This window comes from Haemaphysalis longicornis, unplaced genomic scaffold (genome assembly GCF_048455015.1).
Source record: "Haemaphysalis longicornis isolate Haplotype H1 unplaced genomic scaffold, Haemaphysalis longicornis Haplotype H1 scaffold_5, whole genome shotgun sequence".
In the NCBI taxonomy this organism is placed as follows: Eukaryota; Metazoa; Arthropoda; class Arachnida; order Ixodida; family Ixodidae; genus Haemaphysalis; species Haemaphysalis longicornis.
In genome coordinates, this window is record NW_027526385.1 from 182,638,884 (window position 1) to 182,709,934 (window position 71,051).

The 71,051-nt window shown below is 47.8% G+C and overlaps 3 non-coding genes across 3 annotated transcripts; all 3 read left to right on the forward strand.

Annotated features, from left to right (window-relative positions):
* The first annotated feature begins 11,670 nt into the window (after positions 1 to 11,670).
* Positions 11,671 to 11,742, forward strand: Trnak-uuu (transfer RNA lysine (anticodon UUU)). Its single transcript has one exon. It is a non-coding gene; the product is annotated as a tRNA-Lys (tRNA).
* Positions 11,743 to 12,629: 887 nt separating this feature from the next.
* Trnak-uuu (transfer RNA lysine (anticodon UUU)) lies at positions 12,630 to 12,701 on the forward strand. The gene has a single exon. It is a non-coding gene; the product is annotated as a tRNA-Lys (tRNA).
* Positions 12,702 to 13,108: 407 nt separating this feature from the next.
* Trnak-uuu (transfer RNA lysine (anticodon UUU)) lies at positions 13,109 to 13,180 on the forward strand. The gene has a single exon. It is a non-coding gene; the product is annotated as a tRNA-Lys (tRNA).
* The last annotated feature ends 57,871 nt before the right edge of the window (positions 13,181 to 71,051 follow it).

Here is a 71,051-nt window from a genome sequence, read left to right on the forward strand (position 1 = left end):
CAACCTTGATGCCAAGGTAGCATGAGAGGGTTTCCCGCCAGTTACCCTCTTCTGACAGGCTGTAGACGTTCGCGTCACATCCCGGGGGTTGAAAAGAAGGTCCCCTTCTCCCCGTGTAGCCTGAGTGGCGCTGGCGACCACCCTGAAGCGTCAGATACAGTTGTACTAAATATAAATACCCCAGAAAGTGACGGAGAACACAGTCGCCCAGATAGCCGAATTGGTAAGGCATTCGAGATCTAATCGAAAGGCGTGGGTTCGGTCCCCACTCTGGGCGCGTGTTTTTCTTTCTTTCTTTCTCACGTAGTAATTAAAACAAATATTGTAAGGTCACTAACGGTAAAAATAATCTAACCATTCCCCTATGCCTTCTTTGGCGTTGTAGACTGCCGGCATTTCTTTCTATATTTTATAACGAGGCCCTCATTTCCAAACCCTATAATCGTGCGAAAGCTTAGCGAGGGCCTCGGTTCTGGCAGCCTTGATGCCAAGGTAGCATGAGAGGGTTTCCCGCCAGTTACCCGCTTCTGACGGGCTGTAGACATTCGCGTCACGCCCCGGGGGTTCAAAAGAAGGTCCCCTTCTTCCCGTGTAGTCTGAGTGGCGCTGGCTACCACTCTCAAGCGTCAGATACAGTTGTACTAAATATAAATACCCCAGAAAGTGACGGAGAACACAGTCGCCCAGATAGCCGAATTGGTAAGGCATTCGAGATCTAATGGAAAGGCGTGGGTTCGGTCCCCATTCTGAGCGCGTGTTTTTCTTTCTTTCTTTCTCACGTAGGTAATTAAAATAAAAATATTGCAACGTCACTAACGGTAAAAAATAATCTAACCATTCTCCTATGGATTCTTTGGCGTTGTAGACTGCCGGCATTTCTTTCTATATTTTATAACGAGCCCCTCATTTCCAAACCCTATTATCGTGCGAAAGCATAGCGAGGGCCTCGGTTCTGGCAGCCTTGATGCCAAGGTAGCATGAGAGGGTTTCCCGCCAGTTACCCGCTTCTGACAGGCTGTAGACGTGCGCGTCACGCCCCAGGGGTTCAAAAGAAGGTCCCCTTCTCCCCGTGTAGTCTGAGTGGCGCTGGCTACCGCCCTCAAGCGTCAGATACAGTTGTACTAAATATAAATACTCCAGAAAGTGACGGAGAACACAGTCGCCCAGATAGCCGAATTGGTAAGGCATTCGAGATCTAATCGAAAGGCGTGCGTTTGGTCCCCATTCTGGGCGCGTTTTTCTTTCTTTCTTTCCCACGTAGGTAATTAAAATAAAAATAATGTAACGTCACTAACGGTCAAAAATAATCTAACCATTCCCCGATGACTTCTTTGGCGTTGTAGACTGCCGGCATTTCTTTCTATATTTCCTAACTAGCCCCTCATTTCCAAACCCTATTATCGGGCGAAAGCTTAGCGAGGGCCTCGGTTCAGGCAGCCTTGATGCAAATGTAGCATGAGAGGGTTTCCCGCCAGTTACTCGCTTCTGACAGGCTGTAGACGTTCGCGTCACGCCCCGGGGGTTGAAAAGAAGGTACCCTTCTCCCCGTGTAGTCTGAGTGGCGCTGGCTACCACCCTCAAGCGTCAAATACAGTTGTTATAAATATAAATACCCCAGAAAGTGACGGAGAACACAGTCGCCCAGATAGCCGAATTGGTAAGGCATTCGAGATCTAATCGAAAGGCGTGGGTTCGGTCCCCATTCTGGGCGCGTGTTTTTCTTTCTTTCTTTCCCACGTAGGTAATTAAAATAAAAATAATGTAACATCACTAACGGTAAAAAATAAACTAACCATTCCCCAACGCCTTCTTTGGCGTTCTAGACTGCCGGCATTTCTTTCAATATTTCCTAACGAGACCCTTATTTCCAAACCCCATTATCGTGCGAAAGCTTAGCGAGGGCCTTGGTTCTGGCAACCTTGATGCCAATGTAGCATGAGAGGGTTTCCCGCCAGTTACCCTCTTCTGACAGGCTGTAGACGTTCGCGTCACATCCCGGGGGTTGAAAAGAATCCCCTTCTCCCCGTGTAGTCTGAGTGGCGCTGGCTACCACCCTGAAGCGTCAGATATAGTTGTACTAAATATAAATACCCCAGAAAGTGACGGAGAACACAGTCGTCCAGATAGCCGAATTGGTAAGGCATTCGAGATCTAATCGAAAGGCGTGGGTTCGGTCCCCACTCTGGGCGCGTGTTTTTCTTTCTTTCTCACGTAGTAATTAAAAAAAATATTGTAAGGTCACTAACGGTAAAAATAATCTAACCATTCCCCTATGCCTTCTTTGGTGTTGTAGACTGCCGGCATTTCTTTCTATATTTTATAACGAGCCCCTCATTTCCAAACCCTATAATCGTGCGAAAGCTTAGCGAGGGCCTCGGTTCTGGCAGCCTTGATGCCAAGGTAGCATGAGAGGGTTTTCCGCCAGTTACCCGCTTCTGACAGGCTGTAGACGTTCGCGTCACGCCCCGGGGGTTGAAAAGAAGGTCCCCTTCTTCCCGTGTAGTCTGAGTGGCGCTGGCTACTACTCTCAAGCGTCAGATACAGTTGTACTAAATATAAATACTCCAGAAAGTGACGGAGAACACAGTCGCCCAGATAGCCGAATTGGTAAGGCATTCGAGATCTAATCGAAAGGCGTGCGTTCGGTCCCCATTCTGGGCGCGTTTTTCTTTCTTTCTTTCCCACGTAGGTAATTAAAATAAAAATAATGTAACGTCACTAACGGTCAAAAATAATCTAACCATTCCCCGATGACTTCTTTGGCGTTGTAGACTGCCGGCATTTCTTTCTATATTTCCTAACTAGCCCCTCATTTCCAAACCCTATTATCGGGGGAAAGCTTAGCGAGGGCCTCGGTTCAGGCAGCCTTGATGCAAATGTAGCATGAGAGGGTTTCCCGCCAGTTACTCGCTTCTGACAGGCTGTAGACGTTCGCGTCACGCCCCGGGGGTTGAAAAGAAGGTACCCTTCTCCCCGTGTAGTCTGAGTGGCGCTGGCTACCACCCTCAAGCGTCAAATACAGTTGTTATAAATATAAATACCCCAGAAAGTGACGGAGAACACAGTCGCCCAGATAGCCGAATTGGTAAGGCATTCGAGATCTAATCGAAAGGCGTGGGTTCGGTCCCCACTCTGGGCGCGTGTTTTTCTTTCTTTCTCACGTAGTAATTAAAAAAAATATTGTAAGGTCACTAACGGTAAAAATAATCTAATCATTTCCCTATGCCTTCTTTGGTGTTGTAGACTGCCGGCATTTCTTTCTATATTTTATAACGAGCCCCTCATTTCCAAACCCTATAATCGTGCGAAAGCTTAGCGAGGGCCTCGGTTCTGGCAGCCTTGATGCCAAGGTAGCATGAGAGGGTTTTCCGCCAGTTACCCGCTTCTGACATTCTGTAGACGTTCGCGTCACGCCCCGGGGGTTGAAAAGAAGGTCCCCTTCTTCCCGTGTAGTCTGAGTGGCGCTGGCTACTACTCTCAAGCGTCAGATACAGTTGTACTAAATATAAATACCCCAGAAAGTGATGGAGAACACAGTCGCCCAGATAGCCGAATTGGTAAGGCATTCGAGATCTAATCGAAAGGCGTGGGTTCGGTCCCCATTCTGAGCACGTGTTTTTCTTTCTTTCTTTCTCACGTAGTTAATTAAAATAAAAATAATGCAACGTCACTAACGGTAAAAAATAATCTAACCATTCTCCTATGGATTCTCTGGCGTTGTAGACTGCCGGCATTTTGCTCTATATTTTCTAACGAGCCCCTCATTTCCAAACCCTATTATCGTTCGAAAGCTTAGCGAGGGCCTCGGTTCTGGCAGCCTTGATGCCAAGGTAGCATGAGAGGGTTTCCCGCCAGTTACCCTCTTCTGACAGGCTGTAGACGTTCGCGTCACACCCCGGGGGTTGAAAAGAAGGTCCCCTTCTCCCCGTGTAGTCTGAGTGGCGCTGGCTACCACCCTCAAGCGTCAGATATAGTTGTGCTAAATATAAATACCAAAGAAAGTGATGGAGAACACAGTCACCCAGATAGCTGAATTGGTAAGGCATTCGAGATCTAATCGAAAGGCGTGGGTTCGGTCCCCACTCTGGGCGCGTGTTTTTCTTTTGTTCTTTCTCACGTAGTAATTAAAAAAAATATTGTAAGGTCACTAACGGTAAAAATAATCTAACCATTTCCCTATGCCTGCTTTGGCATTGTAGACTGCCGGCATTTCTTTCTATATTTTATAACGAGCCCCTCATTTCCAAACCCTATAATCGTGCGAAAGCTTAGCGAGGGCCTCGGTTCTGGCAGCCTTGATGCCAAGGTAGCATGAGAGGGTTTCCTGCCAGTTACCCGCTTCTGACAGGCTTTAGACGTTCGCGTCACGCCCCGGGGGTTGAAAAGAAGGTCCCCTTCTCCCCGTGTAGTCTGAGTGGCGCTGGCTACCACTCTGAAGCATCAGATACAGTTGTACTAAATATAAATACCCCAGAAAGTGACGGAGAACACAGTCGCCCAGATAGCCGAATTGGTAAGGCACTCGAGATGTAATCGAAAAGCGTGGGTACGGTACCCAGTCTGTTCGCCTGTTTTTCTTTCTTTCTTTCTCACGTAGGTAATTAAACTAAAAATAATGTAACGTCACTAACGGTAAAAAATAATCTAACCATTCCCCCATGCCTTCTTTGGCGTTGTAGACTGCCGGCATTTCTTTCTATATTTCCTAACGAGCGCCTCATTTCCAAACCCTATTATCGTGCGAAAGCTTAGCGAGGGCCTCGGTTCTGGCAGCCTTGATCCAAAGGTAGCAAGAGAGGGTTTCCCGCCAGTTACCCGCTTCTGACAGGATGTAGACGTTCGCGTCACGCCAGGGGGTTGAAAAATAGGGTCCCCTTCTCCCCGTGTAGTTTGAGTGGCGCTGGCTACCACCCTCAAGCGTCAGGTACAGTTGTACTAAATATAAATACCACAGAAAGTGACGGAGAACACAGTCGCCCAGATATCCGAATTGGTAAGCCATTCGAGATCTAATCGAAAGGCGTGGGTTCGGTCCCCATTCTGAGCGCGTGTTTTTCTTTCTTTCTTTCTCACGTAGGTAATTAATATAAAAATAATGCAACGTCACTAACGGTAAAACATAATCTAACCATTCTACTATGGATTCTTTGGCGTTGTAGACTGCCGGCATTTTGCTCTATATTTTCTAACGAGCCCCTCATTTCCAAACCCTATGATTGTACGAAAGCTTAGCGAGGGCCTCGGTTCTTGTAGCCTTGATGCCAAGGCTGCAGGAGAGGGTTTCCCGCCAGTTACCCGGTTCTGACGGGCTGTAGACGTTCGCGTCACGCCCCAGGGGTTGAAAAAAAGGTCACCTTCTCCCCGTGTAGTCTGAGTGGACTGGCTACCACCCTCAAGGGTCAGATACAGTTGTACTAAATATAAATACCCCAGAAAGTGACGGAGAACACAGTCGCCCAGATAGCCGAATTGGTAAGGCACTCGAGATGTAATCGAAAAGCATGGGTACGGTACCCAGTCTGTTCGTCTGTTTTTCTTTCTTTCTTTCTCACGTAGTTATTTAAAATAAAAATAATGTAAGCTCACTAACGATAAAAATATTCTAACCATTCCCCTATGCCTTTTTTGGCGTTGTAGACTGCCGGCATTTGTTTCTATATTTCCTAACGAGCCCCTCATTTCCAAACCCTATTATCGTGCGAAAGCTTAGAGAGGGCCTCGGTTCTGGCAGCCTTGATGCCAAGGCAGCATGAGAGGGTTTCCCGCCAGTTAACCGCTTCTGACGGGCTGTAGACGTTCGCGTTACGCCCCAGGGGTTGAAAAAAAAGTCCCCTTCTCCCCGTGTAGTCTGAGTGGCGCTGGCTACCACCCTCAAGCGTCAGATACAGTTGTTCTTAATATAAATACCCCAGAAAGTGACGGAGAACACAGTCGCCCAGATAGCCGAATTGGTAAGGCATTCGAGATCTAATCGAAAGGCGTGGGTTCAGTCCCCACTCTGCGCGCGTGTTTTCTTTCTTTCTTTCTCACGTAGTTAATTAAAATAAAATAATGTAACGTCACTACCGGTAAAAAATAATCTGAATATTCCCCTATGCCTTTTTTGGCATTGTAGACTGCCGGCATTTCTTTCTATATTTCCTAACGAGCCCCTCATTTCCAAACCCTATTATCGTGCGAAAGCTTAGCGAGGGCCTCGGTTCTGGCAGCCTTGATGCCAAGGTAGCGTGAGAGGGTTTCCCGCCAGTTACCCGCTTCTGACAGGCTGTAGACATTCGTGTCACGCCCCGGGGGTTGAAAAGAAGGTCCCCTTCTTCCCGTGTAGTCTGAGTGGCACTGGCTACCACTCTCAAGCGTCAGATACAGTTGTACTAAATTTAATACCCCAGAAAGTGACGGAGAACACAGTCGCCCAGATAGCCGAATTGGTAAGGCATTCGAGATCTAATCGAAAGGCGTGGGTTCGGTCCCCATTCTGAGCGCGTGTTTTTCTTTCTTTCTTTCTCACGTAGGTAATTAAAATAAAAATATTGCAACGTCACTAACGGTAAAAAATAATCTAACCATTCTCCTATGGATTCTTTGGCGTTGTAGACTGCCGGCATTTTGCTCTTTATTTTCTAACGAGCCCCTCATTTCAAAACCCTATTATCGTACGAAAGCTTAGCGAGGGCCTCGGTTCTGGCAGCCTTGATGCCAAGGTAGCATGAGAGGGTTTCCCGCCAGTTACCCTCTTCTGACAGGCTGTAGACGTTCGCGTCACACCCCGGGGGTTGAAAAGAAGGTCCCCTTCTCCCCGTGTAGTCTGAGTGGCGCTGGCTACCACCCTCAAGCGTCAGATATAGTTGTACTAAATATAAATACCCCAGAAAGTGACGGAAAACACAGTCGCCCAGATAGCAGAGTTGGTAAGGCATTCGAGATCTAATCGAAAGGCTAGGGTTCGGTCCCCACTCTGGGCGCGTGTTTTTCTTTCTTTCTTTCTCACGTAGTAATTAAAAAAATATTGTAAGGTCACTAACGGTAAAAATAATCTAACCATTCCCCTATGCCTTCTTTGTCGTTGTAGACTGCCGGCATTTCTTTCTATATTTTATAACGAGCCCCTCATTTCCAAACCCTATTATCGTGCGAAAGCTTAGCGACGGCCTCGGTTCTGGCAGCCTTGATGCCAAGGTAGCATGAGAGGGTTTTCCGCAAGTTACCCGCTTCTGACAGGCTGTAGACGTGCGCGTCACACCCCGGGGGTTGAAAAGAAGGTCCCCTTCTCCCCGTGTAGTCTGAGTGGCGCTGGCTACCACCCTCAAGCGTCAGATACAGTTGTGGTAAATATAAATACTCCAGAAAGTGACGGAGAAGACAGTCGCCCAGATAGCCGAATTGGTAAGGCATTCGAGATCTAGTCAAAAGGCGTGGGTTCGGTCCCCACTCTGGGCGCGTGTTTTTCTTTCTTTCTTTCTCATGTAGTAATTAAAAAAAATATTGTAAGATCACTAATGGTAAAAATAATCTAACCATTCCCCTATGCCTTCTTTGGCGTTGTAGACTGCCGGCATTTCTTTCTATATTTCCTAACGAGACCCTTATTTCCAAACCCCATTATCGTGCGAAAGCTTAGCGAGCTCCTTGGTTCTGGCAACCTTGATGCCAAGGTAGCATGAGAGGGTTTCCCGCCAGTTACCCTCTTCTGACAGGCTGTAGACGTTCGCGTCACATCCCGGGGGTTGAAAAGAAGGTCCCCTTCTCCCCGTGTAGCCTGAGTGGCGCTGGCGACCACCCTGAAGCGTCAGATACAGTTGTACTAAATATAAATACCCCAGAAAGTGACGGAGAACACAGTCGCCCAGATAGCCGAATTGGTAAGGCATTCGAGATCTAATCGAAAGGCGTGGGTTTGGTCCCCACTCTGGGCGCGTGTTTTTTTTTCTTTCTTTCTCACGTAGTAATTAAAACAAATATTGTAAGGTCACTAACGGTAAAAATAATCTAACCATTCCCCTATGCCTTCTTTGGCGTTGTAGACTGCCGGCATTTCTTTCTATATTTTATAACGAGGCCCTCATTTCCAAACCCTATAATCGTGCGAAAGCTTAGCGAGGGCCTCGGTTCTGGCAGCCTTGATGCCAAGGTAGCATGAGAGGGTTTCCCGCCAGTTACCCGCTTCTGACGGGCTGTAGACATTCGCGTCACGCCCCGGGGGTTGAAAAGAAGGTCCCCTTCTTCCCGTGTAGTCTGAGTGGCGCTGGCTACCACTCTCAAGCGTCAGATACAGTTGTACTAAATATAAATACCCCAGAAAGTGACGGAGAACACAGTCGCCCAGATAGCCGAATTGGTAAGGCATTCGAGATCTAATCGAAAGGCGTGGGTTCGGTCCCCATTCTGGGCGCGTGTTTTTCTTTCTTTCTTTCCCACGTAGGTAATTAAAATAAAAATCTTGTAACGTCACTAACGGTAAAAAATAATCTAACCATTTACCTACGCCTTCTTTGGCGTTGTAGACTGCCGGCATTTCTTTCTATATTTCCTAACGAGACCCTTATTTCCAAGCCCCATTATCGTGCGAAAGCTTAGCGAGGGCCTTGGTTCTGGCAACCTTGATGCCAAGGTAGCATGAGAGGGTTTCCCGCCAGTTACCCTCTTCTGACAGGCTGCAGACGTGCGCGTCATGCCCCGGGGGTTGAAAAGAAGGTCCCCTTCTCCCCGTGTAGCCTGAGTGGCGCTGGCTACCTCCCTGAAGCGTCAGATACAGTTGTACTAAATATAAATACCCCAGAAAGTGACGGAGAACACAGTCGCCCAGATAGCCGAATTGGTAAGGCATTCGAGATCTAATCGAAAGGCGTGGGTTCGGTCCCCATTCTGAGCGCGTGTTTTTCTTTCTTTCTTTCTCACGTAGGTAATTAATATAAAAATAATGCAACGTCACTAACGGTAAAAAATAATCTAACCATTCTACTATGGATTCTTTGGCGTTGTAGACTGCCGGCATTTTGCTCTATATTTTCTAACGAGCCCCTCATTTCCAAACCCTATGATTGTACGAAAGCTTAGCGAGGGCCTCGGTTCTTGTAGCCTTGATGCCAAGGCTGCAGGAGAGGGTTTCCCGCCAGTTACCCGGTTCTGACGGGCTGTAGACGTTCGCGTCACGCCCCAGGGGTTGAAAAAAAGGTCACCTTCTCCCCGTGTAGTCTGAGTGGACTGGCTACCACCCTCAAGCGTCAGATACAGTTGTACTAAATATAAATACCCCAGAAAGTGACGGAGAACACAGTCGCCCAGATAGCCGAATTGGTAAGGCACTCGAGATGTAATCGAAAAGCATGGGTACGGTACCCAGTCTGTTCGTCTGTTTTTCTTTCTTTCTTTCTCACGTAGTTATTTAAAATAAAAATAATGTAAGCTCACTAACGATAAAAATATTCTAACCATTCCCCTATGCCTTTTTTGGCGTTGTAGACTGCCGGCATTTGTTTCTATATTTCCTAACGAGCCCCTCATTTCCAAACCCTATTATCGTGCGAAAGCTTAGAGAGGGCCTCGGTTCTGGCAGCCTTGATGCCAAGGCAGCATGAGAGGGTTTCCCGCCAGTTAACCGCTTCTGACGGGCTGTAGACGTTCGCGTTACGCCCCAGGGGTTGAAAAAAAAGTCCCCTTCTCCCCGTGTAGTCTGAGTGGCGCTGGCTACCACCCTCAAGCGTCAGATACAGTTGTTCTTAATATAAATACCCCAGAAAGTGACGGAGAACACAGTCGCCCAGATAGCCGAATTGGTAAGGCATTCGAGATCTAATCGAAAGGCGTGGGTTCGGTCCCCACTCTGCGCGCGTGTTTTCTTTCTTTCTTTCTCACGTAGTTAATTAAAATAAAATAATGTAACGTCACTAACGGTAAAAAAAAATCTGAATATTCCCCTATGCCTTTTTTGGCATTGTAGACTGCCGGCATTTCTTCCTATATTTCCTAACGAGCCCCTCATTTCCAAACCCTATTATCGTGCGAAAGCTTAGCGAGGGCCTCGGTTCTGGCAGCCTTGATGCCAAGGTAGCATGAGAGGGTTTCCCGCCAGTTGCCCGCTTCTGACAGGCTGTAGACGTTCGCGTCACGCCCCGGGGGTTCAAAAGAAGGTCCCCTTCTCCCCATGTAGTCTGAGTGGCGCTGGCTACTACCCTCAAGCGTCAGATACAGTTGTATAAATATAAATACCCCAGAAAGTGACGGAGAGCACAGTCGCCCAGATAGCCGAATTTGTAAGGCATTCGAGATCTAATCAAAAGGCGTGGCTTCGGTCCCCACTCTGGGCGCGTGTTTTTCGTTATTTCTTTCTCACGTAGTTAATTAAAATAAAAATAATGTATGGTCACTAACGGTAAAAATATTCTAACCATTCCCCTATGCCTTCTTTGGCGTTGTAGACTGCCGGCATTTCTTTCTATATTTTATAACGAGCCCCTCATTTCCAAACCCTATTATCGTGCGAAAGCTTAGCGAGGGCGTCGGTTCTGGCAGCCTTGATGCCAAGGTAGCCTGAGAGGGTTTCCCAGCAGTTACCCGCTTCTGACAGGCTGTAGACGTTCGCGTCACGCCCCGGGGGTAGAAAAGAAGGTCCCCTTCTCCCCGTGTAGTCTGAGTGGCGCTGGCTACCACCCTCAAGCGTCAGATACAGTTGTACTAAATATAAATACCCCAGAAAGTGACGGAGAACACAGTAGCCCAGATAGCCGAATTGGTAAGGCATTCGAGATCTAATCAAAAGGCGTGGGTTCGGTCCCCACTCTGGGAGCGTGTTTTTCTTTCTTTCTTACCTGACGTAGTTAATTAAAATAAAACTAATGTAAGGTCACTAACGGTAAAAATATTCTAACCATTCCCCTATGCCTTCTTTGGCGTTGTCGACTGCCGGCATTTCTTTCTATATTTTATAACGAGCCCCTCATTTCCAAACCTATTATCGTGCGAAAGCTTAGCGAGGGCGTCGGTTCTGGCAGCCTTGATGCCAAGGTAGCATGAGAGGGTTTCCCGCCAGTCACCCGCTTCTGACAGGCTGTAGACGTTCGCGTCACGCCCCGGGGGTTGAAAAGAAGGTCCCCTTCTCCCCGTGTAGTCTGAGTGGCGCTGGCTAGCACCCTCAAGAGTCAGACACAGTTGTACTAAATATAAATACCACAGAAAGTGACGGAGAACACAGTCGCCCAAATAGCCGAATTGGCAAAGCATTCGAGATCTAATCGAAAGGCTTGGGTTCGGTCCCCACTCTGGGCGCTAGTTTTTCTTTCTTTCTTTCTCACGTAGGTAATTAAAATAAAAATAATGTAAGCTCACTAACGGTAAAAATAATCTAACCATTCCCCTATGCCTTCTTTGGCGTTGTAGACTGCCGGCATTTCTTTCTATATTTTATAACGAGCCCCTCATTTCCAAACCCTATTATCGTGTGAAAGCTTAGCGAGGGCATCGGTTCTGGCAGCCTTGATGCCAAGGTAGCATGAGAGGGTTTTCCGCCAGTTACCCGCTTCTGACAGGCTGTAGACGTTCGCGTCACTCTCCCGGGGGTTGAAAAGAAGGTCCTCTTCTCCCCGTGTAGTCTGGGTGGCGCTGGCTACCACCCTCAAGCGTCAGATACAGTTGTACTAAATATAAATACCCCAGAAAGTGACAGAGAACACAGTCGCCCAGGTAGCCGAATTGGTAAGGCATTCGAGATTTAATCGAAAGGCGTGGGTTCGGTCCCCACTCTGGGCGCGTGTTTTTCTTTCTTTCTTTCTCACGTAGTTAATAAAATAAAAATAATGTAACGTCACTAACGGTAAAAAATATTCTCACCACTCCCCTATGCCTTCTTTGGCGTTGTAGACTGCCGGCATTTGTTTCTATATTTCCTAACGAGGCCCTCATTTCCAAACCCTATTATCGTGCGAAAGCTTAGCGAGGGCCTCGGTTCTGGCAGCCTTGATGCCAAGGCAGCATGAGAGGGTTTCCCGCCAGTTAGCCGCTTCTGACGGGCTGTAGACGTTCGCGTTACGCCCCAGGGGGTTGAAAAGAAAGTCGCCTTCTCCCCATGTAGTCTGAGTGGCGCTGGCTACCACCCTCAAGCGTCAGATACAGTTGTTCTTAATATAAATACCCCAGAAAGTGACGGAGAACACAGTCGCCCAGATAGCCGAATTGGTAAGGCATTCGAGATCTAATCGAAAGGCGTGGGTTCGGTCCCCACTCTGGGAGCGTGTTTTTCTTTCTTTCTTACCTGACGTAGTTAATTAAAATAAAAATAATGTAAGGTCACTAACGGTAAAAATATTCTAACCATTCCCCTATGCCTTCTTTGGCGTTGTCGACTGCCGGCATTTCTTTCTATATTTTATAACGAGCCCCTCATTTCCAAACCTATTATCGTGCGAAAGCTTAGCGAGGGCGTCGGTTCTGGCAGCCTTGATGTCAAGGTAGCATGAGAGGGTTTCCCGCCAGTTAGCCGCTTCTGACAGGCTGTAGACGTTCGCGTCACGCCCCGGGGGTTGAAAAGAAGGTCCCCTTCTCCCCGTGTAGTCTGAGTGGCGCTGGCTACTACCCCCAAGCGTCAGATACAGTTGTACTAAATACAAATACACTAGAAAGTGACGGAGAACACAGTCGCCCAGGTAGCCGAATTGGTAAGGCATTCGAGATTTAATCGAAAGGCGTGGGTTCGGTCCCCACTCTGGGCGCGTGTTTTTCTTTCTTTCTTTCTCACGTAGTTAATTAAAATTAAAATAATGTAAGCTCACTAACGGTAAAAATAATCTAACCATTCCACTATGCCTTCTTTGGCGTTGTAGACTGCCGGCATTTCTTTCTATATTTTATATCGAGCCCCTCATTTCCAAACCTGTTATCGTGGGAAAGCTTAGCCAGGGCGTCAGTTCTGGCAGCCTTGATGCCAAAGTAGCATGAGAGGGTTTTCCGCCAGTTACCCGCTTCTGACAGGCTGTAGAAGTTCGCCTCACGCCCCCGGGGGTTGAAAAGAAGGTCCCCTTCTCCCCGTGTAGTCTGGGTGGCGCTGGCTACCACCCTCAAGCGTCAGATACAGTTGTACTAAATATAAATACCCCAGAAAGTGACAGAGAACACAGTCGCCCAGGTAGCCAAATTGGTAAGGCATTCGAGATTTAATCGAAAGGCGTGGGTTCGGTCCCCACTCTGGGCGCGTGTTTTTCTTTCTTTCTTTCTCACGTAGTTAATAAAAAAAATAATGTAACGTCACTAACGGTAAAAAATAATCTAACCATTCCCCCATGCCTTCTTTGGCGTTGTAGACTGCCGGCATTTCTTTCTATATTTCCTAACGAGCGCCTCATTTCCAAACCCTATTATCGTGCGAAAGCTTAGCGAGGGCCTCGGTTCTGGCAGCCTTGATGCCAAGGTAGCATGAGAGGGTTTCCCGCCAGTTACCCGCTTCTGACAGGCTGTAGACGTGCGCGTCACGCCCCGGGGGTTCAAAAGAAGGTCCCCTTCTCCCCGTGTAGTCTGAGCGGCGCTGGCTACCACCCTCAAGCGTCAGATACAGTTGTACTAAATATAAATACCCCAGAAAGTGACGGAGAAAACAGTCGCCCAGATAGCCGAATTGGTAAGGTATTCGAGATCTAATCAAAAGGCTTGGGTTCGGTCCCCACTCTGGGCGCGTGTTTTTCTTTCTTTCTTTGTCACGTAGTTAATTAAAAAAAAATAATGTAACGTCACTAACGGTAAAAAATAATCTAAATATTCCCCTATGCCTTCTTTGGCATTGTAGACTGCCGGCATTTTATTCTATATTTCCTAACGAGCCCCTCATTTCCAAACCCTATTATCGTGCGAAAGCTTAGCGAGGGCCTCGGTTCTGGCAGCCTTGATGCCAAGGTAGCATGAGAGGGTTTCCCGCCAGTTACCCGCTTCTGACAGGCTGTAGACGTGCGCGTCACGCCCCGGGGGTTCAAAAGAAGGTCCCCTTCTCCCCGTGTAGCCTGAGCGGCGCTGGCTACCTCCCTGAAGCGTCAGATACAGTTGTACTAAATATAAATACCCCAGAAAGTGACGGAGAACACAGTCGCCCAGATAGCCGAATTGGTAAGGCATTCGAGATCTAATCGAAAGGCGTGGGTTCGGTCCCCACTCTGGACGCGTGTTTTTCTTTCTTTCTTTCTCACGTGGTAATTAAAAAAAATATTGTAAGGTCACTAACGGTAAAAATAATCTAACCATTCCCCTATGCCTTCTTTGGCGTTGTAGACTGCCGGCATTTCTTTCTATATTTTATAACGAACCCCTCATTTCCAAACCCTATAATCGTGCGAAAGCTTAGCGAGGGCCTCGGTTCTGGCAGCCTTGATGCCAAGGTAGCATGAGAGGGTTTCCCGCCAGTTACCCGCTTCTGACAGGCTGTAGACATTCGCGTCACGCCCCGGGGGTTGAAAAGAAGGTCCCCTTCTTCCCGTGTAGTCTGAGTGGCACTAGCTACCACTCTCAAGCGTCAGATACAGTTTTACTAAATATAAATACCCCAGAAAGTGACGGAGAACACAGTCGCCCAGATAGCCGAATTGGTAAGGCATTCGAGATCTAATCGAAAGGCGTGGGTTCGGTCCCCATTCTGAGCGCGTGTTTTTCTTTCTTTCTTTCTCACGTAGGTAATTAAAATAAAAATATTGCAACGTCACTAACGGTAAAAAATAATCTAACCATTCTCCTATGGATTCTTTGGCGTTGTAGACTGCCGGCATTTTGCTCTATATTTTCTAACGAGCCCCTCATTTCAAAACCCTATTATCGTACGAAAGCTTAGCGAGGGCCTCGGTTCTGGCAGCCTTGATGCCAAGGTAGCATGAGAGGGTTTCCCGCCAGTTACCCTCTTCTGACAGGCTGTAGACGTTCGCGTCACACCCCGGGGGTTGAAAAGAAGGTCCCCTTCTCCCCGTGTAATCTGAGTGGCGCTGGCTACCACCCTCAAGCGTCAGATATAGTTGTACTAAATATAAATACCCCAGAAAGTGACGGAAAACACCGTCGCCCAGATAGCAGAGTTGGTAAGGCATTCGAGATCTAATCGAAAGGCGTGGGTTCGGTCCCCACCCTGGGCGCGTGTTTTTCTTTCTTTCTTTCTCACGTAGTAATTAAAAAAATATTGTAAGGTCACTAACGGTAAAAATAATCTAACCATTCCCCTATGCCTTCTTTGGCGTTGTAGACTGCCGGCATTTCTTTCTATATTTTATAACGAGCCCCTCATTTCCAAACCCTATTATCGTGCGAAAGCTTAGCGACGGCCTCGGTTCTGGCAGCCTTGATGCCAAGGTAGCATGAGAGGGTTTCCCGCCAGTTACCCGCTTCTGACAGGCTGTAGACGTTCGCGTCACGCCCCGGGGGTTGAAAAGAAGGTCCCCTTCTCCCCGTGTAGTCTGAGTGGCGCTGGCTACTACCCCCAAGCGTAAGATACAGTTGTACTAAATACAAATACACTAGAAAGTGACGGATAACACAGTCGCCCAGGTAGCCGAATTGGTAAGGCATTCGAGATTTCATCGAAAGGCGTGGGTTCGGTCCCCACTCTGGGTGCGTGTTTTTCTTTCTTTCTTTCTCACGTAGTTAATTAAAATTAAAATAATGTAAGCTCACTAATTGTAAAAATAATCTAACCATTCCACTATGCCTTCTTTGGCGTTGTAGACTGCCGGCATTTCTTTCTATATTTTATATCGAGCCCCTCATTTCCAAACCCTATTATCGTGGGAAAGCTTAGCCAGGGCGTCAGTTCTGGCAGCCTTGATGCCAAGGTAGCATGAGAGGGTTTTCCGCCAGTTACCCGCTTCTGACAGGCTGTAGACGTTCGCCTCACGCCCCCGGGGGTTGAAAAGAAGGTCCCCTTCTCCCCGTGTAGTCTGGGTGGCGCTGGCTACCACCCTCAAGCGTCAGATACAGTTGTACTAAATATAAATACCCCAGAAAGTGACAGAGAACACAGTCGCCCAGGTAGCCATATTGGTAAGGCATTCGAGATTTAATCGAAAGGCGTGGGTTCGGTCCCCACTCTGGGCGCATGTTTTTCTTTCTTTCTTTCTCACGTAGTTAATAAAATAAAAATAATGTAACGTCACTAACGGTAAAAATATTCTAACCATTCCCCTATGCCTTCTTTGGCGTTGTAGACTGCCGGCTTTTCTTTCTATATTTTATAACGAGCCCCTCATTTCCAAACCCTATAATCGTGCGAAAGCTTAGAGAGGGCCTCGGTTCTGGCAGCCTTGATACCAAGGTACCATGAGAGGGTTTCCCGCCAGTTACCCGCTTCTGACAGGCTGTAGACGTTCGCGTCACGCCCCGGGGGTTGAAAAGAAGGTCCCCTTCTTCCCGTGTAGTCTGAGTGGCGCTGGCTACCACTCTCAAGCGTCAGATACAGTTGTACTAAATATAAATACCCCAGAAAGTGACGGAGAACACAGTCGCCCAGATAGCCGAAGTGGTAAGGCATTCGAGATCTAATCGAAAGTCGTCGGTTCGGTCCCCATTCTGAGCACGTGTTTTTCTTTCTTTCTCACGTAGGTAATTAAAATAAAAATAATGTAACGTCACTAACGGTAAAAAATAATCTAACCATTCCCCCATGCCTTCTTTGGCGTTGTACACTGCCGGCATTTCTTTCTATATTTCCTAACGAGCGCCTCATTTCCAAACCCTATTATCGTGCGAAAGCTTAGCGAGGGCCTCGGTTCTGGCAGCCTTGATGCCAAGGTAGCATGAGAGGGTTTCCCGCCAGTTACCCGCTTCTGACAGGCTGTAGACGTGCGCGTCACGCCCCGGGGGTTCAAAAGAAGGTCCCCTTCTCCCCGTGTAGTCTGAGCGGCGCTGGCTACCACCCTCAAGCGTCAGATACAGTTGTACTAAATATAAATACCCCAGAATGTGACGGAGAACACAGTCGCCCAGATAGCCGAATTGGTAAGGTATTTGAGATCTAATCGAAAGGCTTGGGTTCGGTCCCCACTCTGGGCGCGTGTTTTTCTTTCTTTCTTTCTCACGTAGTTAATTAAAATAAAAATAATGTAACGTCACTAACGGTAAAAAATAATCTAAATATTCCCCTATGCCTTCTTTGGCATTGTAGACTGCCGGCATTTTATTCTATATTTCCTAACGAGCCCCTCATTTCCAAACCCTATTATCGTGCGAAAGCTTAGCGAGGGCCTCGGTTCTGGCAGCCTTGATGCCAAGGTAGCATGAGAGGGTTTCCCGCCAGTTACCCGCTTCTGACAGGCTGTAGACGTGCGCGTCACGCCCCGGGGGTTCAAAAGAAGGTCCCCTTCTCCCCGTGTAGTCTGAGCGGCGCTGGCTACCACCCTCAAGCGTCAGATACAGTTGTACTAAATATAAATACCCCAGAAAGTGACGGAGAACACAGTCGCCCAGATAGCCGAATTGGTAAGGCATTCGAGATCTAATCGAAAGGCGTGGGTTCGGTCCCCATTCTGGGCGCGTGTTTTTCTTTCTTTCTTTCCCACTTAGGTAATTAAAATAAAAATAATGTAACGTCACTAACGGTAAAAAATAATCTAACCATTTACCTACGCCTTTTTTGGCGTTGTAGACTGCCGGCATTTCTTTCTATATTTCCTAACGAGACCCTTATTTCCAAACCCCATTATCGTACGAAAGCTTAGCGAGGGCCTCGGTTCTGGCAGCCTTGATGCCAAGGTAGCATGAGAGGGTTTCCCGCCAGTTACCCTCTCCTGACAGGCTGTAGACGTTCGCGTCACACCCCGGGGGTTGAAAAGAAGGTCCCCTTCTCCCCGTGTAGTCTGAGTGGCGCTGGCTACCACCCTCAAGCGTCAGATATAGTTGTACTAAATATAAATACCCCAGAAAGTGACGGAAAACACAGTCGCCCAGATAGCAGAGTTGGTAAGGCATTCGAGATCTAATCGAAAGGCGTGGGTTCGGTCCCCACCCTGGGCGCGTGTTTTTCTTTCTTTCTTTCTCACGTAGTAATTAAAAAAATATTGTAAGGTCACTAACGGTAAAAATAATCTAACCATTCCCCTATGCCTTCTTTGGCGTTGTAGACTGCCGGCATTTCTTTCTATATTTTATAACGAGCCCCTCATTTCCAAACCCTATTATCGTGCGAAAGCTTAGCGACGGCCTCGGTTCTGGCAGCCTTGATGCCAAGGTAGCATGAGAGGGTTTCCCGCCAGTTACCCGCTTCTGACAGGCTGTAGACGTGCGCGTTACACCCCGGGGGTTGAAAAGAAGGTCCCCTTCTCCCCGTGTAGTCTGAGTGGCGCTGGCTACCACCCTGAAGCGTCAGATACAGTTGTACTAAATATAAATACCCCAGAAAGTGACGGAGAACACAGTCGTCCAGATAGCCGAATTGGTAAGGCATTCGAGATCTAATCGAAAGGCGTGGGTTCGGTCCCCACTATGGGCGCGTGTTTTTCTTTCTTTCTTTCTCACGTAGTAATTAAAAAAAAATATTGTAAGGTCACTAACGGTAAAAATAATCTAACCATTCCCCTATGCCTTATTTGGTGTTGTAGACTGCCGGCATTTCTTTCTATATTTTATAACGAGCCCCTCATTTCCAAACCCTATAATCGTGCGAAAGCTTAGCGAGGGCCTCGGTTCTGGCAGCCTTGATGCCAAGGTAGCATAAGAGGGTTTCCCGCCAGTTACCCGCTTCTGACAGGCCGTAGACGTTCGCGTCACGCCCCGGGGGTTGAAAAGAAGGTCCCCTTCTTCCCGTGTAGTCTGAGTGGCGCTGGCTACCACTCTCAAGCGTCAGATACAGTTGTACTAAATATAAATACCCCAGAAAGTGACGGAGAACACAGTTGCCCAGATAGCCGAATTGGTAAGGCATTCGAGATCTAATCGAAAGGCGTGGGTTCGGTCCCCATTCTGAGCGCGTGTTTTTCTTTCTTTCTTTCTCACGTAGGTAATTAAAATAAAAATAATGCAACGTCACTAACGGTAAAAAATAATCTAACCATTCTCCTATGGAATCTCTGGCGTTGTAGACTGCCGGCATTTTGCTCTATATTTTCTAATAAGCCCCTCATTTCCAAACCCTATTATCGTGCGAAAGCTTAGCGAGGGCCTCGGTTCTGGCAGCCTTGATGCCAAGGTAGCATGAGAGGGTTCCCCGCCAGTTACCCGCTTCTGACAGGCTGTAGACGTGCGCGTCACGCCCCGGGGGTTCAAAAGTAGGTCCCCTTCTCCCCGTGTAGTCTGAGTGGCGCTGGCTACCACCCTCAAGCGTCAGATACAGTTGTACTAAATATAAATACTCCAGAAAGTGACGGAGAACACAGTCGCCCAGATAGCCGAATTGGTAAGGCATTCGAGATCTAATCGAAAGGCGTGGGTTCGGTCCCCATTCTGGGCGCGTGTTTTTCTTTCTTTCTTTCCCACGTAGGTAAAAAAATAAAAATAATGTAACGTCACTAACTGTAAAAAATAATCTAACCATTCCCCAACGCCTTCTTTGGTGTTGTAGACTGCCGGCATTTCTTTCTATATTTCCTAACGAGACCCTTATTTCCAAACCCCATTATCGTGCGAAAGCTTAGCGAGGGCCTTGGTTCTGGCAACCTTGATGCCAAGGTAGCATGAGAGGGTTTCCCGCCAGTTACCCTCTTCTGACAGGCTGTAGACGTTCGCGTCACATCCCGGGGGTTGAAAAGAAGGTCCCCTTCTCCCCGTGTAGCCTGAGTGGCGCTGGCTACCACCCTGAAGCGTCAGATACAGTTGTACTAAATATAAATACCCCAGAAAGTGACGGAGAACACAGTCGCCCAGATAGCCGAATTGGTAAGGCATTCGAGATCTAATCGAAAGGCGTGGGTTCGGTCCCCACTCTGGGCGCGTGTTTTTCTTTCTTTCTTTCTCACGTAGTAATTAAAAGAAATATTGTAAGGTCACTAACGGTAAAAATAATCTAACCATTCCCCTATGCCTTCTTTGGCGTTGTAGACTGCCGGCATTTCTTTCTATATTTTATAACGAGGCCCTCATTTCCAAACCCTATAATCGTGCGAAAGCTTAGCGAGGGCCTCGGTTCTGGCAGCCTTGATGCCAAGGTAGCATCAGAGGGTTTCCCGCCAGTTACCCGCTTCTGACGGGCTGTAGACATTCGCGTCACGCCCCGGGGGTTGAAAAGAAGGTCCCCTTCTTCCCGTGTAGTCTGAGTGGCGCTGGCTACCACTCTCAAGCGTCAGATACAGTTGTACTAAATATAAATACCCCAGAAAGTGACGGAAAACATAGTCGCCCAGATAGCCGAATTGGTAAGGCATTCGAGATCTAATCGAAAGGCGTGGGTTCGGTCCCCATTCTGAGCGCGTGTTTTTCTTTCTTTCTTTCTCACGTAGGTAATTAAAATAAAAATATTGCAACGTCACTAACGGTAAAAAATAATCTAACCATTCTCCTATGGATTCTTTGGCGTTGTAGACTGCCGGCATTTTGCTCTATATTTTCTAATAAGCCCCTCATTTCCAAACCCTATTATCGTGCGAAAGCTTAGCGAGGGCCTCGGTTCTGGCAGCCTTGATGCCAAGGTAGCATGAGAGGGTTCCCCGCCAGTTACCCGCTTCTGACAGGCTGTAGACGTGCGCGTCACGCCCCGGGGGTTCAAAAGTAGGTCCCCTTCTCCCCGTGTAGTCTGAGTGGCGCTGGCTACCACCCTCAAGCGTCAGATACAGTTGTACTAAATATAAATACTCCAGAAAGTGACGGAGAACACAGTCGCCCAGATAGCCGAATTGGTAAGGCATTCGAGATCTAATCGAAAGGCGTGGGTTCGGTCCCCATTCTGGGCGCGTGTTTTTCTTTCTTTCTTTCCCACGTAGGTAAAAAAATAAAAATAATGTAACGTCACTAACTGTAAAAAATAATCTAACCATTCCCCAACGCCTTCTTTGGTGTTGTAGACTGCCGGCATTTCTTTCTATATTTCCTAACGAGACCCTTATTTCCAAACCCCATTATCGTGCGAAAGCTTAGCGAGGGCCTTGGTTCTGGCAACCTTGATGCCAAGGTAGCATGAGAGGGTTTCCCGCCAGTTACCCTCTTCTGACAGGCTGTAGACGTTCGCGTCACATCCCGGGGGTTGAAAAGAAGGTCCCCTTCTCCCCGTGTAGCCTGAGTGGCGCTGGCTACCACCCTGAAGCGTCAGATACAGTTGTACTAAATATAAATACCCCAGAAAGTGACGGAGAACACAGTCGCCCAGATAGCCGAATTGGTAAGGCATTCGAGATCTAATCGAAAGGCGTGGGTTCGGTCCCCACTCTGGGCGCGTGTTTTTCTTTCTTTCTTTCTCACGTAGTAATTAAAAGAAATATTGTAAGGTCACTAACGGTAAAAATAATCTAACCATTCCCCTATGCCTTCTTTGGCGTTGTAGACTGCCGGCATTTCTTTCTATATTTTATAACGAGGCCCTCATTTCCAAACCCTATAATCGTGCGAAAGCTTAGCGAGGGCCTCGGTTCTGGCAGCCTTGATGCCAAGGTAGCATCAGAGGGTTTCCCGCCAGTTACCCGCTTCTGACGGGCTGTAGACATTCGCGTCACGCCCCGGGGGTTGAAAAGAAGGTCCCCTTCTTCCCGTGTAGTCTGAGTGGCGCTGGCTACCACTCTCAAGCGTCAGATACAGTTGTACTAAATATAAATACCCCAGAAAGTGACGGAAAACATAGTCGCCCAGATAGCCGAATTGGTAAGGCATTCGAGATCTAATCGAAAGGCGTGGGTTCGGTCCCCATTCTGAGCGCGTGTTTTTCTTTCTTTCTTTCTCACGTAGGTAATTAAAATAAAAATATTGCAACGTCACTAACGGTAAAAAATAATCTAACCATTCTCCTATGGATTCTTTGGCGTTGTAGACTGCCGGCATTTTGCTCTATATTTTCTAATAAGCCCCTCATTTCCAAACCCTATTATCGTGCGAAAGCTTAGCGAGGGCCTCGGTTCTGGCAGCCTTGATGCCAAGGTAGCATGAGAGGGTTCCCCGCCAGTTACCCGCTTCTGACAGGCTGTAGACGTGCGCGTCACGCCCCGGGGGTTCAAAAGTAGGTCCCCTTCTCCCCGTGTAGTCTGAGTGGCGCTGGCTACCACCCTCAAGCGTCAGATACAGTTGTACTAAATATAAATACTCCAGAAAGTGACGGAGAACACAGTCGCCCAGATAGCCGAATTGGTAAGGCATTCGAGATCTAATCGAAAGGCGTGGGTTCGGTCCCCACTCTGGGCGCGTGTTTTTCTTTCTTTCTTTCTCACGTAGTAATTAAAAGAAATATTGTAAGGTCACTAACCGTAAAAATAATCTAACCATTCCCCTATGCCTTCTTTGGCGTTGTAGACTGCCGGCATTTCTTTCTATATTTTATAACGAGCCCCTCATTTCCAAACCCTATTATCGTGCGAAAGCTTAGCGACGGCCTCGGTTCTGGCAGCCTTGATGCCAAGGTAGCATGAGAGGGTTTCCCGCCAGTTACCCGCTTCTGACAGGCTGTAGACGTTCGCGTCACGCCCCGGGGGTTGAAAAGAAGGTCCCCTTCTCCCCGTGTAGTCTGAGTGGCGCTGGCTACTATCCCCAAGCGTCAGATACAGTTGTACTAAATACAAATACACTAGAAAGTGACGGATAACACAGTCGCCCAGGTAGCCGAATTGGTAAGGCATTCGAGATTTCATCGAAAGGCGTGGGTTCGGTCCCCACTCTGGGTGCGTGTTTTTCTTTCTTTCTTTCTCACGTAGTTAATTAAAATTAAAATAATGTAAGCTCACTAATTGTAAAAATAATCTAACCATTCCACTATGCCTTCTTTGGCGTTGTAGACTGCCGGCATTTCTTTCTATATTTTATATCGAGCCCCTCATTTCCAAACCCTATTATCGTGGGAAAGCTTAGCCAGGGCCTCGGTTCTGGCAGCCTTGATGCCAAGGTAGCATGAGAGGGTTTCCCGCCAGTTACCCGCTTCTGACAGGCTGTAGACGTGCGCGTCACGCCCCGGGGGTTCAAAAGAAGGTCTTCTTCTCCCCGTGTAGTCTGAGCGGCGCTGGCTACCACCCTCAAGCGTCAGATACAGTTGTACTAAATATAAATACCCCAGAAAGTGACGGAGAACACAGTCGCCCAGGTAGCCGAATTGGTAAGGCATTCGAGATCTAATCGAAAGGCGTGGGTTCGGTCCCCATTCTGGGCGCGTGTTTTTCTTTCTTTCTTTCCCACTTAGGTAATTAAAATAAAAATAATGTAACGTCACTAACGGTAAAAAATAATCTAACCATTTACCTACGCCTTTTTTGGCGTTGTAGACTGCCGGCATTTCTTTCTATATTTCCTAACGAGACCCTTATTTCCAAACCCCATTATCGTACGAAAGCTTAGCGAGGGCCTCGGTTCTGGCAGCCTTGATACCAAGGTACCATGAGAGGGTTTCCCGCCAGTTACCCGCTTCTGACAGGCTGTAGACGTTCGCGTCACGCCCCGGGGGTTGAAAAGAAGGTCCCCTTCTTCCCGTGTAGTCTGAGTGGCGCTGGCTACCACTCTCAAGCGTCAGATACAGTTGTACTAAATATAAATACCCCAGAAAGTGACGGAGAACACAGTCGCCCAGATAGCCGAAGTGGTAAGGCATTCGAGATCTAATCGAAAGTCGTGGGTTCGGTCCCCATTCTGAGCACGTGTTTTTCTTTCTTTCTCACGTAGGTAATTAAAATAAAAATAATGTAACGTCACTAACGGTAAAAAATAATCTAACCATTCCCCCATGCCTTCTTTGGCGTTGTACACTGCCGGCATTTCTTTCTATATTTCCTAACGAGCGCCTCATTTCCAAACCCTATTATCGTGCGAAAGCTTAGCGAGGGCCTCGGTTCTGACAGCCTTGATGCCAAGGTAGCATGAGAGGGTTTCCCGCCAGTTACCCGCTTCTGACAGGCTGTAGACGTGCGCGTCACGCCCCGGGGGTTCAAAAGAAGGTCCCCTTCTCCCCGTGTAGTCTGAGCGGCGCTGGCTACCACCCTCAAGCGTCAGATACAGTTGTACTAAATATAAATACCCCAGAATGTGACGGAGAACACAGTCGCCCAGATAGCCGAATTGGTAAGGTATTCGAGATCTAATCGAAAGGCTTGGGTTCGGTCCCCACTCTGGGCGCGTGTTTTTCTTTCTTTCTTTCTCACGTAGTTAATTAAAATAAAAATAATGTAACGTCACTAACGGTAAAAAATAATCTAAATATTCCCCTATGCCTTCTTTGGCATTGTAGACTGCCGGCATTTTATTCTATATTTCCTAACGAGCCCCTCATTTCCAAACCCTATTATCGTGCGAAAGCTTAGCGAGGGCCTCGGTTCTGGCAGCCTTGATGCCAAGGTAGCATGAGAGGGTTTCCCGCCAGTTACCCGCTTCTGACAGGCTGTAGACGTGCGCGTCACGCCCCGGGGGTTCAAAAGAAGGTCCCCTTCTCCCCGTGTAGTCTGAGCGGCGCTGGCTACCACCCTCAAGCGTCAGATACAGTTGTACTAAATATAAATACCCCAGAAAGTGACGGAGAACACAGTCGCCCAGATAGCCGAATTGGTAAGGCATTCGAGATCTAATCGAAAGGCGTGGGTTCGGTCCCCATTCTGGGCGCGTGTTTTTCTTTCTTTCTTTCCCACTTAGGTAATTAAAATAAAAATAATGTAACGTCACTAACGGTAAAAAATAATCTAACCATTTACCTACGCCTTTTTTGGCGTTGTAGACTGCCGGCATTTCTTTCTATATTTCCTAACGAGACCCTTATTTCCAAACCCCATTATCGTACGAAAGCTTAGCGAGGGCCTCGGTTCTGGCAGCCTTGATGCCAAGGTAGCATGAGAGGGTTTCCCGCCAGTTACCCTCTCCTGACAGGCTGTAGACGTTCGCGTCACACCCCGGGGGTTGAAAAGAAGGTCCCCTTCTCCCCGTGTAGTCTGAGTGACGCTGGCTACCACCCTCAAGCGTCAGATATAGTTGTACTAAATATAAATACCCCAGAAAGTGACGGAAAACACAGTCGCCCAGATAGCAGAGTTGGTAAGGCATTCGAGATCTAATCGAAAGGCGTGGGTTCGGTCCCCACCCTGGGCGCGTGTTTTTCTTTCTTTCTTTCTCACGTAGTAATTAAAAAAATATTGTAAGGTCACTAACGGTAAAAATAATCTAACCATTCCCCTATGCCTTCTTTGGCGTTGTAGACTGCCGGCATTTCTTTCTATATTTTATAACGAGCCCCTCATTTCCAAACCCTATTATCGTGCGAAAGCTTAGCGACGGCCTCGGTTCTGGCAGCCTTGATGCCAAGGTAGCATGAGAGGGTTTCCCGCCAGTTACCCGCTTCTGACAGGCTGTAGACGTGCGCGTTACACCCCGGGGGTTGAAAAGAAGGTCCCCTTCTCCCCGTGTAGTCTGAGTGGCGCTGGCTACCACCCTGAAGCGTCAGATACAGTTGTACTAAATATAAATACCCCAGAAAGTGACGGAGAACACAGTCGTCCAGATAGCCGAATTGGTAAGGCATTCGAGATCTAATCGAAAGGCGTGGGTTCGGTCCCCACTATGGGCGCGTGTTTTTCTTTCTTTCTTTCTCACGTAGTAATTAAAAAAAAATATTGTAAGGTCACTAACGGTAAAAATAATCTAACCATTCCCCTATGCCTTATTTGGTGTTGTAGACTGCCGGCATTTCTTTCTATATTTTATAACGAGCCCCTCATTTCCAAACCCTATAATCGTGCGAAAGCTTAGCGAGGGCCTCGGTTCTGGCAGCCTTGATGCCAAGGTAGCATAAGAGGGTTTCCCGCCAGTTACCCGCTTCTGACAGGCCGTAGACGTTCGCGTCACGCCCCGGGGGTTGAAAAGAAGGTCCCCTTCTTCCCGTGTAGTCTGAGTGGCGCTGGCTACCACTCTCAAGCGTCAGATACAGTTGTACTAAATATAAATACCCCAGAAAGTGACGGAGAACACAGTTGCCCAGATAGCCGAATTGGTAAGGCATTCGAGATCTAATCGAAAGGCGTGGGTTCGGTCCCCATTCTGAGCGCGTGTTTTTCTTTCTTTCTTTCTCACGTAGGTAATTAAAATAAAAATAATGCAACGTCACTAACGGTAAAAAATAATCTAACCATTCTCCTATGGAATCTCTGGCGTTGTAGACTGCCGGCATTTTGCTCTATATTTTCTAATAAGCCCCTCATTTCCAAACCCTATTATCGTGCGAAAGCTTAGCGAGGGCCTCGGTTCTGGCAGCCTTGATGCCAAGGTAGCATGAGAGGGTTCCCCGCCAGTTACCCGCTTCTGACAGGCTGTAGACGTGCGCGTCACGCCCCGGGGGTTCAAAAGTAGGTCCCCTTCTCCCCGTGTAGTCTGAGTGGCGCTGGCTACCACCCTCAAGCGTCAGATACAGTTGTACTAAATATAAATACTCCAGAAAGTGACGGAGAACACAGTCGCCCAGATAGCCGAATTGGTAAGGCATTCGAGATCTAATCGAAAGGCGTGGGTTCGGTCCCCATTCTGGGCGCGTGTTTTTCTTTCTTTCTTTCCCACGTAGGTAAAAAAATAAAAATAATGTAACGTCACTAACTGTAAAAAATAATCTAACCATTCCCCAACGCCTTCTTTGGTGTTGTAGACTGCCGGCATTTCTTTCTATATTTCCTAACGAGACCCTTATTTCCAAACCCCATTATCGTGCGAAAGCTTAGCGAGGGCCTTGGTTCTGGCAACCTTGATGCCAAGGTAGCATGAGAGGGTTTCCCGCCAGTTACCCTCTTCTGACAGGCTGTAGACGTTCGCGTCACATCCCGGGGGTTGAAAAGAAGGTCCCCTTCTCCCCGTGTAGCCTGAGTGGCGCTGGCTACCACCCTGAAGCGTCAGATACAGTTGTACTAAATATAAATACCCCAGAAAGTGACGGAGAACACAGTCGCCCAGATAGCCGAATTGGTAAGGCATTCGAGATCTAATCGAAAGGCGTGGGTTCGGTCCCCACTCTGGGCGCGTGTTTTTCTTTCTTTCTTTCTCACGTAGTAATTAAAAGAAATATTGTAAGGTCACTAACGGTAAAAATAATCTAACCATTCCCCTATGCCTTCTTTGGCGTTGTAGACTGCCGGCATTTCTTTCTATATTTTATAACGAGGCCCTCATTTCCAAACCCTATAATCGTGCGAAAGCTTAGCGAGGGCCTCGGTTCTGGCAGCCTTGATGCCAAGGTAGCATCAGAGGGTTTCCCGCCAGTTACCCGCTTCTGACGGGCTGTAGACATTCGCGTCACGCCCCGGGGGTTGAAAAGAAGGTCCCCTTCTTCCCGTGTAGTCTGAGTGGCGCTGGCTACCACTCTCAAGCGTCAGATACAGTTGTACTAAATATAAATACCCCAGAAAGTGACGGAAAACATAGTCGCCCAGATAGCCGAATTGGTAAGGCATTCGAGATCTAATCGAAAGGCGTGGGTTCGGTCCCCATTCTGAGCGCGTGTTTTTCTTTCTTTCTTTCTCACGTAGGTAATTAAAATAAAAATATTGCAACGTCACTAACGGTAAAAAATAATCTAACCATTCTCCTATGGATTCTTTGGCGTTGTAGACTGCCGGCATTTTGCTCTATATTTTCTAATAAGCCCCTCATTTCCAAACCCTATTATCGTGCGAAAGCTTAGCGAGGGCCTCGGTTCTGGCAGCCTTGATGCCAAGGTAGCATGAGAGGGTTCCCCGCCAGTTACCCGCTTCTGACAGGCTGTAGACGTGCGCGTCACGCCCCGGGGGTTCAAAAGTAGGTCCCCTTCTCCCCGTGTAGTCTGAGTGGCGCTGGCTACCACCCTCAAGCGTCAGATACAGTTGTACTAAATATAAATACTCCAGAAAGTGACGGAGAACACAGTCGCCCAGATAGCCGAATTGGTAAGGCATTCGAGATCTAATCGAAAGGCGTGGGTTCGGTCCCCATTCTGGGCGCGTGTTTTTCTTTCTTTCTTTCCCACGTAGGTAAAAAAATAAAAATAATGTAACGTCACTAACTGTAAAAAATAATCTAACCATTCCCCAACGCCTTCTTTGGTGTTGTAGACTGCCGGCATTTCTTTCTATATTTCCTAACGAGACCCTTATTTCCAAACCCCATTATCGTGCGAAAGCTTAGCGAGGGCCTTGGTTCTGGCAACCTTGATGCCAAGGTAGCATGAGAGGGTTTCCCGCCAGTTACCCTCTTCTGACAGGCTGTAGACGTTCGCGTCACATCCCGGGGGTTGAAAAGAAGGTCCCCTTCTCCCCGTGTAGCCTGAGTGGCGCTGGCTACCACCCTGAAGCGTCAGATACAGTTGTACTAAATATAAATACCCCAGAAAGTGACGGAGAACACAGTCGCCCAGATAGCCGAATTGGTAAGGCATTCGAGATCTAATCGAAAGGCGTGGGTTCGGTCCCCACTCTGGGCGCGTGTTTTTCTTTCTTTCTTTCTCACGTAGTAATTAAAAGAAATATTGTAAGGTCACTAACGGTAAAAATAATCTAACCATTCCCCTATGCCTTCTTTGGCGTTGTAGACTGCCGGCATTTCTTTCTATATTTTATAACGAGGCCCTCATTTCCAAACCCTATAATCGTGCGAAAGCTTAGCGAGGGCCTCGGTTCTGGCAGCCTTGATGCCAAGGTAGCATCAGAGGGTTTCCCGCCAGTTACCCGCTTCTGACGGGCTGTAGACATTCGCGTCACGCCCCGGGGGTTGAAAAGAAGGTCCCCTTCTTCCCGTGTAGTCTGAGTGGCGCTGGCTACCACTCTCAAGCGTCAGATACAGTTGTACTAAATATAAATACCCCAGAAAGTGACGGAAAACATAGTCGCCCAGATAGCCGAATTGGTAAGGCATTCGAGATCTAATCGAAAGGCGTGGGTTCGGTCCCCATTCTGAGCGCGTGTTTTTCTTTCTTTCTTTCTCACGTAGGTAATTAAAATAAAAATATTGCAACGTCACTAACGGTAAAAAATAATCTAACCATTCTCCTATGGATTCTTTGGCGTTGTAGACTGCCGGCATTTTGCTCTATATTTTCTAATAAGCCCCTCATTTCCAAACCCTATTATCGTGCGAAAGCTTAGCGAGGGCCTCGGTTCTGGCAGCCTTGATGCCAAGGTAGCATGAGAGGGTTCCCCGCCAGTTACCCGCTTCTGACAGGCTGTAGACGTGCGCGTCACGCCCCGGGGGTTCAAAAGTAGGTCCCCTTCTCCCCGTGTAGTCTGAGTGGCGCTGGCTACCACCCTCAAGCGTCAGATACAGTTGTACTAAATATAAATACTCCAGAAAGTGACGGAGAACACAGTCGCCCAGATAGCCGAATTGGTAAGGCATTCGAGATCTAATCGAAAGGCGTGGGTTCGGTCCCCACTCTGGGCGCGTGTTTTTCTTTCTTTCTTTCTCACGTAGTAATTAAAAGAAATATTGTAAGGTCACTAACCGTAAAAATAATCTAACCATTCCCCTATGCCTTCTTTGGCGTTGTAGACTGCCGGCATTTCTTTCTATATTTTATAACGAGCCCCTCATTTCCAAACCCTATTATCGTGCGAAAGCTTAGCGACGGCCTCGGTTCTGGCAGCCTTGATGCCAAGGTAGCATGAGAGGGTTTCCCGCCAGTTACCCGCTTCTGACAGGCTGTAGACGTTCGCGTCACGCCCCGGGGGTTGAAAAGAAGGTCCCCTTCTCCCCGTGTAGTCTGAGTGGCGCTGGCTACTATCCCCAAGCGTCAGATACAGTTGTACTAAATACAAATACACTAGAAAGTGACGGATAACACAGTCGCCCAGGTAGCCGAATTGGTAAGGCATTCGAGATTTCATCGAAAGGCGTGGGTTCGGTCCCCACTCTGGGTGCGTGTTTTTCTTTCTTTCTTTCTCACGTAGTTAATTAAAATTAAAATAATGTAAGCTCACTAATTGTAAAAATAATCTAACCATTCCACTATGCCTTCTTTGGCGTTGTAGACTGCCGGCATTTCTTTCTATATTTTATATCGAGCCCCTCATTTCCAAACCCTATTATCGTGGGAAAGCTTAGCCAGGGCCTCGGTTCTGGCAGCCTTGATGCCAAGGTAGCATGAGAGGGTTTCCCGCCAGTTACCCGCTTCTGACAGGCTGTAGACGTGCGCGTCACGCCCCGGGGGTTCAAAAGAAGGTCTTCTTCTCCCCGTGTAGTCTGAGCGGCGCTGGCTACCACCCTCAAGCGTCAGATACAGTTGTACTAAATATAAATACCCCAGAAAGTGACGGAGAACACAGTCGCCCAGGTAGCCGAATTGGTAAGGCATTCGAGATCTAATCGAAAGGCGTGGGTTCGGTCCCCATTCTGGGCGCGTGTTTTTCTTTCTTTCTTTCCCACTTAGGTAATTAAAATAAAAATAATGTAACGTCACTAACGGTAAAAAATAATCTAACCATTTACCTACGCCTTTTTTGGCGTTGTAGACTGCCGGCATTTCTTTCTATATTTCCTAACGAGACCCTTATTTCCAAACCCCATTATCGTACGAAAGCTTAGCGAGGGCCTCGGTTCTGGCAGCCTTGATACCAAGGTACCATGAGAGGGTTTCCCGCCAGTTACCCGCTTCTGACAGGCTGTAGACGTTCGCGTCACGCCCCGGGGGTTGAAAAGAAGGTCCCCTTCTTCCCGTGTAGTCTGAGTGGCGCTGGCTACCACTCTCAAGCGTCAGATACAGTTGTACTAAATATAAATACCCCAGAAAGTGACGGAGAACACAGTCGCCCAGATAGCCGAAGTGGTAAGGCATTCGAGATCTAATCGAAAGTCGTGGGTTCGGTCCCCATTCTGAGCACGTGTTTTTCTTTCTTTCTCACGTAGGTAATTAAAATAAAAATAATGTAACGTCACTAACGGTAAAAAATAATCTAACCATTCCCCCATGCCTTCTTTGGCGTTGTACACTGCCGGCATTTCTTTCTATATTTCCTAACGAGCGCCTCATTTCCAAACCCTATTATCGTGCGAAAGCTTAGCGAGGGCCTCGGTTCTGACAGCCTTGATGCCAAGGTAGCATGAGAGGGTTTCCCGCCAGTTACCCGCTTCTGACAGGCTGTAGACGTGCGCGTCACGCCCCGGGGGTTCAAAAGAAGGTCCCCTTCTCCCCGTGTAGTCTGAGCGGCGCTGGCTACCACCCTCAAGCGTCAGATACAGTTGTACTAAATATAAATACCCCAGAATGTGACGGAGAACACAGTCGCCCAGATAGCCGAATTGGTAAGGTATTCGAGATCTAATCGAAAGGCTTGGGTTCGGTCCCCACTCTGGGCGCGTGTTTTTCTTTCTTTCTTTCTCACGTAGTTAATTAAAATAAAAATAATGTAACGTCACTAACGGTAAAAAATAATCTAAATATTCCCCTATGCCTTCTTTGGCATTGTAGACTGCCGGCATTTTATTCTATATTTCCTAACGAGCCCCTCATTTCCAAACCCTATTATCGTGCGAAAGCTTAGCGAGGGCCTCGGTTCTGGCAGCCTTGATGCCAAGGTAGCATGAGAGGGTTTCCCGCCAGTTACCCGCTTCTGACAGGCTGTAGACGTGCGCGTCACGCCCCGGGGGTTCAAAAGAAGGTCTTCTTCTCCCCGTGTAGTCTGAGCGGCGCTGGCTACCACCCTCAAGCGTCAGATACAGTTGTACTAAATATAAATACCCCAGAAAGTGACGGAGAACACAGTCGCCCAGGTAGCCGAATTGGTAAGGCATTCGAGATCTAATCGAAAGGCGTGGGTTCGGTCCCCATTCTGGGCGCGTGTTTTTCTTTCTTTCTTTCCCACTTAGGTAATTAAAATAAAAATAATGTAACGTCACTAACGGTAAAAAATAATCTAACCATTTACCTACGCCTTTTTTGGCGTTGTAGACTGCCGGCATTTCTTTCTATATTTCCTAACGAGACCCTTATTTCCAAACCCTATTATCGTACGAAAGCTTAGCGAGGGCCTCGGTTCTGGCAGCCTTGATGCCAAGGTAGCATGAGAGGGTTTCCCGCCAGTTACCCTCTTCTGACAGGCTGTAGACGTTCGCGTCACACCCCGGGGGTTGAAAAGAAGGTCCCCTTCTCCCCGTGTAGTCTGAGTGGCGCTGGCTACCACCCTCAAGCGTCAGATATAGTTGTACTAAATATAAATACCCCAGAAAGTGACGGAAAACACAGTCGCCCAGATAGCAGAGTTGGTAAGGCATTCGAGATCTAATCGAAAGGCGTGGGTTCGGTCCCCACCCTGAGCGCGTGTTTTTCTTTCTTTCTTTCTCACGTAGTAATTAAAAAAATATTGTAAGGTCACTAACGGTAAAAATAATCTAACCATTCCCCTATGCCTTCTTTGGCGTTGTAGACTGCCGGCATTTCTTTCTATATTTTATAACGAGCCCCTCATTTCCAAACCCTATTATCGTGCGAAAGCTTAGCGACGGCCTCGGTTCTGGCAGCCTTGATGGCAAGGTAGCATGAGAGGGTTTCCCGCCAGTTACCCGCTTCTGACAGGCTGTAGACGTGCGCGTTACACCCCGGGGGTTGAAAAGAAGGTCCCCTTCTCCCCGTGTAGTCTGAGTGGCGCTGGCTACCACCCTGAAGCGTCAGATACAGTTGTACTAAATATAAATACCCCAGAAAGTGACGGAGAACACAGTCGTCCAGATAGCCGAATTGGTAAGGCATTCGAGATCTAATCGAAAGGCGTGGGTTCGGTCCCCACTATGGGCGCGTGTTTTTCTTTCTTTCTTTCTCACGTAGTAATTAAAAAAAATATTGTAAGGTCACTAACGGTAAAAATAATCTAACCATTCCCCTATGCCTTATTTGGTGTTGTAGACTGCCGGCATTTCTTTCTATATTTTATAACGAGCCCCTCATTTCCAAACCCTATAATCGTGCGAAAGCTTAGCGAGGGCCTCGGTTCTGGCAGCCTTGATGCCAAGGTAGCATAAGAGGGTTTCCCGCCAGTTACCCGCTTCTGACAGGCCGTAGACGTTCGCGTCACGCCCCGGGGGTTGAAAAGAAGGTCCCCTTCTTCCCGTGTAGTCTGAGTGGCGCTGGCTACCACTCTCAAGCGTCAGATACAGTTGTACTAAATATAAATACCCCAGAAAGTGACGGAGAACACAGTCGCCCAGATAGCCGAATTGGTAAGGCATTCGAGATCTAATCGAAAGGCGTGGGTTCGGTCCCCATTCTGAGCGCGTGTTTTTCTTTCTTTCTTTCTCACGTAGGTAATTAAAATAAAAATAATGCAACGTCACTAACGGTAAAAAATAATCTAACCATTCTCCTATGGAATCTCTGGCGTTGTAGACTGCCGGCATTTTGCTCTATATTTTCTAATAAGCCCCTCATTTCCAAACCCTATTATCGTGCGAAAGCTTAGCGAGGGCCTCGGTTCTGGCAGCCTTGATGCCAAGGTAGCATGAGAGGGTTCCCCGCCAGTTACCCGCTTCTGACAGGCTGTAGACGTGCGCGTCACGCCCCGGGGGTTCAAAAGTAGGTCCCCTTCTCCCCGTGTAGTCTGAGTGGCGCTGGCTACCACCCTCAAGCGTCAGATACAGTTGTACTAAATATAAATACTCCAGAAAGTGACGGAGAACACAGTCGCCCAGATAGCCGAATTGGTAAGGCATTCGAGATCTAATCGAAAGGCGTGGGTTCGGTCCCCATTCTGGGCGCGTGTTTTTCTTTCTTTCTTTCCCACGTAGGTAAAAAAATAAAAATAATGTAACGTCACTAACTGTAAAAAATAATCTAACCATTCCCCAACGCCTTCTTTGGCGTTGTAGACTGCCGGCATTTCTTTCTATATTTCCTAACGAGACCCTTATTTCCAAACCCCATTATCGTGCGAAAGCTTAGCGAGGGCCTTGGTTCTGGCAACCTTGATGCCAAGGTAGCATGAGAGGGTTTCCCGCCAGTTACCCTCTTCTGACAGGCTGTAGACGTTCGCGTCACATCCCGGGGGTTGAAAAGAAGGTCCCCTTCTCCCCGTGTAGTCTGAGTGGCGCTGGCTACCACCCTGAAGCGTCAGATACAGTTGTACTAAATATAAATACCCCAGAAAGTGACGGAGAACACAGTCGCCCAGATAGCCGAATTGGTAAGGCATTCGAGATCTAATCGAAAGGCGTGGGTTCGGTCCCCACTCTGGGCGCGTTTTTCTTTCTTTCTTTCTCACGTAGTAATTAAAAGAAATATTGTAAGGTCACTAACGGTAAAAATAATCTAACCATTCCCCTATGCCTTCTTTGGCGTTGTAGACTGCCGGCATTTCTTTCTATATTTTATAACGAGGCCCTCATTTCCAAACCCTATAATCGTGCGAAAGCTTAGCGAGGGCCTCGGTTCTGGCAGCCTTGATGCCAAGGTAGCATCAGAGGGTTTCCCGCCAGTTACCCGCTTCTGACGGGCTGTAGACATTCGCGTCACGCCCCGGGGGTTGAAAAGAAGGTCCCCTTCTTCCCGTGTAGTCTGAGTGGCGCTGGCTACCACTCTCAAGCGTCAGATACAGTTGTACTAAATATAAATACCCCAGAAAGTGACGGAAAACATAGTCGCCCAGATAGCCGAATTGGTAAGGCATTCGAGATCTAATCGAAAGGCGTGGGTTCGGTCCCCATTCTGAGCGCGTGTTTTTCTTTCTTTCTTTCTCACGTAGGTAATTAAAATAAAAATATTGCAACGTCACTAACGGTAAAAAATAATCTAACCATTCTCCTATGGATTCTTTGGCGTTGTAGACTGCCGGCATTTTGCTCTATATTTTCTAATAAGCCCCTCATTTCCAAACCCTATTATCGTGCGAAAGCTTAGCGAGGGCCTCGGTTCTGGCAGCCTTGATGCCAAGGTAGCATGAGAGGGTTTCCCGCCAGTTACCCGCTTCTGACAGGCTGTAGACGTGCGCGTCACGCCCCGGGGGTTCAAAAGAAGGTCTTCTTCTCCCCGTGTAGTCTGAGCGGCGCTGGCTACCACCCTCAAGCGTCAGATACAGTTGTACTAAATATAAATACCCCAGAAAGTGACGGAGAACACAGTCGCCCAGGTAGCCGAATTGGTAAGGCATTCGAGATCTAATCGAAAGGCGTGGGTTCGGTCCCCATTCTGGGCGCGTGTTTTTCTTTCTTTCTTTCCCACTTAGGTAATTAAAATAAAAATAATGTAACGTCACTAACGGTAAAAAATAATCTAACCATTTACCTACGCCTTTTTTGGCGTTGTAGACTGCCGGCATTTCTTTCTATATTTCCTAACGAGACCCTTATTTCCAAACCCCATTATCGTACGAAAGCTTAGCGAGGGCCTCGGTTCTGGCAGCCTTGATGCCAAGGTAGCATGAGAGGGTTTCCCGCCAGTTACCCTCTTCTGACAGGCTGTAGACGTTCGCGTCACACCCCGGGGGTTGAAAAGAAGGTCCCCTTCTCCCCGTGTAGTCTGAGTGGCGCTGGCTACCACCCTCAAGCGTCAGATATAGTTGTACTAAATATAAATACCCCAGAAAGTGACGGAAAACACAGTCGCCCAGATAGCAGAGTTGGTAAGGCATTCGAGATCTAATCGAAAGGCGTGGGTTCGGTCCCCACCCTGGGCGCGTGTTTTTCTTTCTTTCTTTCTCACGTAGTAATTAAAAAAATATTGTAAGGTCACTAACGGTAAAAATAATCTAACCATTCCCCTATGCCTTCTTTGGCGTTGTAGACTGCCGGCATTTCTTTCTATATTTTATAACGAGCCCCTCATTTCCAAACCCTATTATCGTGCGAAAGCTTAGCGACGGCCTCGGTTCTGGCAGCCTTGATGCCAAGGTAGCATGAGAGGGTTTCCCGCCAGTTACCCGCTTCTGACAGGCTGTAGACGTGCGCGTTACACCCCGGGGGTTGAAAAGAAGGTCCCCTTCTCCCCGTGTAGTCTGAGTGGCGCTGGCTACCACCCTGAAGCGTCAGATACAGTTGTACTAAATATAAATACCCCAGAAAGTGACGGAGAACACAGTCGTCCAGATAGCCGAATTGGTAAGGCATTCGAGATCTAATCGAAAGGCGTGGGTTCGGTCCCCACTATGGGCGCGTGTTTTTCTTTCTTTCTTTCTCACGTAGTAATTAAAAAAAAATATTGTAAGGTCACTAACGGTAAAAATAATCTAACCATTCCCCTATGCCTTATTTGGTGTTGTAGACTGCCGGCATTTCTTTCTATATTTTATAACGAGCCCCTCATTTCCAAACCCTATAATCGTGCGAAAGCTTAGCGAGGGCCTCGGTTCTGGCAGCCTTGATGCCAAGGTAGCATAAGAGGGTTTCCCGCCAGTTACCCGCTTCTGACAGGCCGTAGACGTTCGCGTCACGCCCCGGGGGTTGAAAAGAAGGTCCCCTTCTTCCCGTGTAGTCTGAGTGGCGCTGGCTACCACTCTCAAGCGTCAGATACAGTTGTACTAAATATAAATACCCCAGAAAGTGACGGAAAACATAGTCGCCCAGATAGCCGAATTGGTAAGGCATTCGAGATCTAATCGAAAGGCGTGGGTTCGGTCCCCATTCTGAGCGCGTGTTTTTCTTTCTTTCTTTCTCACGTAGGTAATTAAAATAAAAATATTGCAACGTCACTAACGGTAAAAAATAATCTAACCATTCTCCTATGGATTCTTTGGCGTTGTAGACTGCCGGCATTTTGCTCTATATTTTCTAATAAGCCCCTCATTTCCAAACCCTATTATCGTGCGAAAGCTTAGCGAGGGCCTCGGTTCTGGCAGCCTTGATGCCAAGGTAGCATGAGAGGGTTCCCCGCCAGTTACCCGCTTCTGACAGGCTGTAGACGTGCGCGTCACGCCCCGGGGGTTCAAAAGTAGGTCCCCTTCTCCCCGTGTAGTCTGAGTGGCGCTGGCTACCACCCTCAAGCGTCAGATACAGTTGTACTAAATATAAATACTCCAGAAAGTGACGGAGAACACAGTCGCCCAGATAGCCGAATTGGTAAGGCATTCGAGATCTAATCGAAAGGCGTGGGTTCGGTCCCCATTCTGGGCGCGTGTTTTTCTTTCTTTCTTTCCCACGTAGGTAAAAAAATAAAAATAATGTAACGTCACTAACTGTAAAAAATTATCTAACCATTCCCCAACGCCTTCTTTGGTGTTGTAGACTGCCGGCATTTCTTTCTATATTTCCTAACGAGACCCTTATTTCCAAACCCCATTATCGTGCGAAAGCTTAGCGAGGGCCTTGGTTCTGGCAACCTTGATGCCAAGGTAGCATGAGAGGGTTTCCCGCCAGTTACCCTCTTCTGACAGGCTGTAGACGTTCGCGTCACATCCCGGGGGTTGAAAAGAAGGTCCCCTTCTCCCCGTGTAGCCTGAGTGGCGCTGGCTACCACCCTGAAGCGTCAGATACAGTTGTACTAAATATAAATACCCCAGAAAGTGACGGAGAACACAGTCGCCCAGATAGCCGAATTGGTAAGGCATTCGAGATCTAATCGAAAGGCGTGGGTTCGGTCCCCACTCTGGGCGCGTGTTTTTCTTTCTTTCTTTCTCACGTAGTAATTAAAAGAAATATTGTAAGGTCACTAACGGTAAAAATAATCTAACCATTCCCCTATGCCTTCTTTGGCGTTGTAGACTGCCGGCATTTCTTTCTATATTTTATAACGAGGCCCTCATTTCCAAACCCTATAATCGTGCGAAAGCTTAGCGAGGGCCTCGGTTCTGGCAGCCTTGATGCCAAGGTAGCATGAGAGGGTTTCCCGCCAGTTACCCGCTTCTGACGGGCTGTAGACATTCGCGTCACGCCCCGGGGGTTGAAAAGAAGGTCCCCTTCTTCCCGTGTAGTCTGAGTGGCGCTGGCTACCACTCTCAAGCGTCAGATACAGTTGTACTAAATATAAATACCCCAGAAAGTGACGGAAAACACAGTCGCCCAGATAGCCGAATTGGTAAGGCATTCGAGATCTTATCGAAAGGCGTGGGTTCGGTCCCCATTCTGAGCGCGTGTTTTTCTTTCTTTCTTTCTCACGTAGGTAATTAAAATAAAAATATTGCAACGTCACTAACGGTAAAAAATAATCTAACCATTCTCCTATGGATTCTTTGGCGTTGTAGACTGCCGGCATTTTGCTCTGTATTTTCTAACGAGCCCCTCATTTCAAAACCTTTTATCGTACGAAAGCTTAGCGAGGGCCTCGGTTCTGGCAGCCTTGATGCCAAGTTAGCATGAGAGGGTTTCCCGCCAGTTACCCTTTTCTGACAGGCTGTAGACGTTCGCGTCACACCCCGGGGGTTGAAAAGAAGGTCCCCTTCTCCCTGTGTAGTCTGAGTGGCGCTGGCTACCACCCTCAAGCGTCAGATATAGTTGTACTAAATATAAATACCCCAGAAAGTGACGGAGAACACAGTCGCCCAGATAGCCGAATTGGTAAGGCATTCGAGATCTAATCGAAAGGCGTGGGTTCGGTCCCCATTCTGAGCACGTGTTTTTCTTTCTTTCTTTCTCACGTAGGTAATTAAAATAAAAATAATGCAACGTCACTAACGGTAAAAAATAATCTAACCATTCTCCTATGGATTCTATGGCGTTGTAGACTGTCGGCATTTTGCTCTATATTTTCTAACGAGCCCCTCATTTCCAAACCCTATTATCGTTCGAAAGCTTAGCGAGGGCCTCGGTTCTGGCAGCCTTGATGCCAAGGTAGCATGAGAGGGTTTCCCGCCAGTTACCCTCTTCTGACAGGCTGTAGACGTTCGCGTCACACCCCGGGGGTTGAAAAGAAGGTCCCCTTCTCCCCGTGTAGTCTGAGTGGCGCTGACTACCACCCTCAAGCGTCAGATATAGTTGTGCTAAATATAAATACCCCAGAAAGTGATGGAGAACACAGTCACCCAGATAGCTGAATTGGTAAGGCATTCGAGATCTAATCGAAAGGCGTGGGTTCGGGCCCCACTCTGGGCGCGTGTTTTTCTTTTGTTCTTTCTCACGTAGTAATTAAAAAAAATATTGTAAGGTCACTAACGGTAAAAATAATCTAACCATTTCCCTATGCCTGCTTTGGCGTTGTAGACTGCCGGCATTTCTTTCTATATTTTATAACGAGCCCCTCATTTCCAAACCCTATAATCGTGCGAAAGCTTAGCGAGGGCCTCGGTTCTGGCAGCCTTGATGCCAAGGTAGCATGAGAGGGTTTCCTGCCAGTTACCCGCTTTTGACAGGCTGTAGACGTTCGCGTCACGCCCCGGGGGTTGAAAAGAAGGTCCCCTTCTCCCCGTGTAGTCTGAGTGGCGCTGGCTACCACTCTGAAGCGTCAGATACAGTTGTACTAAATATAAATACCCCAGAAAGTGACGGAGAACACAGTCGCCCAGATAGCCGAATTGGTAAGGCACTCGAGATGTAATCGAAAAGCGTGGGTACGGTACCCAGTCTGTTCGCCTGTTTTTCTTTCTTTCTCACGTAGGTAATTAAAATAAAAATAATGTAACGTCACTAACGGTAAAAAATAATCTAACCATTCCCCCATGCCTTCTTTGGCGTTGTAGACTGCCGGCATTTCTTTCTATATTTCCTAACGAGCGCCTCATTTCCAAACCCTATTATCGTGCGAAAGCTTAGCGAGGGCCTCGGTTCTGGCAGCCTTGATCCAAAGGTAGCAAGAGAGGGTTTCCCGCCAGTTACCCGCTTCTGACAGGATGTAGACGTTCGCGTCACGCCAGGGGGTTGAAAAATAGGGTCCCCTTCTCCCCGTGTAGTCTGAGTGGCGCTGGCTACCACCCTCAAGCGTCAGATATAGTTGTACTAAATATAAATACCCCAGAAAGTGGCGGAAAACACAGTCGCCCAGATAGCAGAATTGGTAAGGCATTCGAGATCTAATCGAAAGGCGTGGGTTCGGTCCCCACTCTGGGCGCCTGTTTTTCTTTCTTTCTTTCTCACGTAGTAATTAAAAAAATATTGTAAGGTCACTAACGGTAAAAATAATCTAACCATTCCCCTATGCCTTCTTTGGCGTTGTAGACTGCCGGCATTTCTTTCTATATTTTATAACGAGCCCCTCATTTCCAAACCCTATTATCGTGCGAAAGCTTAGCGAGTGCCTCGGTTCTGGCAGCCTTGATGCCAAGGTAGCATGAGAGGGTTTCCCGCCAGTTACCCGATTCTGACAGGCTGTAGACGTGCGCGTCACGCCCCAGGGGTTCAAAAGAAAGTCCCCTTCTCCCCGTGTAGTCTGAGTGGCGCTGGCTACCGCCCTCAAGCGTAAGATACAGTTGTACTAAATATAAATACTCCAGAAAGTGACGGAGAACAAAGTCGCCCAGATAGCCGAATTGGTAGGGCATTCGAGATCTAATCGAAAGGCGTGCGTTCGTTTCCCATTCTGGGCGCGTTTTTCTTTCTTTCTTTCCCACGTAGGTAATTAAAATAAAAATAATGTAACGTCACTAACGGTCAAAAATAATCTAACCATTCCCCGATGACCTCTTTGGCGTTGTAGACTGCCGGCATTTCTTTCTATATTTCCTAACAAGCCCCTCATTTCCAAACCCTATTATCGGGCGAAAGCTTAGCGAGGGCCTCGGTTCTGGCAGCCTTGATGCCAAGGTAGCATGAGAGGGTTTTCCGCCAGTTACTCGCTTCTGACAGGCTGTAGACGTTCGCGTCACGCCCCGGGGGTTGAAAAGAAGTTACCCTTCTCCCCGTGTAGTCTGAGTGGCGCTGGCTACCACCCTCAAGCGTCAAATACAGTTGTTATAAATATAAATACCCCAGAAAGTGACGGAGAACACAGTCGCCCAGATAGCCGAAATGGTAAGGCATTCGAGATCTAATCGAAAGGCGTGGGTTCGGTCCCCATTCTGGGCGCGTGTTTTTCTTTCTTTCTTTCACACGTAGGTAATTAAAATAAAAATAATGTAACGTCACTAACGGTAAAAAATAATCTAACCATTCCCCAACGCCTTCTTTGGCGTTCTAGACTGCCGGCATTTCTTTCTATATTTCCTAACGAGACCCTTATTTCCAAACCCCATTATCGTGCGAAAGCTTAGCGAGGGCCTTGGTTCTGGCAACCTTGACGCCAATGCAGCATGAGAGGGTTTCCCGCCAGTTACCCTCTTCCGACAGGCTGTAGACGTTCGCGTCACATCCCGGTGGTTGTAAAGAAGGTACCCTTCTCCCCGTGTAGTCTGAGTGGCGCTGGCTACCACCCTGAAGCGTCATATATAGTTGTACTAAATATAAATACCCCAGAAAGTGACGGAGAACACAGTCGTCCAGATAGCCGAATTGGTAAGGCATTCGAGATCTAATCGAAAGGCGTGGGTTCGGTCCCCACTCTGGGCGCGTGTTTTTCTTTCTTTCTCACGTAGTAATTAAAAAAAATATTGTAAGGTCACTAACGGTAAAAATAATCTAACCATTCCCCTATGCCTTCTTTGGTGTTGTAGACTGCCGGCATTTCTTTCTATATTTTATAACGAGCCCCTCATTTCCAAACCCTATTATCGTGCGCAAGCATAGCGAGGGCCTCGGTTCTGGCAGCCTTGATGCCAAGGTAGCATGAGAGGGTTTTACACCAGTTACCCGCTTCTGACAGGCTGTAGACGTTCGCCTCACGCCCCCGGGGGTTGAAAAGAAGGTCCCCTTCTCCCCGTGTAGTCTGGGTGGCGCTGGCTACCACCCTCAAGCGTCAGATACAGTTGTACTAAATATAAATACCCCAGAAAGTGACAGAGAACACAGTCGCCCAGGTAGCCATATTGGTAAGGCATTCGAGATTTAATCGAAAGGCGTGGGTTCGGTCCCCACTCTGGGCGCGTGTTTTTCTTTCTTTATTTCTCACGTAGTTAATTAAAATTAAAATAATGTAAGCTCACTAACGGTAAAAATAATCTAACCATTCCACTATGCCTTCTTTGGCGTTGTAGACTGCCGGCATTTCTTTCTATATTTTATATCGAGCCCCTCATTTCCAAACCCTATTATCGTGGGAAAGCTTAGCCAGGGCGTCAGTTCTGGCAGCCTTGATGCCAAGGTAGCATGAGAGGGTTTTCCGCCAGTTACCCGCTTCTGACAGGCTGTAGACGTTCGCCTCACGCCCCCGGGGGTTGAAAAGAAGGTCCCCTTCTCCCCGTGTAGTCTGGGTGGCGCTGGCTACCACCCTCAAGCGTCAGATACAGTTGTACTAAATATAAATACCCTAGAAAGTGACAGAGAACACAGTCGCCCAGGTAGCCATATTGGTAAGGCATTCGAGATTTAATCGAAAGGCGTGGGTTCGGTCCCCACTCTGGGCGCGTGTTTTTCTTTCTTTCTTTCTCACGTAGTTAATAAAATAAAAATAATGTAACGTCACTAACGGTAAAAATATTCTAACCATTCCCCTATGCCTTCTTTGGCGTTGTAGACTGCCGGCTTTTCTTTCTATATTTTATAACGAGCCCCTCATTTCAAAACCTTTTATCGTACGAAAGCTTAGCGAGGGCCTCGGTTCTGGCAGCCTTGATGCCAAGGTAGCATGAGAGGGTTTCCCGCCAGTTACCCTTTTCTGACAGGCTGTAGACGTTCGCGTCACACCCCGGGGGTTGAAAAGAAGGTCCCCTTCTCCCTGTGTAGTCTGAGTGGCGCTGGCTACCACCCTCAAGCGTCAGATATAGTTGTACTAAATATAAATACCCCAGAAAGTGACGGAGAACACAGTCGCCCAGATAGCCGAATTGGTAAGGCATTCGAGATCTAATCGAAAGGCGTGGGTTCGGTCCCCATTCTGAGCACGTGTTTTTCTTTCTTTCTTTCTCACGTAGGTAATTAAAATAAAAATAATGCAACGTCACTAACGGTAAAAAATAATCTAACCATTCTCCTATGGATTCTCTGGCGTTGTAGACTGTCGGCATTTTGCTCTATATTTTCTAACGAGCCCCTCATTTCCAAACCCTATTATCGTTCGAAAGCTTAGCGAGGGCCTCGGTTCTGGCAGCCTTGATGCCAAGGTAGCATGAGAGGGTTTCCCGCCAGTTACCCTCTTCTGACAGGCTGTAGACGTTCGCGTCACACCCCGGGGGTTGAAAAGAAGGTCCCCTTCTCCCCGTGTAGTCTGAGTGGTGCTGGCTACCGCCCTCAAGCGTCAGATATAGTTGTGCTAAATATAAATACCCCAGAAAGTGATGGAGAACACAGTCACCCAGATAGCTGAATTGGTAAGGCATTCGAGATCTAATCGAAAGGCGTGGGTTCGGGCCCCACTCTGGGCGCGTGTTTTTCTTTTGTTCTTTCTCACGTAGTAATTAAAAAAAATATTGTAAGGTCACTAACGGTAAAAATAATCTAACCATTTCCCTATGCCTGCTTTGGCGTTGTAGACTGCCGGCATTTCTTTCTATATTTTATAACGAGCCCCTCATTTCCAAACCCTATAATCGTGCGAAAGCTTAGCGAGGGCCTCGGTTCTGGCAGCCTTGATGCCAAGGTAGCATGAGAGGGTTTCCTGCCAGTTACCCGCTTCTGACAGGCTGTAGACGTTCGCGTCACGCCCCGGGGGTTGAAAAGAAGGTCCCCTTCTCCCCGTGTAGTCTGAGTGGCGCTGGCTACCACTCTGAAGCGTCAGATACAGTTGTACTAAATATAAATACCCCAGAAAGTGACGGAGAACACAGTCGCCCAGATAGCCGAATTGGTAAGGCACTCGAGATGTAATCGAAAAGCGTGGGTACGGTACCCAGTCTGTTCGCCTGTTTTTCTTTCTTTCTTTCTCACGTAGGTAATTAAAATAAAAATAATGTAACGTCACTAACGGTAAAAAATAATCTAACCATTCCCCCATGCCTTCTTTGGCGTTGTAGACTGCCGGCATTTCTTTCTATATTTTATAACGAGCCCCTCATTTCCAAACCCTATTATCGTGCGAAAGCTTAGCGAGGGCCTCGGTTCTGGCAGCCTTGATTCCAAGGTAGCATGAGAGGGTTTCCCGCCAGTTACCCGATTCTGACAGGCTGTAGACGTGCGCGTCACGCCCCAGGGGTTCAAAAGAAAGTCCCCTTCTCCCCGTGTAGTCTGAGTGGCGCTGGCTACCGCCCTCAAGCGTAAGATGCAGTTGTACTAAATATAAATACTCCAGAAAGTGACGGAGAACACAGTCGCCCAGATAGCCGAATTGGTAGGGCATTCGAGATCTAATCGAAAGGCGTGCGTTCGGTCCCCATTCTGGGCGCGTTTTTCTTTCTTTCTTTCCCACGTAGGTAATTAAAATAAAAATAATGTAACGTCACTAACGGTCAAAAATAATCTAACCATTCCCCGATGACCTCTTTGGCGTTGTAGACTGCCGGCATTTCTTTCTATATTTCCTAACAAGCCCCTCATTTCCAAACCCTATTATCGGGCGAAAGCTTAGCGAGGGCCTCGGTTCTGGCAGCCTTGATGCCAAGGTAGCATGAGAGGGTTTTCCGCCAGTTACTCGCTTCTGACAGGCTGTAGACGTTCGCGTCACGCCCCGGGGGTTGAAAAGAAGGTACCCTTCTCCCCGTGTAGTCTGAGTGGCGCTGGCTACCACCCTCAAGCGTCAAATACAGTTGTTATAAATATAAATACCCCAGAAAGGGACGGAGAACACAGTCGCCCAGATAGCCGAAATGGTAAGGCATTCGAGATCTAATCGAAAGGCGTGGGTTCGGTCCCCACTCTGGGCGCGTGTTTTTCTTTCTTTCTCACGTAGTAATTAAAAAAATATTGTAAGGTCACTAACGGTAAAAATAATCTAACCATTCCCCTATGCCTTCTTTGGTGTTGTAGACTGCCGGCATTTCTTTCTATATTTTATAACGAGCCCCTCATTTCCAAACCCTATAATCGTGCGAAAGCTTAGCGAGGGCCTCGGTTCTGGCAGCCTTGATGCCAAGGTAGCATGAGAGGGTTTTCCGCCAGTTACCCGCTTCTGACAGGCTGTAGACGTTCGCCTCACGCCCCCGGGGGTTGAAAAGAAGGTCCCCTTCTCCCCGTGTAGTCTGGGTGGCGCTGGCTACCACCCTCAAGCGTCAGATACAGTTGTACTAAATATAAATACCCCAGAAAGTGACAGAGAACACAGTCGCCCAGGTAGCCATATTGGTAAGGCATTCGAGATTTAATCGAAAGGCGTGGGTTCGGTCCCCACTCTGGGCGCGTGTTTTTCTTTCTTTCTTTCTCACGTAGTTAATTAAAATTAAAATAATGTAAGCTCACTAACGGTAAAAATAATCTAACCATTCCACTATGCCTTCTTTGGCGTTGTAGACTGCCGGCATTTCTTTCTATATTTTATATCGAGCCCCTCATTTCCAAACCCTATTATCGTGGGAAAGCTTAGCCAGGGCGTCAGTTCTTGCAGCCTTGATGCCAAGGTAGCATGAGAGGGTTTTCCGCCAGTTACCCGCTTCTGACAGGCTGTAGACGTTCGCCTCACGCCCCCGGGGGTTGAAAAGAAGGTCCCCTTCTCCCCGTGTAGTCTGGGTGGCGCTGGCTACCACCCTCAAGCGTCAGATACAGTTGTACTAAATATAAATACCCTAGAAAGTGACAGAGAACACAGTCGCCCAGGTAGCCATATTGGTAAGGCATTCGAGATTTAATCGAAAGGCGTAGGTTCGGTCCCCACTCTGGGCGCGTGTTTTTCTTTTGTTCTTTCTCACGTAGTAATTAAAAAAAATATTGTAAGGTCACTAACGGTAAAAATAATCTAACCATTTCCCTATGCCTGCTTTGGCGTTGTAGACTGCCGGCATTTCTTTCTATATTTTATAACGAGCCCCTCATTTCCAAACCCTATAATCGTGCGAAAGCTTAGCGAGGGCCTCGGTTCTGGCAGCCTTGATGCCAAGGTAGCATGAGAGGGTTTCCTGCCAGTTACCCGCTTCTGACAGGCTGTAGACGTTCGCGTCACGCCCCGGGGGTTGAAAAGAAGGTCCCCTTCTCCCCGTGTAGTCTGAGTGGCGCTGGCTACCACTCTGAAGCGTCAGATACAGTTGTACTAAATATAAATACCCCAGAAAGTGACGGAGAACACAGTCGCCCAGATAGCCGAATTGGTAAGGCACTCGAGATGTAATCGAAAAGCGTGGGTACGGTACCCAGTCTGTTCGCCTGTTTTTCTTTCTTTCTTTCTCACGTAGGTAATTAAAATAAAAATAATGTAACGTCACTAACGGTAAAAAAAAATCTAACCATTCCCCCATGCCTTCTTTGGCGTTGTAGACTGCCGGCATTTCTTTCTATATTTCCTAACGAGCGCCTCATTTCCAAACCCTATTATCGTGCGAAAGCTTAGCGAGGGCCTCGGTTCTGGCAGCCTTGATTAGCAAGAGAGGGTTTCCCGCCAGTTACCCGCTTCTGACAGGATGTAGACGTTCGCGTCACGCCAGGGGGTTGAAAAATAGGGTCCCCTTCTCCCCGTGTAGTCTGAGTGGCGCTGGCTACCACCCTCAAGCGTCAGATATAGTTGTACTAAATATAAATACCCCAGAAAGTGACGGAGAACACAGTCGCCCAGATAGCAGAATTGGTAAGGCATTCGAGATCTAATCGAAAGGCGTGGGTTCGGTCCCCACTCTGGGCGCCTGTTTTTCTTTCTTTCTTTCTCACGTAGTAATTAAAAAAAATATTGTAAGGTCACTAACGGTAAAAATAATCTAACCATTCCCCTATGCCTTCTTTGGCGTTGTAGACTGCCGGCATTTCTTTCTATATTTTATAACGAGCCCCTCATTTCCAAACCCTATTATCGTGCGAAAGCTTAGCGAGGGCCTCGGTTCTGGCAGCCTTGATGCCAAGGTAGCATGAGAGGGTTTCCCGCCAGTTACCCGATTCTGACAGGCTGTAGACGTGCGCGTCACGCCCCAGGGGTTCAAAAGAAAGTCCCCTTCTCCCCGTGTAGTCTGAGTGGCGCTGGCTACCGCCCTCAAGCGTAAGATGCAGTTGTACTAAATATAAATACTCCAGAAAGTGACGGAGAACACAGTCGCCCAGATAGCCGAATTGGTAGGGCATTCGAGATCTAATCGAAAGGCGTGCGTTCGGTCCCCATTCTGGGCGCGTTTTTCTTTCTTTCTTTCCCACGTAGGTAATTAAAATAAAAATAATGTAACGTCACTAACGGTCAAAAATAATCTAACCATTCCCCGATGACCTCTTTGGCGTTGTAGACTGCCGGCATTTCTTTCTATATTTCCTAACAAGCCCCTCATTTCCAAACCCTATTATCGGGCGAAAGCTTAGCGAGGGCCTCGGTTCTGGCAGCCTTGATGCCAAGGTAGCATGAGAGGGTTTTCCGCCAGTTACTCGCTTCTGACAGGCTGTAGACGTTCGCGTCACGCCCCGGGGGTAGAAAAGAAGGTACCCTTCTCCCCGTGTAGTCTGAGTGGCGCTGGCTACCACCCTCAAGCGTCAAATACAGTTGTTATAAATATAAATACCCCAGAAAGTGACGGAGAACACAGTCGCCCAGATAGCCGAAATGGTAAGGCATTCGAGATCTAATCGAAAGGCGTGGGTTCGGTCCCCATTCTGGGCGCGTGTTTTTCTTTCTTTCTTTCACACGTAGGTAATTAAAATAAAAATAATGTAACGTCACTAACGGTAAAAAATAATCTAACCATTCCCCAACGCCTTCTTTGGCGTTCTAGACTGCCGGCATTTCTTTCTATATTTCCTAACGAGACCCTTATTTCCAAACCCCATTATCGTGCGAAAGCTTAGCGAGGGCCTTGGTTCTGGCAACCTTGACGCCAATGTAGCATGAGAGGGTTTCCCGCCAGTTACCCTCTTCTGACAGGCTGTAGACGTTCGCGTCACATCCCGGGGGTTGAAAAGAAGGTCCCCTTCTCCCCGTGTAGTCTGAGTGGCGCTGGCTACCACCCTGAAGCGTCATATATAGTTGTACTAAATATAAATACCCCAGAAAGTGACGGAGAACACAGTCGTCCAGATAGCCGAATTGGTAAGGCATTCGAGATCTAATCGAAAGGCGTGGGTTCGGTCCCCACTCTGGGCGCGTGTTTTTCTTTCTTTCTCACGTAGTAATTAAAAAAATATTGTAAGGTCACTAACGGTAAAAATAATCTAACCATTCCCCTATGCCTTCTTTGGTGTTGTAGACTGCCGGCATTTCTTTCTATATTTTATAACGAGCCCCTCATTTCCAAACCCTATAATCGTGCGAAAGCTTAGCGAGGGCCTCGGTTCTGGCAGCCTTGATGCCAAGGTAGCATGAGAGGGTTTTCCGCCAGTTACCCGCTTCTGACAGGCTGTAGACGTTCGCCTCACGCCCCCGGGGGTTGAAAAGAAGGTCCCCTTCTCCCCGTGTAGTCTGGGTGGCGCTGGCTACCACCCTCAAGCGTCAGATATAGTTGTACTAAATATAAATACCCCAGAAAGTGACAGAGAACACAGTCGCCCAGGTAGCCATATTGGTAAGGCATTCGAGATTTAATCGAAAGGCGTGGGTTCGGTCCCCACTCTGGGCGCGTGTTTTTCTTTCTTTCTTTCTCACGTAGTTAATTAAAATTAAAATAATGTAAGCTCACTAACGGTAAAAATAATCTAACCATTCCACTATGCCTTCTTTGGCGTTGTAGACTGCCGGCATTTCTTTCTATATTTTATATCGAGCCCCTCATTTCCAAACCCTATTATCGTGGGAAAGCTTAGCCAGGGCGTCAGTTCTTGCAGCCTTGATGCCAAGGTAGCATGAGAGGGTTTTCCGCCAGTTACCCGCTTCTGACAGGCTGTAGACGTTCGCCTCACGCCCCCGGGGGTTGAAAAGAAGGTCCCCTTCTCCCCGTGTAGTCTGGGTGGCGCTGGCTACCACCCTCAAGCGTCAGATACAGTTGTAATAAATATAAATACCCCAGAAAGTGACAGAGAACACAGTCGCCCAGGTAGCCATATTGGTAAGGCATTCGAGATTTAATCGAAAGGCGTGGGTTCGGTCCCCACTCTGGGCGCGTGTTTTTCTTTCTTTCTTTCTCACGTAGTTAATTAAAATTAAAATAATGTAAGCTCACTAACGGTAAAAATAATCTAACCATTCCACTATGCCTTCTTTGGCGTTGTAGACTGCCGGCATTTCTTTCTATATTTTATATCGAGCCCCTCATTTCCAAACCCTATTATCGTGGGAAAGCTTAGCCAGGGCGTCAGTTCTTGCAGCCTTGATGCCAAGGTAGCATGAGAGGGTTTTCCGCCAGTTACCCGCTTCTGACAGGCTGTAGACGTTCGCCTCACGCCCCCGGGGGTTGAAAAGAAGGTCCCCTTCTCCCCGTGTAGTCTGGGTGGCGCTGGCTACCACCCTCAAGCGTCAGATACAGTTGTACTAAATATAAATACCCTAGAAAGTGACAGAGAACACAGTCGCCCAGGTAGCCATATTGGTAAGGCATTCGAGATTTAATCGAAAGGCGTAGGTTCGGTCCCCACTCTGGGCGCGTGTTTTTCTTTCTTTCTTTCTCAAGTAGTTAATAAAATAAAAATAATGTAACGTCACTAACGGTAAAAATATTCTAACAATTCCCCTATGCCTTCTTTGGCGTTGTAGACTGCCGGCTTTTCTTTCTATATTTTATAACGAGCCCCTCATTTCCAAACCCTATAATCGTGCGAAAGCTTAGAGAGGGCCTCGGTTCTGGCAGCCTTGATACCAAGGTACCATGAGAGGGTTTCCCGCCAGTTACCCGCTTCTGACAGGCTGTAGACGTTCGCGTCACGCCCCGGGGGTTGAAAAGAAGGTCCCCTTCTTCCCGTGTAGTCTGAGTGGCGCTGGCTACCACTCTCAAGCGTCAGATACAGTTGTACTAAATATAAATACCCCAGAAAGTGACGGAGAACACAGTCGCCCAGATAGCCGAATTGGTAAGGCATTCGAGATCTAATCGAAAGTCGTGGGTTCGGTCCCCATTCTGAGCACGTGTTTTTCTTTCTTTCTTTCTCACGTAGGTAATTAAAATAAAAATAATGTAACGTCACTAACGGTAAAAAATAATCTAACCATTCCCCCATGCCTTCTTTGGCGTTGTAGACTGCCGGCATTTCTTTCTATATTTCCTAACGAGCGCCTCATTTCCAAACCCTATTATCGTGCGAAAGCTTAGCGAGGGCCTCGGTTCTCTCAGCCTTGATGCCAAGGTAGCATGAGAGGGTTTCCCGCCAGTTACCCGCTTCTGACAGGCTGTAGACGTGCGCGTCACGCCCCGGGGGTTCAAAAGAAGGTCCCCTTCTCCCCGTGTAGTCTGAGCGGCGCTGGCTACCACCCTCAAGCGTCAGATACAGTTGTACTAAATATAAATACCCCAGAAAGTGACGGAGAACACAGTCGCCCAGATAGCCGAATTGGTAAGGCATTCGAGATCTAATCGAAAGGCGTGGGTTCGGTCTACATTCTGGGCGCGTGTTTTCCTTTCTTTCTTTCCCACTTAGGTAATTAAAATAAAAATAATGTAACGTCACTAAGGGTAAAAAATAATCTAACCATTTACCTACGCCTTCTTTGGCGTTGTAGACTGCCGGCATTTCTTTCTATATTTCCTAACGAGACCCTTATTTCCAAACCCCATTATCGTGCGAAAGCTTAGCGAGGGCCTTGGTTGTGGCAACCTTGATGCCAAGGTAGCATGAGAGGGTTTCCCGCCAGTTACCCTCTTCTGACAGGCTGTAGACGTTCGCGTCACATCCCGGGGGTTGAAAAGAAGGTCCCCTTCTCCCCGTGTAGCCTGAGTGGCGCTGGCTACCTCCCTGAAGCGTCAGATACAGTTGTACTAAATATAAATACCCCAGAAAGTGACGGAGAACACAGTCGCCCAGATAGCCGAATTGGTAAGGCATTCGAGATCTAATCGAAAGGCGTGGGTTCGGTCCCCACTCTGGGCGCGTGTTTTTCTTTCTTTCTTTCTCACGTAGTAATTAAAAAAAATATTGTAAGGTCACTAACGGTAAAAATAATCTAACCATTCCCCTATGCCTTCTTTGGCGTTGTAGACTGCCGGCATTTCTTTCTATATTTTATTACGAGCCCCTCATTTCCAAACCCTATAATCGTGCGAAAGCTTAGCGAGGGCCTCGGTTCTGGCAGCCTTGATGCCAAGGTAGCATGAGAGGGTTTCCCGCCAGTTACCCGCTTCTGACAGGCTGTAGACATTCGCGTCACGCCCCGGGGGTTGAAAAGAAGGTCCCCTTCTTCCCGTGTAGTCTGAGTGGCACTGGCTACCACTCTCAAGCGTCAGATACAGTTGTACTAAATATAAATACCCCAGAAAGTGACGGAGAACACAGTCGCCCAGTTAGCCGAATTGGTAAGGCATTCGAGATCTAATCGAAAGGCGTGGGTTCGGTCCCCATTCTGAGCGCGTGTTTTTCTTTCTTTCTTTCTCACGTAGGTAATTAAAATAAAAATATTGCAACGTCACTAACGGTAAAAAATAATCTAACCATTCTCCTATGGATTCTTTGGCGTTGTAGACTGCCGGCATTTTGCTCTATATTTTCTAACGAGCCCCTCATTTCAAAACCCTATTATCGTACGAAAGCTTAGCGAGGGCCTCGGTTCTGGCAGCCTTGATGCCAAGGTAGCATGAGAGGGTTTCCCGCCAGTTACCCTCTTCTGACAGGCTGTAGACGTTCGCGTCACACCCCGGGGGATGAAAAGAAGGTCCCCTTCTCCCCGTGTAGTCTGAGTGGCGCTGGCTACCACCCTGAAGCGTCAGATACAGTTGTACTAAATATAAATACTCCAGAAAGTGACGGAGAACACAGTCGCCCAGATAGCCGAATTGGTAAGGCATTCGAGATCTAATCGAAAGGCGTGGGTTCGGTCCCCATTCTGGGCGCGTGTTTTTCTTTCTTTCTTTCCCACGTAGGTAAAAAAATAAAAATAATGTAACGTCACTAACTGTAAAAAATAATCTAACCATTCCCCAACGCCTTCTTTGGCGTTGTAGACTGCCGGCATTTCTTTCTATATTTCCTAACGAGACCCTTATTTCCAAACCCCATTATCGTGCGAAAGCTTAGCGAGGGCCTTGGTTCTGGCAACCTTGATGCCAAGGTAGCATGAGAGGGTTTCCCGCCAGTTACCCTCTTCTGACAGGCTGTAGACGTTCGCGTCACATCCCGGGGGTTGAAAAGAAGGTCCCCTTCTCCCCGTGTAGCCTGAGTGGCGCTGGCTACCACCCTGAAGCGTCAGATACAGTTGTACTAAATATAAATACCCCAGAAAGTGACGGAGAACACAGTCGCCCAGATAGCCGAATTGGTAAGGCATTCGAGATCTAATCGAAAGGCGTGGGTTCGGTCCCCACTCTGGGCGCGTGTTTTTCTTTCTTTCTTTCTCACGTAGTAATTAAAAGAAATATTGTAAGGTCACTAACGGTAAAAATAATCTAACCATTCCCCTATGCCTTCTTTGGCGTTGTAGACTGCCGGCATTTCTTTCTATATTTTATAACGAGGCCCTCATTTCCAAACCCTATAATCGTGCGAAAGCTTAGCGAGGCCCTCGGTTCTGGCAGCCTTGATGCCAAGGTAGCATGAGAGGGTTTCCCGCCAGTTACCCGCTTCTGACGGGCTGTAGACATTCGCGTCACGCCCCGGGGGTTGAAAAGAAGGTCCCCTTCTTCCCGTGTAGTCTGAGTGGCGCTGGCTACCACTCTCAAGCGTCAGATACAGTTGTACTAAATATAAATACCCCAGAAAGTGACGGAAAACACAGTCGCCCAGATAGCCGAATTGGTAAGGCATTCGAGATCTAATCGAAAGGCGTGGGTTCGGTCCCCATTCTGAGCGCATGTTTTTCTTTCTTTCTTTCTCACGTAGGTAATTAAAATAAAAATATTGCAACGTCACTAACGGTAAAAAATAATCTAACCATTCTCCTATGGATTCTTTGGCGTTGTAGACTGCCGGCATTTTGCTCTGTATTTTCTAACGAGCCCCTCATTTCAAAACCTTTTATCGTACGAAAGCTTAGCGAGGGCCTCGGTTCTGGCAGCCTTGATGCCAAGTTAGCATGAGAGGGTTTCCCGCCAGTTACCCTTTTCTGACAGGCTGTAGACGTTCGCGTCACACCCCGGGGGTTGAAAAGAAGGTCCCCTTCTCCCTGTGTAGTCTGAGTGGCGCTGGCTACCACCCTCAAGCGTCAGATATAGTTGTACTAAATATAAATACCCCAGAAAGTGACGGAGAACACAGTCGCCCAGATAGCCGAATTGGTAAGGCATTCGAGATCTAATCGAAAGGCGTGGGTTCGGTCCCCATTCTGAGCACGTGTTTTTCTTTCTTTCTCACGTAGGTAATTAAAATAAAAATAATGCAACGTCACTAACGGTAAAAAATAATCTAACCATTCTCCTATGGATTCTCTGGCGTTGTCGACTGTCGGCATTTTGCTCTATATTTTCTAACGAGCCCCTCATTTCCAAACCCTATTATCGTTCGAAAGCTTAGCGAGGGCCTCGGTTCTGGCAGCCTTGATGCCAAGGTAGCATGAGAGGGTTTCCCGCCTGTTACCCTCTTCTGACAGGCTGTAGACGTTCGCGTCACACCCCGGGGGTTGAAAAGAAGGTCCCCTTCACCCCGTGTAGTCTGAGTGGCGCTGGCTACCACCCTCAAGCGTCAGATATAGTTGTGCTAAATATAAATACCCCAGAAAGTGATGGAGAACACAGTCACCCAGATAGCTGAATTGGTAAGTCATTCGAGATCTAATCGAAAGGCGTGGGTTCGGGCCCCACTCTGGGCGCGTGTTTTTCTTTTGTTCTTTCTCACGTAGTAATTAAAAAAAATATTGTAAGGTCACTAACGGTAAAAATAATCTAACCATTTTCCTATGCCTGCTTTGGCGTTGTAGACTGCCGGCATTTCTTTCTATATTTTATAACGAGCCCCTCATTTCCAAACCCTATAATCGTGCGAAAGCTTAGCGAGGGCCTCGGTTCTGGCAGCCTTGATGCCAAGGTAGCATGAGAGGGTTTCCTGCCAGTTACCCGCTTCTGACAGGCTGTAGACGTTCGCGTCACGCCCCGGGGGTTGAAAAGAAGGTCCCCTTCTCCCCGTGTAGTCTGAGTGGCGCTGGCTACCACTCTGAAGCGTCAGATACAGTTGTACTAAATATAAATACCCCAGAAAGTGACGGAGAACACAGTCGCCCAGATAGCCGAATTGGTAAGGCACTCGAGATGTAATCGAAAAGCGTGGGTACGGTACCCAGTCTGTTCGCCTGTTTTTCTTTCTTTCTTTCTCACGTAGGTAATTAAAATAAAAATAATGTAACGTCACTAACGGTAAAAAAAAATCTAACCATTCCCCCATGCCTTCTTTGGCGTTGTAGACTGCCGGCATTTCTTTCTATATTTCCTAACGAGCGCCTCATTTCCAAACCCTATTATCGTGCGAAAGCTTAGCGAGGGCCTCGGTTCTGGCAGCCTTGATTAGCAAGAGAGGGTTTCCCGCCAGTTACCCGCTTCTGACAGGATGTAGACGTTCGCGTCACGCCAGGGGGTTGAAAAATAGGGTCCCCTTCTCCCCGTGTAGTCTGAGTGGCGCTGGCTACCACCCTCAAGCGTCAGATATAGTTGTACTAAATATAAATACCCCAGAAAGTGACGGAGAACACAGTCGCCCAGATAGCAGAATTGGTAAGGCATTCGAGATCTAATCGAAAGGCGTGGGTTCGGTCCCCACTCTGGGCGCCTGTTTTTCTTTCTTTCTTTCTCACGTAGTAATTAAAAAAAATATTGTAAGGTCACTAACGGTAAAAATAATCTAACCATTCCCCTATGCCTTCTTTGGCGTTGTAGACTGCCGGCATTTCTTTCTATATTTTATAACGAGCCCCTCATTTCCAAACCCTATTATCGTGCGAAAGCTTAGCGAGGGCCTCGGTTCTGGCAGCCTTGATGCCAAGGTAGCATGAGAGGGTTTCCCGCCAGTTACCCGATTCTGACAGGCTGTAGACGTGCGCGTCACGCCCCAGGGGTTCAAAAGAAAGTCCCCTTCTCCCCGTGTAGTCTGAGTGGCGCTGGCTACCGCCCTCAAGCGTAAGATGCAGTTGTACTAAATATAAATACTCCAGAAAGTGACGGAGAACACAGTCGCCCAGATAGCCGAATTGGTAGGGCATTCGAGATCTAATCGAAAGGCGTGCGTTCGGTCCCCATTCTGGGCGCGTTTTTCTTTCTTTCTTTCCCACGTAGGTAATTAAAATAAAAATAATGTAACGTCACTAACGGTCAAAAATAATCTAACCATTCCCCGATGACCTCTTTGGCGTTGTAGACTGCCGGCATTTCTTTCTATATTTCCTAACAAGCCCCTCATTTCCAAACCCTATTATCGGGCGAAAGCTTAGCGAGGGCCTCGGTTCTGGCAGCCTTGATGCCAAGGTAGCATGAGAGGGTTTTCCGCCAGTTACTCGCTTCTAACAGGCTGTAGACGTTCGCGTCACGCCCCGGGGGTAGAAAAGAAGGTACCCTTCTCCCCGTGTAGTCTGAGTGGCGCTGGCTACCACCCTCAAGCGTCAAATACAGTTGTTATAAATATAAATACCCCAGAAAGTGACGGAGAACACAGTCGCCCAGATAGCCGAAATGGTAAGGCATTCGAGATCTAATCGAAAGGCGTGGGTTCGGTCCCCATTCTGGGCGCGTGTTTTTCTTTCTTTCTTTCACACGTAGGTAATTAAAATAAAAATAATGTAACGTCACTAACGGTAAAAAATAATCTAACCATTCCCCAACGCCTTCTTTGGCGTTCTAGACTGCCGGCATTTCTTTCTATATTTCCTAACGAGACCCTTATTTCCAAACCCCATTATCGTGCGAAAGCTTAGCGAGGGCCTTGGTTCTGGCAACCTTGACGCCAATGTAGCATGAGAGGGTTTCCCGCCAGTTACCCTCTTCTGACAGGCTGTAGACGTTCGCGTCACATCCCGGGGGTTGAAAAGAAGGTCCCCTTCTCCCCGTGTAGTCTGAGTGGCTCTGGCTACCACCCTGAAGCGTCATATATAGTTGTACTAAATATAAATACCCCAGAAAGTGACGGAGAACACAGTCGTCCAGATAGCCGAATTGGTAAGGCATTCGAGATCTAATCGAAAGGCGTGGGTTCGGTCCCCACTCTGGGCGCGTGTTTTTCTTTCTTTCTCACGTAGTAATTAAAAAAATATTGTAAGGTCACTAACGGTAAAAATAATCTAACCATTCCCCTATGCCTTCTTTGGTGTTGTAGACTGCCGGCATTTCTTTCTATATTTTATAACGAGCCCCTCATTTCCAAACCCTATAATCGTGCGAAAGCTTAGCGAGGGCCTCGGTTCTGGCAGCCTTGATGCCAAGGTAGCATGAGAGGGTTTTCCGCCAGTTACCCGCTTCTGACAGGCTGTAGACGTTCGCCTCACGCCCCCGGGGGTTGAAAAGAAGGTCCCCTTCTCCCCGTGTAGTCTGGGTGGCGCTGGCTACCACCCTCAAGCGTCAGATATAGTTGTACTAAATATAAATACCCCAGAAAGTGACAGAGAACACAGTCGCCCAGGTAGCCATATTGGTAAGGCATTCGAGATTTAATCGAAAGGCGTGGGTTCGGTCCCCACTCTGGGCGCGTGTTTTTCTTTCTTTCTTTCTCACGTAGTTAATTAAAATTAAAATAATGTAAGCTCACTAACGGTAAAAATAATCTAACCATTCCACTATGCCTTCTTTGGCGTTGTAGACTGCCGGCATTTCTTTCTATATTTTATATCGAGCCCCTCATTTCCAAACCCTATTATCGTGGGAAAGCTTAGCCAGGGCGTCAGTTCTTGCAGCCTTGATGCCAAGGTAGCATGAGAGGGTTTTCCGCCAGTTACCCGCTTCTGACAGGCTGTAGACGTTCGCCTCACGCCCCTTGGGGTTGAAAAGAAGGTCCCCTTCTCCCCGTGTAGTCTGGGTGGCGCTGGCTACCACCCTCAAGCGTCAGATACAGTTGTACTAAATATAAATACCCTAGAAAGTGACAGAGAACACAGTCGCCCAGGTAGCCATATTGGTAAGGCATTCGAGATTTAATCGAAAGGCGTAGGTTCGGTCCCCACTCTGGGCGCGTGTTTTTCTTTCTTTCTTTCTCACGTAGTTAATAAAATAAAAATAATGTAACGTCACTAACGGTAAAAATATTCTAACCATTCCCCTATGCCTTCTTTGGCGTTGTAGACTGCCGGCTTTTCTTTCTATATTTTATAACGAGCCCCTCATTTCCAAACCCTATAATCGTGCGAAAGCTTAGAGAGGGCCTCGGTTCTGGCAGCCTTGATACCAAGGTACCATGAGAGGGTTTCCCGCCAGTTACCCGCTTCTGACAGGCTGTAGACGTTCGCGTCACGCCCCGGGGGTTGAAAAGAAGGTCCCCTTCTTCCCGTGTAGTCTGAGTGGCGCTGGCTACCACTCTCAAGCGTCAGATACAGTTGTACTAAATATAAATACCCCAGAAAGTGACGGAGAACACAGTCGCCCAGATAGCCGAATTGGTAAGGCATTCGAGATCTAATCGAAAGTCGTGGGTTCGGTCCCCATTCTGAGCACGTGTTTTTCTTTCTTTCTTTCTCACGTAGGTAATTAAAATAAAAATAATGTAACGTCACTAACGGTAAAAAATAATCTAACCATTCCCCCATGCCTTCTTTGGCGTTGTAGACTGCCGGCATTTCTTTCTATATTTCCTAACGAGCGCCTCATTTCCAAACCCTATTATCGTGCGCAAGCATAGCGAGGGCCTCGGTTCTGGCAGCCTTGATGCCAAGGTAGCATGAGAGGGTTTCCCGCCAGTTACCCGCTTCTGACAGGCTGTAGACGTGCGCGTCACGCCCCGGGGGTTCAAAAGAAGGTCCCCTTCTCCCCGTGTAGTCTGAGCGGCGCTGGCTACCACCCTCAAGCGTCAGATACAGTTGTACTAAATATAAATACCCCAGAAAGTGACGGAGAACACAGTCGCCCAGATAGCCGAATTGGTAAGGCATTCGAGATCTAATCGAAAGGCGTGGGTTCGGTCGACATTCTGGGCGCGTGTTTTCCTTTCTTTCTTTCCCACTTAGGTAATTAAAATAAAAATAATGTAACGTCACTAACGGTAAAAAATAATCTAACCATTTACCTACGCCTTCTTTGGCGTTGTAGACTGCCGGCATTTCTTTCTATATTTCCTAACGAGACCCTTATTTCCAAACCCCATTATCGTGCGAAAGCTTAGCGAGGGCCTTGGTTGTGGCAACCTTGATGCCAAGGTAGCATGAGAGGGTTTCCCGCCAGTTACCCTCTTCTGACAGGCTGTAGACGTTCGCGTCACATCCCGGGGGTTGAAAAGAAGGTCCCCTTCTCCCCGTGTAGCCTGAGTGGCGCTGGCTACCTCCCTGAAGCGTCAGATACAGTTGTACTAAATATAAATACCCCAGAAAGTGACGGAGAACACAGTCGCCCAGATAGCCGAATTGGTAAGGCATTCGAGATCTAATCGAAAGGCGTGGGTTCGGTCCCCACTCTGGGCGCGTGTTTTTCTTTCTTTCTTTCTCACGTAGTAATTAAAAAAAATATTGTAAGGTCACTAACGGTAAAAATAATCTAACCATTCCCCTATGCCTTCTTTGGCGTTGTAGACTGCCGGCATTTCTTTCTATATTTTATTACGAGCCCCTCATTTCCAAACCCTATAATCGTGCGAAAGCTTAGCGAGGGCCTCGGTTCTGGCAGCCTTGATGCCAAGGTAGCATGAGAGGGTTTCCCACCAGTTACCCGCTTCTGACAGGCTGTAGACATTCGCGTCACGCCCCGGGGGTTGAAAAGAAGGTCCCCTTCTTCCCGTGTAGTCTGAGTGGCACTGGCTACCACTCTCAAGCGTCAGATACAGTTGTACTAAATATAAATACCCCAGAAAGTGACGGAGAACACAGTCGCCCAGTTAGCCGAATTGGTAAGGCATTCGAGATCTAATCGAAAGGCGTGGGTTCGGTCCCCATTCTGAGCGCGTGTTTTTCTTTCTTTCTTTCTCACGTAGGTAATTAAAATAAAAATATTGCAACGTCACTAACGGTAAAAAATAATCTAACCATTCTCCTATGGATTCTTTGGCGTTGTAGACTGCCGGCATTTTGCTCTATATTTTCTAACGAGCCCCTCATTTCAAAACCCTATTATCGTACGAAAGCTTAGCGAGGGCCTCGGTTCTGGCAGCCTTGATGCCAAGGTAGCATGAGAGGGTTTCCCGCCAGTTACCCTCTTCTGACAGGCTGTAGACGTTCGCGTCACACCCCGGGGGTTGAAAAGAAGGTCCCCTTCTCCCCATGTAGTCTGAGTGGCGCTGGCTACCACCCTGAAGCGTCAGATACAGTTGTACTAAATATAAATACTCCAGAAAGTGACGGAGAACACAGTCGCCCAGATAGCCGAATTGGTAAGGCATTCGAGATCTAATCGAAAGGCGTGGGTTCGGTCCCCATTCTGGGCGCGTGTTTTTCTTTCTTTCTTTCCCACGTAGGTAAAAAAATAAAAATAATGTAACGTCACTAACTGTAAAAAATAATCTAACCATTCCCCAACGCCTTCTTTGGCGTTGTAGACTGCCGGCATTTCTTTCTATATTTCCTAACGAGACCCTTATTTCCAAACCCCATTATCGTGCGAAAGCTTAGCGAGGGCCTTGGTTCTGGCAACCTTGATGCCAAGGTAGCATGAGAGGGTTTCCCGCCAGTTACCCTCTTCTGACAGGCTGTAGACGTTCGCGTCACATCCCGGGGGTTGAAAAGAAGGTCCCCTTCTCCCCGTGTAGCCTGAGTGGCGCTGGCTACCACCCTGAAGCGTCAGATACAGTTGTACTAAATATAAATACCCCAGAAAGTGACGGAGAACACAGTCGCCCAGATAGCTGAATTGGTAAGGCATTCGAGATCTAATCGAAAGGCGTGGGTTCGGTCCCCACTCTGGGCGCGTGTTTTTCTTTCTTTCTTTCTCACGTAGTAATTAAAAGAAATATTGTAAGGTCACTAATGGTAAAAATAATCTAACCATTCCCCTATGCCTTCTTTGGCGTTGTAGACTGCCGGCATTTCTTTCTATATTTTATAACGAGGCCCTCATTTCCAAACCCTATAATCGTGCGAAAGCTTAGCGAGGGCCTCGGTTCTGGCAGCCTTGATGCCAAGGTAGCATGAGAGGGTTTCCCGCCAGTTACCCGCTTCTGACGGGCTGTAGACATTCGCGTCACGCCCCGGGGGTTGAAAAGAAGGTCCCCTTCTTCCCGTGTAGTCTGAGTGGCGCTGGCTACCACTCTCAAGCGTCAGATACAGTTGTACTAAATATAAATACCCCAGAAAGTGACGGAAAACACAGTCGCCCAGATAGCCGAATTGGTAAGGCATTCGAGATCTAATCGAAAGGCGTGGGTTCGGTCCCCATTCTGAGCGCGTGTTTTTCTTTCTTTCTTTCTCACGTAGGTAATTAAAATAAAAATAATGCAACGTCACTAACGGTAAAAAATAATCTAACCATTCTCCTATGGAATCTCTGGCGTTGTAGACTGCCGGCATTTTGCTCTATATTTTCTAATAAGCCCCTCATTTCCAAACCCTATTATCGTGCGAAAGCTTAGCGAGGGCCTCGGTTCTGGCAGCCTTGATGCCAAGGTAGCATGAGAGGGTTCCCCGCCAGTTACCCGCTTCTGACAGGCTGTAGACGTGCGCGTCACGCCCCGGGGGTTCAAAAGTAGGTCCCCTTCTCCCCGTGTAGTCTGAGTGGCGCTGGCTACCACCCTCAAGCGTCAGATACAGTTGTACTAAATATAAATACTCCAGAAAGTGACGGAGAACACAGTCGCCCAGATAGCCGAATTGGTAAGGCATTCGAGATCTAATCGAAAGGCGTGGGTTCGGTCCCCATTCTGGGCGCGTGTTTTTCTTTCTTTCTTTCCCACGTAGGTAAAAAAATAAAAATAATGTAACGTCACTAACTGTAAAAAATAATCTAACCATTCCCCAACGCCTTCTTTGGCGTTGTAGACTGCCGGCATTTCTTTCTATATTTCCTAACGAGACCCTTATTTCCAAACCCCATTATCGTGCGAAAGCTTAGCGAGGGCCTTGGTTCTGGCAACCTTGATGCCAAGGTAGCATGAGAGGGTTTCCCGCCAGTTACCCTCTTCTGACAGGCTGTAGACGTTCGCGTCACATCCCGGGGGTTGAAAAGAAGGTCCCCTTCTCCCCGTGTAGCCTGAGTGGCGCTGGCTACCACCCTGAAGCGTCAGATACAGTTGTACTAAATATAAATACCCCAGAAAGTGACGGAGAACACAGTCGCCCAGATAGCCGAATTGGTAAGGCATTCGAGATCTAATCGAAAGGCGTGGGTTCGGTCCCCACTCTGGGCGCGTGTTTTTCTTTCTTTCTTTCTCACGTAGTAATTAAAAGAAATATTGTAAGGTCACTAACGGTAAAAATAATCTAACCATTCCCCTATGCCTTCTTTGGCGTTGTAGACTGCCGGCATTTCTTTCTATATTTTATAACGAGGCCCTCATTTCCAAACCCTATAATCGTGCGAAAGCTTAGCGAGGGCCTCGGTTCTGGCAGCCTTGATGCCAAGGTAGCATGAGAGGGTTTCCCGCCAGTTACCCGCTTCTGACGGGCTGTAGACATTCGCGTCACGCCCCGGGGGTTGAAAAGAAGGTCCCCTTCTTCCCGTGTAGTCTGAGTGGCGCTGGCTACCACTCTCAAGCGTCAGATACAGTTGTACTAAATATAAATACCCCAGAAAGTGACGGAAAACACAGTCGCCCAGATAGCCGAATTGGTAAGGCATTCGAGATCTAATCGAAAGGCGTGGGTTCGGTCCCCATTCTGAGCGCGTGTTTTTCTTTCTTTCTTTCTTACGTAGGTAATTAAAATAAAAATATTGCAACGTCACTAACGGTAAAAAATAATCTAACCATTCTCCTATGGATTCTTTGGCGTTGTAGACTGCCGGCATTTTGCTCTATATTTTCTAATAGGCCCCTCATTTCCAAACCCTATTATCGTGCGAAAGCTTAGCGAGGGCCTCGGTTCTGGCAGCCTTGATGCCAAGGTAGCATGAGAGGGTTCCCCGCCAGTTACCTGCTTCTGACAGGCTGTAGACGTGCGCGTCACGCCCCGGGGGTTCAAAAGTAGGTCCCCTTCTCCCCGTGTAGTCTGAGTGGCGCTGGCTACCACCCTCAAGCGTCAGATACAGTTGTACTAAATATAAATACCCCAGAAAGTGACGGAGAACACAGTCGCCCAGATAGCCGAATTGGTAAGGCATTCGAGATCTAATCGAAAGGCGTGGGTTCGGTCCCCATTCTGAGCACGTGTTTTTCTTTCTTTCTTTCTCACGTAGGTAATTAAAATAAAAATAATGCAACGTCACTAACGGTAAAAAATAATCTAACCATTCTCCTTTGGATTCTCTGGTGTTGTAGACTGTCGGCATTTTGCTCTATATTTTCTAACGAGCCCCTCATTTCCAAACCCTATTATCGTTCGAAAGCTTAGCGAGGGCCTCGGTTCTGGCAGCCTTGATGCCAAGGTAGCATGAGAGGGTTTCCCGCCAGTTACCCTCTTCTGACAGGCTGTAGACGTTCGCGTCACACCCCGGGGGTTGAAAAGAAGGTCCCCTTCTCCCCGTGTAGTCTGAGTGGCGCTGGCTACCACCCTCAAGCGTCAGATATAGTTTTGCTAAATATAAATACCCCAGAAAGTGATGGAGAACACAGTCACCCAGATAGCTGAATTGGTAAGGCATTCGAGATCTAATCGAAAGGCGTGAGTTCGGGCCCCACTCTGGGCGCGTGTTTTTCTTTTGTTCTTTCTCACGTAGTAATTAAAAAAAATATTGTAAGGTCACTAACGGTAAAAATAATCTAACCATTTCCCTATGCCTGCTTTGGCGTTGTAGACTGCCGGCATTTCTTTCTATATTTTATAACGAGCCCCTCATTTCCAAACCCTATAATCGTGCGAAAGCTTAGCGAGGGCCTCGGTTCTGGCAGCCTTGATGCCAAGGTAGCATGAGAGGGTTTCCTGCCAGTTACCCGCTTCTGACAGGCTGTAGACGTTCGCGTCACGCCCCGGGGGTTGAAAAGAAGGTCCCCTTCTCCCCGTGTAGTCTGAGTGGCGCTGGCTACCACTCTGAAGCGTCAGATACAGTTGTACTAAATATAAATACCCCAGAAAGTGACGGAGAACACAGTCGCCCAGATAGCCGAATTGGTAAGGCACTCGAGATGTAATCGAAAAGCGTGGGTACGGTACCCAGTCTGTTCGCCTGTTTTTCTTTCTTTCTTTCTCACGTAGGTAATTAAAATAAAAATAATGTAACGTCACTAACGGTAAAAAATAATCTAACCATTCCCTCATGCCTTCTTTGGCGTTGTAGACTGCCGGCATTTCTTTCTATATTTCCTAACGAGCGCCTCATTTCCAAACCCTATTATCGTGCGAAAGCTTAGCGAGGGCCTCGGTTCTGGCAGCCTTGATCCAAAGGTAGCAAGAGAGGGTTTCCCGCCAGTTACCCGCTTCTGACAGGATGTAGACGTTCGCGTCACGCCAGGGGGTTGAAAAATAGGGTCCCCTTCTCCCCGTGTAGTCTGAGTGGCGCTGGCTACCACCCTCAAGCGTCAGATATAGTTGTACTAAATATAAATACCCCAGAAAGTGACGGAGAACACAGTCGCCCAGATAGCAGAATTGGTAAGGCATTCGAGATCTAATCGAAAGGCGTGGGTTCGGTCCCCACTCTGGGCGCCTGTTTTTCTTTCTTTCTTTCTCACGTAGTAATTAAAAAAAATATTGTAAGGTCACTAACGGTAAAAATAATCTAACCATTCCCCTATGCCTTCTTTGGCGTTGTAGACTGCCGGCATTTCTTTCTATATTTTATAACGAGGCCCTCATTTCCAAACCCTATAATCGTGCGAAAGCTTAGCGAGGGCCTCGGTTCTGGCAGCCTTGATACCAAGGTAGCATGAGAGGGTTTCCCGCCAGTTACCCGATTCTGACAGGCTGTAGACGTGCGCGTCACGCCCCAGGGGTTCAAAAGAAAGTCCCCTTCTCCCCGTGTAGTCTGAGTGGCGCTGGCTACCGCCCTCAAGCGTAAGATGCAGTTGTACTAAATATAAATACTCCAGAAAGTGACGGAGAACACAGTCGCCCAGATAGCCGAATTGGTAGGGCATTCGAGATCTAATCGAAAGGCGTGCGTTCGGTCCCCATTCTGGGCGCGTTTTTCTTTCTTTCTTTCCCACGTAGGTAATTAAAATAAAAATAATGTAACGTCACTAACGGTCAAAAATAATCTAACCATTCCCCGATGACCTCTTTGGCGTTGTAGACTGCCGGCATTTCTTTCTATATTTCCTAACAAGCCCCTCATTTCCAAACCCTATTATCGGGCGAAAGCTTAGCGAGGGCCTCGGTTCTGGCAGCCTTGATGCCAAGGTAGCATGAGAGGGTTTTCCGCCAGTTACTCGCTTCTGACAGGCTGTAGACGTTCGCGTCACGCCCCGGGGGTAGAAAAGAAGGTACCCTTCTCCCCGTGTAGTCTGAGTGGCGCTGGCTACCACCCTCAAGCGTCAAATACAGTTGTTATAAATATAAATACCCCAGAAAGTGACGGAGAACACAGTCGCCCAGATAGCCGAAATGGTAAGGCATTCGAGATCTAATCGAAAGGCGTGGGTTCGGTCCCCATTCTGGGCGCATGTTTTTCTTTCTTTCTTTCACACGTAGGTAATTAAAATAAAAATAATGTAACGTCACTAACGGTAAAAAATAATCTAACCATTCCCCAACGCCTTCTTTGGCGTTCTAGACTGCCGGCATTTCTTTCTATATTTCCTAACGAGACCCTTATTTCCAAACCCCATTATCGTGCGAAAGCTTAGCGAGGGCCTTGGTTCTGGCAACCTTGACGCCAATGTAGCATGAGAGGGTTTCCCGCCAGTTACCCTCTTCTGACAGGCTGTAGACGTTCGCGTCACATCCCGGGGGTTGAAAAGAAGGTCCCCTTCTCCCCGTGTAGTCTGAGTGGCGCTGGCTACCACCCTGAAGCGTCATATATAGTTGTACTAAATATAAATACCCCAGAAAGTGACGGAGAACACAGTCGTCCAGATAGCCGAATTGGTAAGGCATTCGAGATCTAATCGAAAGGCGTGGGTTCGGTCCCCACTCTGGGCGCGTGTTTTTCTTTCTTTCTTTCTCACGTAGTTAATTAAAATAAAAATAATGTAAGCTCACTAACGGTAAAAATAATCTAACCATTCCCCTATGCCTTCTTTGGCGTTGTAGACTGCCGGCATTTCTTTCTATATTTTCTAACGACCCCTCATTTCCAAACCCTATTATCGTGCAAAAGCTTAGCGAGGGCCTCGGTTATGGCAGCCTTGATGCAAGGCAGCAGGAGAGGGTTTCCCGCCAGTTACCCGCTTCTGACGGGCTGTAGACGTTCGCGTCACGCCCCAGGGGTTGAAAAGAAGGTCACCTTCTCCCCGTGTAGTCTGAGTGGAGCTGGCTAACACCCTCAAGCGTCAGATACAGTTGTACTAAATATAAATACCCCAGAAAGTGACGGAGAACACAGTCGCCCAGATAGCCGAATCGGTAAGGCATTCGAGATCTAATCGAAAGGCGTGGGTTCGGTCCCCACTCTGGGCGCGTGTTTTTCTTTCTTTCTTTCTCACGTAGTAATTAAAAAAATATTGTAAGGTCACTAACGGTAAAAATAATCTAACCATTCCCCTATGACTTCTTTGGCGTTGTAGACTGCCGGCATTTCTTTCTATATTTTATAACGAGCCCCTCATTTCCAAACCCTATAATCGTGCGAAAGCTTAGCGAGGGCCTCGGTTCTGGCAGCCTTGATGCCAAGGTACCATGAGAGGGTTTCCCGCCAGTTACCCGCTTCTGACAGGCTGTAGATGTTCGCGTCACGCCCCGGGGGTTGAAAAGAAGGTCCCCTTCTTCCCGTGTAGTCTGAGTGGCGCTGGCTACCACTCTCAAGCGTCAGATACAGTTGTACTAAATATAAATACTCCAGAAAGTGACGGACAACACAGTCGCCCAGATAGCCGAATTGGTAAGGCATTCGAGATCTAATCGAAAGGCGTGGGTTCGGTCCCCATTCTGAGCGCGTGTTTTTCTTTCTTTCTTTCTCACGTAGGTAATTAAAATAAAAATAATGTAACGTCACTAACGGTAAAAAATAATCTAACCATTCCCTCATGCCTTCTTTGGCGTTGTAGACTGCCGGCATTTCTTTCTATATTTCCTAACGAGCCCCTCATTTCCAAACCCTACTATCGTGCAAAAGCTTAGCGAGGGCCTCGGTTCTGGCAGCCTTGATGCCAAGGTAGCATGCGAGGGTTTCCCGCCAGTTACCCGCTTCTGACAGGCTGTAGACATTCGCGTCACGCCCCGGGGGTTCAAAAGAAGGTCCCCTTCTCCCCGTGTAGTCTGAGCGGCGCTGGCTACCACCCTCAAGCGTCAGATACAGTTGTACTAAATATAAATACCCCAGAAAGTGATGGAGAACACAGTCGCCCAGATAGCCGAATTGGTAAGGCATTCGAGATCTAATCGAAAGGCGTGGGTTCGGTCCCCATTCTGAGCGCGTGTTTTTCTTTCTTTCTTTCTCACGTAGGTAATTAAAATAAAAATAATGTAACGTCACTAACGGTAAAAAATGATCTAACCATTCCGCCATGCCTTCTTTGGGGTTGTAGACTGCCGGCATTTCTTTCTATATTTCCTAACGAGCCCCTCATTTCCAAACCCTATTATCGTGCAAAAGCTTAGCGAGGGCCTCGGTTCTGGCAGCCTTGATGCCAAGGTAGCATGCGAGGGTTTCCCGCCAGTTACCCGCTTCTGACAGGCTGTAGACATTCGCGTCACGCCCCGGGGGTTCAAAAGAAGGTCCCCTTCTCCCCGTGTAGTCTGAGCGGCGCTGGCTACCACCCTCAAGCGTCAGATACAGTTGTACTAAATATAAATACCCCAGAAAGTGACGGAGAACACAGTCGCCCAGTTAGCCGAATTGGTAAGGCATTCGAGATCTAATCAAAAGGCGTGGGTTCGGTCCCCACTCTGGGCGCGTGTTTTTCTTTATTTCTTTCTCACGTAGTAATTAAAAAAAATATTGTAAGGTCACTAATGGTAAAAATAATCTAACCATTCCCCTATGCCTTCTTTGGCGTTGTAGACTGTCGGCATTTCTTTCTATATTTCCTAACGAGCCCCTCATTTCGAAACCCTATTATCGTGCGAAAGCTTAGCGAGGGCCTCGGTTCTGGCAGCCTTGATGCCAAGGTAGCATGAGAGGGTTTCCCGCCAGTTACCCGCTTTTGACAGGCTGTAGACGTTCGCGTCACGCCCCGGGGGTTGAAAAGAAGGTCCCCTTCTCCCCGTGTAGTCTGAGCGGCGCTGGCTACCACCCTCAAGCGTCAGATACAGTTGTACTAAATATAAATACCCCAGAAAGTGACAGAGAACACAGTCGCCCAGGTAGCCATATTGGTAAGGCATTCGAGATTTAATCGAAAGGCGTGGGTTCGGTCCCCACTCTGGGCGCGTGTTTTTCTTTCTTTCTTTCTCACGTAGTTAATTAAAATTAAAATAATGTAAGCTCACTAACGGTAAAAATAATCTAACCATTCCACTATGCCTTCTTTGGCGTTGTAGACTGCCGGCATTTCTTTCTATATTTTATATCGAGCCCCTCATTTCCAAACCCTATTATCGTGGGAAAGCTTAGCCAGGGCGTCAGTTCTTGCAGCCTTGATGCCAAGGTAGCATGAGAGGGTTTTCCGCCAGTTACCCGCTTCTGACAGGCTGTAGACGTTCGCCTCACGCCCCCGGGGGTTGAAAAGAAGGTCCCCTTCTCCCCGTGTAGTCTGGGTGGCGCTGGCTACCACCCTCAAGCGTCAGATACAGTTGTACTAAATATAAATACCCTAGAAAGTGACAGAGAACACAGTCGCCCAGGTAGCCATATTGGTAAGGCATTCGAGATTTAATCGAAAGGCGTAGGTTCGGTCCCCACTCTGGGCGCGTGTTTATATTTCTTTCTTTCTCACGTAGTTAATAAAATAAAAATAATGTAACGTCACTAACGGTAAAAATATTCTAACCATTCCCCTATGCCTTCTTTGGCGTTGTAGACTGCCGGCTTTTCTTTCTATATTTTATAACGAGCCCCTCATTTCCAAACCCTATAATCGTGCGAAAGCTTAGAGAGGGCCTCGGTTCTGGCAGCCTTGATACCAAGGTACCATGAGAGGGTTTCCCGCCAGTTACCCGCTTCTGACAGGCTGTAGACGTTCGCGTCACGCCCCGGGGGTTGAAAAGAAGGTCCCCTTCTTCCCGTGTAGTCTGAGTGGCGCTGGCTACCACTCTCAAGCGTCAGATACAGTTGTACTAAATATAAATACCCCAGAAAGTGACGGAGAACACAGTCGCCCAGATAGCCGAATTGGTAAGGCATTCGAGATCTAATCGAAAGTCGTGGGTTCGGTCCCCATTCTGAGCACGTGTTTTTCTTTCTTTCTTTCTCACGTAGGTAATTAAAATAAAAATAATGTAACGTCACTAACGGTAAAAAATAATCTAACCATTCCCCCATGCCTTCTTTGGCGTTGTAGACTGCCGGCATTTCTTTCTATATTTCCTAACGAGCGCCTCATTTCCAAACCCTATTATCGTGCGAAAGCTTAGCGAGGGCCTCGGTTCTGGCAGCCTTGATGCCAAGGTAGCATGAGAGGGTTTCCCGCCAGTTACCCGCTTCTGACAGGCTGTAGACGTGCGCGTCACGCCCCGGGGGTTCAAAAGAAGGTCCCCTTCTCCCCGTGTAGTCTGAGCGGCGCTGGCTACCACCCTCAAGCGTCAGATACAGTTGTACTAAATATAAATACCCCAGAAAGTGACGGAGAACACAGTCGCCCAGATAGCCGAATTGGTAAGGCATTCGAGATCTAATCGAAAGGCGTGGGTTCGGTCTACATTCTGGGCGCGTGTTTTCCTTTCTTTCTTTCCCACTTAGGTAATTAAAATAAAAATAATGTAACGTCACTAACGGTAAAAAATAATCTAACCATTTACCTACGCCTTCTTTGGCGTTGTAGACTGCCGGCATTTCTTTCTATATTTCCTAACGAGACCCTTATTTCCAAACCCCATTATCGTGCGAAAGCTTAGCGAGGGCCTTGGTTGTGGCAACCTTGATGCCAAGGTAGCATGAGAGGGTTTCCCGCCAGTTACCCTCTTCTGACAGGCTGTAGACGTTCGCGTCACATCCCGGGGGTTGAAAAGAAGGTCCCCTTCTCCCCGTGTAGCCTGAGTGGCGCTGGCTACCTCCCTGAAGCGTCAGATACAGTTGTACTAAATATAAATACCCCAGAAAGTGACGGAGAACACAGTCGCCCAGATAGCCGAATTGGTAAGGCATTCGAGATCTAATCGAAAGGCGTGGGTTCGGTCTCCACTCTGGGCGCGTGTTTTTCTTTCTTTCTTTCTCACGTAGTAATTAAAAAAAATATTGTAAGGTCACTAACGGTAAAAATAATCTAACCATTCCCCTATGCCTTCTTTGGCGTTGTAGACTGCCGGCATTTCTTTCTATATTTTATTACGAGCCCCTCATTTCCAAACCCTATAATCGTGCGAAAGCTTAGCGAGGGCCTCGGTTCTGGCAGCCTTGATGCCAAGGTAGCATGAGAGGGTTTCCCACCAGTTACCCGCTTCTGACAGGCTGTAGACATTCGCGTCACGCCCCGGGGGTTGAAAAGAAGGTCCCCTTCTTCCCGTGTAGTCTGAGTGGCACTGGCTACCACTCTCAAGCGTCAGATACAGTTGTACTAAATATAAATACCCCAGAAAGTGACGGAGAACACAGTCGCCCAGTTAGCCGAATTGGTAAGGCATTCGAGATCTAATCGAAAGGCGTGGGTTCGGTCCCCATTCTGAGCGCGTGTTTTTCTTTCTTTCTTTCTCACGTAGGTAATTAAAATAAAAATATTGCAACGTCACTAACGGTAAAAAATAATCTAACCATTCTCCTATGGATTCTTTGGCGTTGTAGACTGCCGCCGGCATTTTGCTCTATATTTTCTAACGAGCCCCTCATTTCAAAACCCTATTATCGTACGAAAGCTTAGCGAGGGCCTCGGTTCTGGCAGCCTTGATGCCAAGGTAGCATGAGAGGGTTTCCCGCCAGTTACCCTCTTCTGACAGGCTGTAGACGTTCGCGTCACACCCCGGGGGTTGAAAAGAAGGTCCCCTTCTCCCCATGTAGTCTGAGTGGCGCTGGCTACCACCCTGAAGCGTCAGATACAGTTGTACTAAATATAAATACTCCAGAAAGTGACGGAGAACACAGTCGCCCAGATAGCCGAATTGGTAAGGCATTCGAGATCTAATCGAAAGGCGTGGGTTCGGTCCCCATTCTGGGCGCGTGTTTTTCTTTCTTTCTTTCCCACGTAGGTAAAAAAATAAAAATAATGTAACGTCACTAACTGTAAAAAATAATCTAACCATTCCCCAACGCCTTCTTTGGCGTTGTAGACTGCCGGCATTTCTTTCTATATTTCCTAACGAGACCCTTATTTCCAAACCCCATTATCGTGCGAAAGCTTAGCGAGGGCCTTGGTTCTGGCAACCTTGATGCCAAGGTAGCATGAGAGGGTTTCCCGCCAGTTACCCTCTTCTGACAGGCTGTAGACGTTCGCGTCACATCCCGGGGGTTGAAAAGAAGGTCCCCTTCTCCCCGTGTAGCCTGAGTGGCGCTGGCTACCACCCTGAAGCGTCAGATACAGTTGTACTAAATATAAATACCCCAGAAAGTGACGGAGAACACAGTCGCCCAGATAGCTGAATTGGTAAGGCAGTCGAGATCTAATCGAAAGGCGTGGGTTCGGTCCCCACTCTGGGCGCGTGTTTTTCTTTCTTTCTTTCTCACGTAGTAATTAAAAGA